We start from the raw sequence: 58422 nt of genomic DNA, 5'->3' as shown, positions 1-58422 counted from the left end.
AATTCAAGAAAAGAAAGGACATTTTTTTTGGCCGAAGGCCCTCAGAATGGCTAAGGTAAGTGTTAAAAAGACAGATGGCTAGGAGCGCCTGGGTGGTTCCATCAGTTTAAGCGTCTGGTTCTTGACTTCAGCTCAGGTCATGATCTCACAGCTCGTGGGTTTGAGCCTCGTGTCAGGCTCCCAGCTGACAGTGCAGAGCCTACTTGGGATTCTCTTTCTCCCCCCGCCCCCCCCCCAAATAAATAAATAAACTTAAAAAAGAAAACACGACTAAATACAGAGGATTCACAATGGCCAAACAGGGACAATTTTAACATCACGGGAACAGTAGTTATGGTCCAATGGAACAGTTGGAGCCTATGAAGAGTCAGAAGTCCATAATAATAATCGAATGAAACGAATAATAGGAATTGTGCCAAGAAAAAGCACACGTGAGTTTCTAATAGAGTTTACAAGACCCTCTGTTAATTGCTGAAAACAACTAATGGGAGTTCCCTGCTCGAGGTTAGATGAACACCAAGGTTAACAGTCCTAGAAAAGAGGCAGATGGAGACAAGAGATGAAACACGCTTAAAGTGTCTAATGTCCACGGTTTGATCATTTTACGTTAAAATATGTTGGCCATGCAGAATTACGGGACCTGGAAAGCAAGGTCACATCTTTCAGGAGTCAGGCTGCAGACTGGAAGGTTAGGGATAGGAAACATTGACCTGCTTGGTGCACGCGGGGGACGACGACTTGTGCGGCGTGGAGGGCAGGCAGGGGGGCCGTGGGGCCCATGGGGTGCTGCCCTCACCGTGACCCACGCTGGCGAGGAGCTGCGGCTCTGGGCCCGGCTGCCCGCCGTGCCGCCACATCGCGCCCTGGGCAGAAATCGTCACAGAACTGTTTATCGCCTTGAAACATTTTTCAGAATGATATTTCAAAATGATACACCTTCTTAATTTAAACTGAAGAATCAGAAATTATGAGAGTTCCTTCCTACCTTATCTATTCCATGCTCCACGGTAATTATATGCAAACCTTCAAATGGCACGATGAACCCAGGCCAGAACCGTCACAAATGGAGGGATTTTTTGCAGGCGCAGGTGCTCCCCCCTTCCTCCTGCTGTTTCGGACAGGCTCTGGGGGGTGAGGATGGGTGATGGTCAGACAGCGAAGGGGCCGAGGCCCAGAGAGACCTGGAGAAGCCCTCCATGAAGGGACCACATGGCACGCCACTGAGGAAGAAGGCAAAACACTTGCCTTGATTGTTGAATTACAAGGTCACAGTCAGATGTATGCACTTAACACTATATGAATTCTTTTTTTCTAATTTGAGGGAATCAAGTGATGATCATCTACTGATTACAGTGAGCCAGAAGCCTAGTGAAAAGATAAAAACCCTCTAACCATTGGTTGCTGGTGGGGGAAAGGGCAAAATAAGGCGAAATACCCACGAACCGAACTAAGGGCACAGAGAAATATTGTCTGGGATTTGGGAGATAAAACTTACGAGCCACCGTTATTTGCAATTGGGAACTTCCAGAATATTCTTCCGTGTTCAGTGTGGTTCCTGTGGACCAGCTGCTCCTAACGTGATTGTTGCTGTTCAGAGTTGGAGACATAGCCCACAGTGTCTAGCCGCTGGTATTCCAGGGCCCATACCAAAGGCTGCTTGCTCTCTTGAGACAAGGAAAATAGATTCCAGGAAAAATGAGACTATCCCACCCCAAAGACTCATGTGAAACATACAAAGGGCCCTTGCAATCTTGCTCTATGCTGGCTTTGTTCTAAAGAACAGTTGTGCAATATGGGACCACTCCTATTCATGGGAAAAGGGTGGGTATTTTGAATATTTGATGCAAGAATCCTGGTTAATTTAGTTAAAGTAGCATATTTTCTGCCAGTGCCTCTGTGGGAGCCACTGGACAGAAAGATGCAGAGACCCTAATTGATGGCAAGTTACAGGAAAATGCCGTACTTGCTAATGACAAAAAATCAACACCAAGGCAATATAGTGAATGAATTAATGACTAATGGATGGTAGTGTCCTGATGGAGACAGTAAAAAATACTCTTGTCTGGATATTGTTGTTGAATTATTACAGGATTCATCATCATCGTTGGGGTACACAACCAGACACCTCTCCCTCCCACCTCCTATACTTTTATTTTATCCTTGGGTAGAAGCCAAAATCAAGGGATACTATGCCTCCATCCACCGATAGATCCATTAACCCAGTTCCCCACCATTAACTCATTTAGCGAGTATTAATTGACCATCTATTACGTGCCAGCACAGGCTTAGGTACTGGGGGCTCAGAGAGGAAGATAGGCAAGATTTCTTGCTCTTACAGAGCTAACATTCTAGTTGGGGGAGACCGGTGAAAACCAAACAGACGATTGAAGTAATTTCAGTAGGAAATACATTCACACAGGATGATGGGATACAAAAAGACTTGAATGGATCCTACCCTCGGGGCTAATTTAGTTTAAGTAATTGTGTACTAATATTTCCTTTCTTCTCAAATAGAGAATACAAATACATTTATACATGGTTCCTGAATGAGTGTATAATCCCCTTTTCCTATTGAGGAAGAATTAATAACATATGGAAATTCTTTTCTGTGATGCTCTTTTCTTAGAGGTCTTTCTGGCTTTTGGTTACAACATCAAAACCATTTAGGGAGAGGTGTGTGTCTTACTTTAAGGCTGTGTTCTTGATCAGTAAGATTTATGGACGTTAAACCGCAGGGATGCTACGAGTGAATTTCTTTATCCGACTTCAATTTCTACCTTCTTAACTTTCAACTGTTGGAGGAGAATGGCCCTTGAAGTCCCAAATTTCAACCCCAGGCACATTTTCCCATTTGTCTGCCTCTGATGAGAACAACCGCTCAGGGTCCATACCTGCTCAGAGTCTTGTGGTTTTCCAATCCCCACACAGAAGGCTGGGAGCAGTAGTAGCGAGTAGTACTGAGTAGTACTGAGATATTGTTTGGGCCTTGTGTTTAATCAGGAAAAGTGAGTGGGTGGAATCCTTTACCCAACCTCAGACTCTCGATGCCAGGACATCCCATTATAAGCAAAAGAATCCAAGAGAAATCTGGCCAGAGATGGGGGTACAAATCCAGTCTGCAGCAAGTCTCAAACTAGATGGCAAAGGAAAACTGCAGCGAGTCTAAACTATGCTAAAACCCACTTGTCCGAATCCAAAAGCTTTGAAGTGTGACCCACACATTCTGTGTGTGTGTGTGTGCGTGTGTGTGTGTTCATGGATGACTGTGATAATTACCCTTCCATGTAATAGCCCCTAAGCCTTGTACAGAATCCTCATGATTCATCAAGAAACACATTCCAGGAAAGTATCTCATCTACCAGTTCTGGTGGGGGGTGGGGAGTGAGTGTAGATTTCACCTGAGAAAAAGGAATGAGTAGAGAAAGCAGAGCCAAACATGAAGAAGATTCGGGAATTCAAGACAAACTGACAAACTTGAGATATCCTAGCAAATATTTCCTTCTAGAAGAGCTTGCCCCCCACCACCAAAAAGGAGAAAACATAAGGAAGATCTCCAATCCATGTTCTGTCCAAGTTTGTAGAAGATGATGAGGTCATGGAAAGGGAAAACATTTGTTAATGGATATATTACTTGTAATATTGTCATTTATTTATTTATTTATTTATTTTAAAGTTTATTTTGTTTATTTTGAGAGAGAGCAAGCACACGCGCAGGTGGGGGAGAGGCAGAGAGAGAGAGAGAGAGAGAATCCCAAGAAGGCTCTGAGCTGTCAGCACAGAGCCTGATGCGGGGCTCGATCCCATGAACACGTGAGATCATGACCTGAGCCGAAATCGAGAGTCGGTTGGTTGACTGACTGAACCACCCAGGTGCCCCATTAGTGGATATATTACTTAGAGGAAGAACACATCTGGAGAAGCAACAGGGGCGCCAAAGAACAGGCTGGAATTGACAGGAAATCGAATTAGTGAGCCAGAGGAGGAGCTTGAGGAATTGTGCGAGAACACGGAGGAGAGGGCAACGTGGACGTGCTGAGCAAAAAGACAAAAGACACGGTGCGTAGATGCAGTGGGCGCACCGTGCATAGGAAAGGGTGCCGCGGATGATACTCAACTTCCTCTTGCGTCACCCCAGGCTTCAGGCTGCGTCCAAGTCCACAGGGCAGTGCGGAGCGCGGTGTCTGGGAACAGAACCAGAAAGGCGCTGCACTGGAGGAGGGAGGGAGGCCGGGGAGGAGCAGAGCCACTGAAGAAGCACCGTTTCACCCATCGGCCCAGACAGACCACGAAGACCCGAGATCTTGTAATCTAATCATGGCAACTTACCCCTGGCGCCTGGAGACAGCTGTGAGCGCTCATGGAGGCGGGAGAACCCAGTTTACATCAAGTACCTTCTGGTTGAATTATTTCAATGTGGAAAATAGGACCGTTTGACCTACGAGAAGCTGATAATAAATAGGTCAGCATTTGGACCTTCCGAACACAATAGCAGTTAAGAAACCATAAAGGGAACACGTACAGATTTGTTCGTTTAGGTTTAGACAAACAAATTCTCTATGGGAAAAAGACCCGATAAAAAACTAAAAGGCCAATGACCCACAGGAAAACAATTTGAGGGTTACGTGTCAGTCAAACGGTTAATATTCTTAATGCATCAAAGGCTCTTACCCATGAATAAGGGCAAGTGGAACATCCCAAAAGGGAAATGGGCAAAAGACAAAAGCAGTCCTTTGATAATAAAAAGAAAATTGCCAGTAAACAAGAAGCACGTTCAACCGCTCTCCTCACAGAAATGCCGATAAAACAGCCATGAGATACTATCTTGTGCTGACTGGTTTTGCGAAGCTGTGCGTGTGGGCAGAACACGTGCGTGTGTGTGTGTGGGGGGGGCTGTGTGTGGGGGGGTCTGGGTGTGACAAGGACACAGAAAAACGACATTCTAGCAGTGGGTTGTGGAATTCATTTGTAACACATTCTGAAGGACCATTTGAAGTATATAGCAGAAGTCTTAAAAGGTGCCAGTTACAGAAAAAACTCGAATCTCCACACTGTGTCTGCTCTCAACCCCTTCTCTCTACCATCTCAGAAGCTGACCGCACCTGCAGACACAAGGTAACAGCATTAAAGACGGTTCGTCTCTCTCAGGCCTTCCTGGCATCCCTCTGGCACTTTTTTTATACGTATAATTTTTAAAAGCTTTTATTTATTTATTTTGGGAGAGAGGGAGAGAGTGGGGGTTGGGCAGAGAGAGAATTCCAAGCAGGCTTTGTGCCATCAGCACAGGGCCCCGTGCAGGACTCGAACCCCCGAACCGTGACGTCGTGACCTGAGTGGAAGTCAAGAGGTAGACCCTCAACAGACTGAGCCGCCCGGGCCCCCCTCTCTGGCCCTCTCTTACCTTTTCGCCTACTCTCTCGTTCACCACTGCACAGTGATTTACCTACTTCGTTCCGTTGAAGAACCCGTTTAATTGGCTTAATGGGCCTTCACTTCATTAGGGACACTTGGCCTTTATTAATCCCTCCTTCTCCAAGATGCTTTAGGAAGCATCTGCCTGAGCCAAATTTTAAGGAAGGGAGGGGGAATCTCTTAAGAGTTTTCCTCCAAGTTTCATTAAGAAGTTTCAGTAAGAGTTTCATTAAGTTAATTACTAATCCCTGTGGCTCTTCACATTGAACAGCATCCTCCTGTCCCTAGAACAGAGAACACCTTTATTTGAAAATGTGTTTGAGTTGGGATAATGATGTGTCAGGGTCTGACCTTGAGCAGTCGTTTCCTGCTTAGGGAAATTAGAGGCGCCGGGCTTGCTCTTGGAGGAGTCCCCTGAAAGCAGCAGTGGCTGATTTCCCCGGAAGACCCGGCACGGACGTGTTCCTGGCCTCCCAACCCGCTATGGCTAAAAGAAAAAAATGACCTGCATTGTCAGCTGCGAGAATACATTTTTGTGCATTTTATGCCACCCCATGTTGTTTAGGGCCCTAAATAGAGGGCCCGTGGGGCTGGATGGAGCATTAGGACTGTCTCTCATTAAGCCCTGAGTATGAGGAGCAGCTAGGGGACATGGGGACATGGGGACATGGGGACATGGGGACACAGCGATACGGGGATGTGGGGACACAGGGACACAAGGACATGGGGACATGGGGATGTGGGGACATGGGGACACAGGGGCATGGGGACACAGGGACAGGGGGACACAAGGACACAGGGGCATAGGGACACAGGGACACAAGGACATGGGGACACGGGGACACGGGGACATGGGGACATGGAGACATGGGGACGTGGAGACACGGGGATGGGGGGACATGGGGACACAGGGACATGGGGACATGAGGACACGGGCATGGGGACACAGGGACATGGGGATGTGGGGACATAGGGACACAGGGACACAGGGACAGGGGACACAGGGACATGGGGACACAAGGACACAGGGGCATGGGGACACAGGGACACAAGGACATGGGGACACGGGGACACGGGGACATGGGGACATGGAGACATGGGGACGTGGGGACACGGGGATGTGGGGACATGGGGACACAGGGACATGGGGACACAGGGACACGGGGATGTGGGGACACAGGGACACAGGGACAGGGGACACAGGGACATGGGGACACAAGGACACAGGGGCATGGGGACACAGGGACACAAGGACATGGGGACACGGGGACACAGGGACAGGGGGACATGGGGCACGTTTCCCAGGGCGGGAGCAGCCTACCAGACAAGAGTCAGCCAACATCATGGTGCTTAGAGTCAAAATGGTTTTTGCCCAAAGATCATTGCAAAACACATATAGACAAATACCGTAAAATAAAATAATGAGCATGTTTGTGGCTTCTATGAGTATGAACAGAAAACCAAAGAAAAATATGATTTATTAAAAACAAATTTTAAGCAAAAGCCTCTGCCTTTTCTGGAGTGTGTTTCTTAATGACACAAAGTGATTCTGTATGAGGTAGGCGAGCTATCAAATAAAGAGGTTATCGCCTCAGTCACACACATGAAAACGCGCCCATCTGAGAAAGCAGAAATCTCGCGGACCGTTGGTGGGAATGTCAAACAGTGCAGCCACCGTGGAAGAAAAAATATGTGGGTCCTCAAAAGATTAAACATAGAATTAAATTGTTTTTGATGTTTTATTTTATTTTTGAGAGATGGAGAGAGGCAGAGCATGAGCAGAGGAGGAGCAGAGAGAAGGGGAAACACAGGATCTGAAGCCCCGACGGGGGCTCAAACCCACAAACTGCGAGATCATGACCTGAGCTGAAGTCAGACGTTTAACCGACTGAGCCACCCAGGCGCTCCTAATGTTTATTTATTTTTAAGAGAGGGAGAGAGAGACAGAGCCCCAGCGGGGGAAGGGTAGAGAGAGAGGAAGACAGAATCTGAAGCAGGCTCCGGGGTCCGAGCTATCAACACAGAGCCTGATGCGGGGCTCGAACCCACGAGCGGTGAGATCATGACCTGAGCTGAAGTCAGTGCTTAACTGACTGAGCCACCCAGGCGCCCCAAACATAGAATTACTGTAAGGTCTAGCAATGAGCTTCTGGGTATACACCCCAAAGAGCTGAAAGCAGTGTCTCGAAGAGACATTTGCACCCTCACGTCCAGAGCAGCATTGTTTACACTAGCCCAAAGTGGGACGACTCAAGTGTCCATTGATGGATGAATGGATGAACAAAATGTGGTATAGACATGCCACGGAATATTATTCAGCCTTAAAAAGCAAAGACCTTCTGACGCCTGCTACAATATGGATGAACCTGAGGGCATTATGCCAAGTAAAATAAACCAGGCACAAAAAGACAAATACGCTTTGATTCCACTTACACGAGGTGCTAGGGTGGTCAACTTTACAGAGATGGGAAGTAGAAGAGTGGGAGCCGGGGACGGGGGGGAAGGAAAACAGGGAGTTAGAGTTTGGTGGGTACCGAGTTTGAGTTTGGGAAGATGTAAAGTGTTCTGCAGACGGAGGGCTGTGGTGGTGACACAGCACTGGGAACGTACTCGATGCCTTTGAACTTACAAATGGCGAAGACCATAAGCGTTTTGTGTGTCTTACCACAATTTAAAACAAAAATGTGTCCAGGAAATACACCACACTCAGCGACTTTTCCCCACATATGGCAAAACAGTCCCAAGTGAGGGATGGAGTTAGGTTGCCTCCCGCACCTTTGACTCCCGTCAGGGCACTTCTCGGTCACCCTCAGATCACCACGGAAGTCCCTCTTGGCTCCCAGACTAGATCAGGCCTCCCTGTGACGCTCGCTCCTCCTTCCCGGCTGCCGTTGGCCAAGCACATTCTCTCTACAAGTCACTGAGCTGGATGAGTGTGTTCAGTCACCATGCCAACCTGGAACCATAACTCCCTGTTTAATGTTGTCTCTTCTCCTACAAGAACCCACGGCCTAAGAATAACATCTCCCATTCCATGTGGAATCTCCATGCCCAGTGTAGAGCATGCACACAGTAGACACTTAATAAGTGCTGGTCGAATAAACACTACTGTGAATGTCCATACGACGTCTATTACTGCTTTTAGCCTGTAGATTTTAATTTTTTCTTTCTCGTCCATTGTGATTGGCAGATGCTCTTCAAAAATTCGTACAGACAACATCGAAAGTAGCAGGCCCCAACCCAGAAGCTCTTAAATTATTCACAGCAAATCCCAATTAGCCACTCTTGGTATTACCAGAATCCCCAACACACATCCTTAGCAGGCCCTGCTGTGTTTCTTCGAAGCTTCCCAGGAGCTAAATAAATAGCAAATGACCACTGATGTCCTTCCAGATGTTTTGTTACACTATCCTTCTCCAAGGAGAGCGAAGGCTCAAACCTTGGACTGCATGGTAGCCAAAGGTAGGTTGTGTTCATTTAGACTGATCTCTAGAGGGGGCCACGAAGTCTGGTGTTGCCAGACTTCCCGAAGTCCCCAGAGTTAGGCAGCACTGATGTTTCCCCCAGGGCATTTCTTCTACTTCCCTCTTGTAGCTGCTGTACCAGAGATCCCATCTGGATGACAGCTAAGTCTCCACCCACAGGGAACCCTGCAAGACATCAAATAGTTAAGGGATGTTTATCTTCGTGGGGCTTTCACCCCCACAGTCAGCTGTCACAATATTTATTAGTTTCGTTCATCAAAGCTGGCCCTTTAAAACTTCGTTGGCTAATGCTTGCTTTTTTTTAACAGTGTCTGAGGTTGGGGAGAAACATTCTTACCCTCTTGTTTAATCTCACTGGCTGGTGATATTGCAACATATGTGCCCCATACTTCCTTTCCATTCTAAATACTAGAACGTTTGGGTTTTCGAAGGGTGTCAGAGAAATAAGATATTATTCTAAGTCACATCTTCAAGTAATTTTACCAGATTTTTTACTGTCATCATCCGGTGTGAAAGAATAAAAAAACAAATCGTCCATTTAATCTGATTGCTTTTGAATTTTTAAAGAGTATTGGGTCAAATGATTTAACATTGTTTCCTAGCACATCAAAAGAGCTTGAATCTTCAATAACCAAAGAAACCTCAAATATACCCATGTGTTTCTTTTTTCCAGATAAACACTAAGTTACCACTGTTTATTTGCTTTTTAGAACAGGAACTTGCAACATCTTTCCTTGGCTACTACCTGGCTGGATTGGTAATTAAAGCATATTTTATCCTGGTTAGAAAAGTACATTTTTTCTTTAACAACATGGAATGGTAACTACTTGCCACAGTTACTGGACCAAACATGGTCAAGAAAGACTCACCATTATGTATTAAGTGCAGTTACGAATACGCCATAAAGTGTGTAACCTGAGAAATAGTGCTTTAGGGGGTTAAGACTCCAAGTGATGAATTGTGATGGAAAGATAAACTTTGCAAATGATAGAGACACTGAACTAAAAATGAAATCGTATTCTTTCGTGTGTTCTATTTTTCTGAGCACAAATACTTGATACACAGGGAAGACGTTGGCTTTGAGCCATTTGAAATAGAGAATTAGCAAGGGAATCACAGAACGAACCCAAGTGAGAAAGATGGAGATAAACATAAGAACAGAAACTATAAATATAAAACAGAAATGAAAACAAGGTAGAGGTGCGCACAGACATACGTGACTCTGTGTGTGTGTGTGTGTGTGTGTGTGTGTGTGTGTGTGTGTGTGTGTTAAACGTAAAAGCCAGGAAATGAGATAGACAAAATCCAGAATAGTTGTGGACAAAAGGGAAGCTGCATGCACTGTTGGTGGGGGCGTAAACTGGTGCAGCCACTATGCAAAATAGTGTGGAGGTTTCCTTTAACAATTAAAACTAGACCTGCCATACCACCCGGTGATTCCACTTGTGGATATTTACCTGAAGAAAATGAAAACACCGATTCAAAGAGATATGTGCACCACTGTGTTCCCTGTATCTATTGCTGGGTGAGTGGACACAGAAGCTGTGGTACACACACACACACACACACACACACACACACACACACGCACACACACACTGGAATATTACTCAGCCACACACACAAAAAAACAAGGAAACCCTGCCATTTGCGACAACATGAGTGGACCCAGGGGGCATTATGGGAAGTGAAATCAATCAGAGAGAGAAAGACAAATGATTACACTTCAATGTGGAATCTGAAAACCAAAACAAACGAATGAAACAAAATAGAAACGGACTCACAGACACAGAAAACAAAATGTTGGTTACCAGAGTGGGGAGGGGTTGCCGGAGGGCAAAATTGGTGAAGGAGATTAAAAGGTACAAACGTCCGGTTATAAAATAAATGTCATGGGCTATAATGTACAGCATAGGAAACAACAGTCCATAATACTGAAATAAATTTGTGTAGTACACAAACTTATTTGATAATGTATAAAAATATTGCAACATTGTTATGTACTCCTGAAACGAATTGGATATTGTCACTTATACTTCAATTTGAAAACAAGAAAAATCATCTCACACACAAAACAAACCTGGAAGAGTTGTTACTTTTGGTGGGATAGAGGTGGACCAGGGAATAATTAAGGAAGGAAGGCTTAGAGACAACTCACGCAATGCATCTGTGCTCTCGTGTGCATCACATATCGCCTAACAAATATATTTTATAAAATACAGTCATCACAGGGGCGCCCGGGTGGCTCAGTCAGGTAAGCGTCCGACTGTTGATTTCAGTTCAGGTCATGATCTCAACGGTTCGTGAGTTCGAGCCCCGTGTTGGGCTCTCTGCTGTCAGCACAGAGCCTGCTTCAGATCCTCTGTCCCTCTCTTTCGCTCTCTGCCCCTCCCCCGCTGGTGCTCTGCCTTTTTGAGAGAGAGACAGAGACACAGCACGAGCGGGGGAGGGGCAGAGAGAGAGGGGGAGACAACAGAATCAGAAGCAGGCTCCAGGCTCCCAGCTGTCAGCACGGAACCTGATGAGGGGCTCAAACCCGTGAACTGTGAGATCATGACCCGTGAACTGTGAACTGTGAGATCATGACCTGAGCCGAAGTCGGACACTTAACAGATTGAGCCACCCAGGTTTCAAGCTTCTCTTGAAAATAAATATTACAAAATATAATATTAACCATCTATTTCTCTTAACCATTTTGGATGAAACCATTTCTGAAATCTTTTTTTTTTTCCCCCTTCTGAAAGTACTTCGAATGTACTCAAAGCTGTTTGTATGAATTCGGGTTATTTTGTGTACAAAACTTACTGTATCGCGCTCGAAGTCACCGGTGGTCTCGGGACTGACAGAGCTGTCCCTGGGTGTTTGTCCCTGTGTGGAATGTCACTGCTGAGGATTTAATGAGCTTCCAGTTTGCTTGTTTTCTGTTAGACTGTTACGGGACAGCTCTTCTTGCTATACTCACTCAGATTCCTCGCTTAACCTCTGGCCCCACGTTGCATCAACCTCTTTGTTGGTTCCCTCCCTGAACCCCCTGTCAGCCACCCCCTTCTCATGCCCTTTGAGGCTCAGCCCTGGGCTGTGCCTGACCTCCTGCTGCCTGTCCCTCTCTTCCCAGCCCTCCTCCGACAAGGTCAAGGGTCCGTACACCCTCCTGCTCTTCCGGACTTTCCCCTCCTGCATGTGCAGTACCGCAACCACACAGTACCTTCCAAACCTGCTACTATCTCCTCAGAGGACACCCTCCCTCCTCCGTCTGGCAAATCCGGGGAGCCAGGCCATTAATTAATTACAACGGATTCTACAATTAGCTAGGACTGTGGCTAAGTGTCAGGGAAACTTGTCCCCACCCAGTGAGCAGGAAGCAGTGACTGCGAGGCCAGCTGCTTCCTTCCTGTTTGTTCCCAGGCTCACTTTCCACACTGGGCTGCCCTTGCCTCCTCTGTCGCCCCCTGACAACAAAACCCACATCCGTCTTGTTCACCTTGTCCCGATGCCTAGCGAGATGCTGGCATTATTTACTCCAGAGCCAGCACTGACTGAGTGGGTCAGGTCCCCCCGCTTGGCTCTGTGGTTAGCGGTCTGGGAGTCTTTGCACACACAGCCCAGGCCTAGTGACAGCACCTCATGGTGGCTTGTTGTGACCCATCTGTGGCCCCCGCTAGGTCGTGAGCTCCAGGGGCTCAGGGACCGGGCTTTCCTCTTCCTGGTGGCCTGACCTTAGTAGTTCTGCCTGACATGGAAATAGTCGCTGAACATCTGCTTTTTGGGTAGATACGTGGTGACATTCCCCAAGTAGTCCCGGGGGTGAGAGAGGGCTTAGGAAATGTACATGCAAGATACAAATACGGGCTTTTCCAGAATTCTTCTTTTCAAGATCTAAAGATAATACCATTTCAGTACTGGCAGTAAAACCTCAGGGAGAATCGCTGTCTACAAGAAACCCTCTGGATGGGTAAGTGGCGATGTCTAGAGCTGGAAGAGACTTCTGGGCTAGAGCCACTGACGTGGGAGCCCTAGCTGGTGCCTGGTGGTGGGAGCCGTGCTCTTTTGGAGCCTCTGGGAACACAAGCACTTACGGACTTGAAGGCCCAGGGACAGGGATGGAGACCAGTAGTGACCAGAGTGCAGCCGGACTGGTTTCCAGGACCAAGGTCCTCTGCCCTCACACATGGTTCAGTGCCAGAGTCCTAAGATTCTGGGTCATAGAGCCTGTTTCTTCAGATGAGGGGCTGGAGGGGAGACTGTCTGGCTTCAAGGGACCCTGGATGAGGCAGTGGGGCTGGGCGAGGGGAGAAGGAGAGGCGAGGGCACCAGAGGACCTGGAAGGTGGGACCTCAGTTTTGCCAGGACTCGTCCTGATAGAAGCCGCATCCCGTGTGCTCCACACTTGAGGAGAAGCGTTCGTGGTGTAGGATTTGTTATATTCTAGGCCAGGCAGGGCGGACACGGAGTGAGGGCACGGGGGTGTCACACAACCACATCTCACACTCACATCCTACGTTGATGCCCTGTTCCACATCTTCCTGCCTTGAAGGAATTGTTGCTTGCGATGTCTGAATGTGAACTTGAGCCCAAGACTCATTTGTCTGATGACACAGAGTAGAGTAGTTGCCAGGAAGAAGTCTTTGCCAAGTCACTTTTGATTCCAGGACTTAATGGGGGTCACTGAGGCTCACATTTTCAGAGTCCTTGTTAATCATAGATGGTATGCTAAGATTGACCAAACAAGGAAAAGGGAAAAGAGTTTTATTCTTGACGTTTGCTCGGGCTGGTTATTATACACATTGTCCTACTCATGGAGGCTTGCATGAGAAAAATAAAGAAAATTCTATGTTTTGTTTGAAATGTCAGCATTGGGCTTAGGAGAAGCTTGAAACCAGCCTCTACTGAACCAGCTCACAGGATCTCCCCTCCGTGATGATGGTTAATTTTGTGTCGCACTGATTGGGCCCTGGGCGGCCCAGATTCAACGTGATTTCTGAGTGTGTCCTCGAGGGTGTTTGTGGGTGACATTAGCATGTGGAGCAGTGAACTCGGTAGACTGCCCCCTCCCCAATCCGTCAAGGCCCCGAATGGAACAAAAAGTGGAGGAAGGGAGGACCATTCCCTTCCTGCCATCCTTGCACTGGGAGTGAAATCCTCAGCTCCCCTGGTTCTCGGGCCTCCAGACTTGGACTGCATGAATGACACTGGCTTTTCCGGGCCTCTTGTTTGCAGACGGCAGATGTGGGACTTCTCAGACTCCATAATGCTGTGAGCCCATATTTCCTTTTATGTACGTATATAAAATACATGATCTCTTTGGTTTATCCTGCATACACACATCCTATTAGTTCTGTTTCTCTGCAGAACCCCGACTGACACGTTTCCCTCTGTACAACCAGCTGACGAACCCTCAGCTCTGGCCAGGTGGCACGTTCTAGAACATTCACCCATCTGCATCTACCAGTTGAGTCACAAGCTGACCAAGAGTCAGTTACGCTCCTCTCTACATCTCTTTTTACGCATTGAACTTGGTGTTGCAATGACCTAACTTGATGACATTATGTAACCTGATGAAATAGGGGTATAAGAAATGAATTATGTTTTTATTATAATGTGATTAAAGTAAACCAATGCCTTCTTGATATTCGATAAAAATGAGTCACCAAAAACGTCTAAATGCGGGTGAGTCAAATATAAAAGAGAGAGTATGGTAAGAATCTGGGACTTTGGATTCAGATTGTTTCCAAGTGTTTTGAGTACAGGCTCAACTTTAAAGAAATTAGAATTGCAAATTATAAACAATGCATTACAAATGTGGTCTGTGCAACAAGGAGCATTGGAGGAGTCCTATCAGGAGACGTGTGTTTAAAGAAAAGATATAAGTTCATTCTTTTTGTTTTAAGTTAATTTTCTTTTAAATAAATGGGATATTAAGTGATGGAGATTCTACTAAGCATGTCTTAAACAATATGGATAGAGTGGTCTGCCAGTCCTCCATTCACAAGCCTCTCAGCCTGCATGGACGCCCCATTTCTTTTCTTGAGTATGGGGGCCTGCTGGGGTCACCTCGCTCTCAACACACCCTGAGGTCACTGGTCCTGGGAGGGGGCAGCCCTACCCACCTCAGGGTCGTAGGGAGGAATCCACGCAAGAGGCCTCATCCCCAAGAGCGCTGAGCACAGCCCATGCACAAAGGTGCTCCATAAATGTGAGCTGTTCTTTCCTTTTGTAAAACAGAATTTTAATGTTTATTTATTTTTGAGAGAGAGAGAAACAGAGTGGGGGGAGGGCAGAGAGAGAGAGGGAGTCACAGAACCCGAAGCAGGCTCCAGGGTCTGAGCTGTCAGCACAGAGCCCGACGTGGGGCTCGAACCCATGGGGCATCATGACCTGAGCCCAAGTCGGACGCTTAACCGACTGAGCCACCCAGGCACCCCTGTTCTTCTTTTTTAATTGCCACCTTTTTATCTGACTACCTGAATGCTTACCTGCCTACAGAAAATGGTGTTTAATTCCAGGCACACAGAAAAAGACGTGCAAAGTTTGGAGTGTTAATAGTCTTGCCTTCACTGTGCTCTTATTATTAATTTTTTATTTCAGTGTTCTTTCCGGCTCCCAGAGGTGGAATTCTACCCAGAGGTTGGCAGACTTTCTGCATAAAGGGCCAGGTAGTAAATGTGTTAAGATTCACGGGCCAGAGAATATAGCAACTATTCACTCTGCTGCAGTGGTTATGAAGCAGTCATAGACAGTATAGAAATGGATGGACGTGCTTTTGTGTCAATGAAACTCTGCTTAAAAAACAGGCAGCAGGTTGGATTTGGCCTATGGGCCATAGTTTGCTGAGCCTTGTGTCTATCACAAGAGTTTTTAACTGAATGAGAGATCAGTAAACCTGGAGAAGTGTATGCAGATTTGGGGTATGTGTTTTTCTGGACAGAGGAGTCATGATTTTCTTCAGATTCCAAAAGCACCTTGATTAATAACTTTAAGAAACATTGCTTTAAAGAAACGGCATCTCCTGAGCCCCCATGACATTTCATTTTTTTAAATATTGTGGTTTTTTTGAAGGTATGTCTGTTCATGTCTTCTGCCCATTTCTTCACTGGATTATTTATTTTTGGGGTGTTGACTTTGATAAGTTCTTTATAGATTTTGGATACTAAGCCTTTATCTGATATGTCATTTGCAAATATCTTCTCCCACTTCATTGGTTGCCCTTTAGTTTTGTTGGTTGTTTCCTTCACTGTGCAGAAGCTTTTTATCTTGATGAGGTCCCAATAGTTCATGTTTGCTTTTGTTTTCCTTGCCTCCTGTCAGAGCGGCTAAAATTAACAACTGAGGAAACAACAGATGTTGGTGAGGATATGGAGAAAGGGGAACCGTCTTACACTGTTGGTGGGAAGGCAAACGAGTACAGCCACTCTGGAAAACAGGAAAACTCAAAACGCTAAACATAGAGCTACCTTATGACCCAGCAATTGCACTACTAGGTTTTTATCCAAACGATACAAAAATACTGATTCAAGGGAGCACACACACCCCAATGTTTATAGCAGCACTATCAGTAATAGCCAAATTATGGAAAGAGCCTAAATGTTCATGGACTGATGAATGGATAAAGAAGATGTGGCGCGCGCACACACACACGCACACACACACACACACACACACACACACACACACACACAGGAATATTACTCAGCCATCAAAAAGAATGAAATCTTGCCATTTGCCAAGACATGGATAGAGCTGGAAGGTATTGTGTTAAGCGAAATAAGTCAGTCAGAGAAAGACAAATACCATACGATTTCACTCATATGTGGAATTTAAGATGCAAAACAGATGAACATAGGGGAAGGGAAGAAAAAATCAAATAAGGTAAAAACAGAGAGGGAGGCAAACCATAAAAGAATCTTAACTATTGAGAACAAACTGAGGGCTGATGGAGGGAGGAGGGTGGGGGTGGGCTAAATGAGTGATGGGGATTAAGGAGGGCACCTGCTGTGATGAGCACTGGGTATTATAGGTGAGTGGTGAATCATTAAATTCTACTCCTGACACCAAAAAATAATATGTAAAAATAAAAAAATAAATAAATTGCAAATTATAAGATAAAAAAATACTGTGATTTTAAAGATTTATTTTTAAAACTTTATGTTGAAATAGCTATAGATTCACAAAACGTAGTACAGAAAAGCCCTGGGTCCGATTCACTAGTTTCTCCCCATCGTTACATTTTACATAATTATAGTATGATATTAAAACCATGGCATTGGTGTGGCGCCTGGGTGGCTCAGTTGGTTGAGCATCCGACTTCAGCTCAGGTCATGATCTCACAGCCTGTGAGTTCGAGCCCCGCGTCAGGCTCTGTGCTGACAGCTCGGAGCCTGGAGCCTGCTTTGGATTCTGTGTCTCTCTCTCTCTCTCCCCGTCCCCTGCTTGTGCTCTGTCTCTCTCTGTCTCAAAAATAAATAAAAACATTAAAAAAAAAACTATGGCATTGGTACAATATGTGAGTATAGTTCTCCAACATTTTATAACATGTAGATTTATGTAACCACTACTGTAATCAACCACTAATCTATCTTCCATCTGTACAGATATTTTTCCTTTCATGAATGACCTTGTGAGATTTGACTTTTATAACTCTGCATGATACCCTTGAGATCCATTCAAGTCGTGTAGCATTAATTTGTTCCTTTTTCTTGCTGAGTAGTATTCCTTGGCATGGATATACCACTGCTTATTTAACCATTCACTCCTTGAGGAACATTTTGGTTATTTCCAGACTTTCGGCTGTTACATCTAAAGCTGCCATGAACAATTGTAAGATTTTGCGTGGACATATATTTTCCTCCCTCTGGGATAAATGCCAGAAGTACAATGCTGAGTCATATGGTAATTGCATACTTAACTTTTTAAGAAAGTGCCAAACCGTTTGCCAGAGTTAATCATTTATTTTAAAAAATAGCATGAATATATGCCATGCACATGCATAGAAAACATAAAAATGCAAGCATTACTGAAAAATCTAGAATCTCTTTGTGCACTGCCCAGTCCCAGACTTCCTCCTCCTCGATCTTTAGTCAGGTGTACATCCCATTATTCCTACATTATTATTCCAAAACTCACCTTTGTCCTTTGTTGTGGGCATCTTTCTATGGAGCAGCTATAAATTTTTGTCACTCCTTTTTAACTGATGAGTAGATATACCCTAGTTTATGTAAGCATTCCTCATATTGAAAGACTGGTTATTTCCAATTTTCACCAGCATTAAGAAATGATGAAACAAGTCTCTCTGAGATGCTTCTGTGTTTACATTTGTGTCTCAAAAACAGCTAGGGGTGAAATCGTGACACATTTCTGATATTTAAGGACACTTCCAAATTGCCTTCCTACAGAATATACCAATCAATACTCCTGCCAACAATGTATGTTTCTTCACACCCACATCCACACTGGATATCAACTTTATTAATTTTTATTAATTTTATTGATTTCTCAGAGTGCAGAATATTTTATTGTTACTTGTATTTCCCTGATTAACAATGAGACTGGGGCGCCTGGGTGGCTCAGCTGGTTAAGCATCCAACTCTTCATTTCAGCTCAGGTCATGATCTCATGATTCATGAGTTCAAGCCCCACATCAGGCTCTGCTCTGACAGTGCGGAGCCTGCTTGAGATATTCTCTCTCCCACTCTCTCTGTTCCTCCTCTGCTCACTCTCTCTCTCAGCGAAACAAAACAAAACAATGAGGTTGCACATTTCCTCTTCATGATTTAACCATTTTATTTAGTTATTTTTATTTTTATTATTTATTTATATATTTTAAAATTTACATCCAAGTTAGTTAGCATATAGTGCAACAATAATTTACCCAGTAGCCCATCCCCCTCCCACAACCCCTCCAGTAACCCTCTGTCCTCCATATTTAAGAGTCTCTTATGTTTTGTTCCCCTCCTTGTTTTTACATTATTTTTGCTTCCCTTCCCTTGTGTTCATCTGTTCTGTGTCTTAAAGTCCTCATAGGAGTGAAGTCATATGATATTTGTCTTTCTCTGACTAATTTCACTTAGCATAATATCCTCTAGTTCCATCCATGTAGTTGCAAATGGCAAGATTTCATTCTTTTTGATTACCAAGTAATACTCCATTGTGTGTGTGTGTGTGTGTGTGTGTGTGTGTGTGTGTGTGTGTATACCACATCTTCTTTATCCATTCATCCATTGATGGACATTTGGGCTCTTTCCATACTTTGGCTATTGTTGATAGTGCTGCTATAAACATGGGGGTGCATGTGCCCCTTTGAAATAGCGCACCTGTATCCCGTGGATAAATACCTAGTAGTGCAATTGCTGGGTCATAGGGTAGTTCTATTTTTAGTTTTTGAGGAACCTCCATACTGTTTTCCAGAGTGGCTGCACCCGTTTGCATTCCCACCAACAATGCAAAAGAGATCCTCTTTCTCCGCATCCTCGCCAATATCTGTTGTTGCCTGAGTTGTTAATGTTGCCATTCTGACAGGCATGAGGTAGTATCTTATTGTGGTTTTGATTTGTATTTCCCTGATGATGAGTGATATAGAGCATTTTTCATGTGTCAGTTGGCGATCTGGATGTCTTATTTGGAGAAGTGTCTATTCATGGTTTTTGCCCACTTCTTCACTGGATTATTTGTTTTTTGGATGTTGAGTCTGATAAGTTCTTTATACATTTTGGATACTACCCCTTTATCTGATATGCCATTTGCAAATATCTTCTCCCATTCCATCAGTTGCCTTTTAGTTTTGCTGATTGTTTCCTTCTCTGTGCAGAAGGTTTTTATTTTGATGAGGTCCCAATAGTTCACTTTTATTTTTGTTTCCTTTACCTCTGGAGACGTGTTGAATAAGAAGTTGCTGCGGCCAAGATCAAAGAGGTTTTTGCCTGATTTCTCCTCGAGGATTTTGATGGCTTCCTGTCTTACATCTAGGTCTTTCATCCATTTTGAGTCTATTTTTGTGTAATGTTTAAGGAAGTGGTTCAGGTTCATTCTTCTGCATGTCGCTGTCCAGTTTTCCCAGCACCATTTTCTGAAGAGACTGTCTTTATTCCATTGGATATTCTTTCCTGCTTTGTCAAAGATTCGTTGGCCATACGTTTGTCCATTTCTGGGTTCTCTATTCTATTCTGTTGATCTGAGTGTCTGTTTTTGTGCCATAATTAACCATTTTAATGTTACTTCTGTGAATAACTATTTGTATTCTTAGACCATTATTTTTTCTCTTTTACTGTCTTTTCCATATTGGACTTTTAAAAAGTAGGCTTCACATCCAGTGTGGAGCCCAACGTGGAGCTTGAACTCACAACCCTAAGATCAAGACCTGAGTTGAGATCAAGACTCAGATGCTTAACTGACTAAGCCACTCAGGTCCCCCTCTTATCAATTTTTAGTAGCTTTTTATTTCTTTTGGATATTAGCTCTTTGGAAATTTTATATACATTGCAAATATTTCCCCAGATCTGTCACTCATGTAGTGAAATTTTTTTTGGTGTGTGTGCGTGTGTGTGTGTGTACACATGTGCATGTACATGTGTGTGTATGTGTATTACACAGCTACCCTTAACTAGTTTAGTCTTGTTTTGCATAGTCACATTGATTAATCTTTCATTTTATATCTCTTAGATTTTATTTTTGCCTAAGTAGCCCTCCTTATTTCAAATTATGGAAAAACTCCTTTGTATCTTCTCCAATGTTTCTGGTCTACAAACTACTGGAAAGAATACCAAGTTTTTCAGCTGGCACATTATATCTGGAATTTTGGATTAGAGCACCCGTCTCCACAAATTGGACCTGATCCAACACTGTTTCATCTTCTTGGGCCTAGCATCATTACAATTCATTCCTAAATTAATCCCTAGATTTCTGCTGATATGTTACAAAATCTTGAAATTCTTTTCATGTGTAAGCTCTTTCCCAGAAACATTTCTTACTTTTCCCCTTGAGACATGCTGTAATCTCCTCTAGGCATATCTGGGTACAACATGAGGAAGTAGGGGGTGTTGTCTTAGGAGTCCTATCAACCCCTTTTAAGGTAAGATGAGGTCATGAAAAGTCTTCAAGCAAGGGAAAGTATGTTGTTTTTGTTTTCGTTTTCCAAAAAGGGAGAAAGGAGATGCTTCTTTTGGCCAAGGAGGTTCAGAGGTTCTGGGGGTTACAGATATTCAGATTCATTTGAATCTATAACTATAACTATAAGTGGTTCTAGTTTCCATCTTATTTCCCAGGAGTCAACTCTTTCCCACCCATTCTGTAATTTATATTTAAGAGGCATGGCTAGGCTGTGAATTCAATCTAGGATGTAACTCTTAACCCACAGGCTCAAATTTTGAGTTTGCTTGTCCGTGGTACCAGCCTTGCCTCTACAAAACTCAAGAATGTCTTTTAGGGCCATTATAAGGAGCTCCCAATTTCTCTGACAATGCCTCAACTTGATATTTGAAAGCCTAAGGTTCTTATTTTCTTTCTGTAATTTCTCCAGTGGAGTCAGAATCAATCAACTCTACTCCAGAAATTCTGTGGTTATAGCTTCCACTGCAGTGATCAGATTCAACAGTCCCTTGACCTCCCAAAGTCTTGTTTTAAATAGGTACTTCATTTCAGGTAGTTGCAGCTTAAGTTTAAGGAACTGTTTTGCAACTGTCATAAGTAGATACTATCCGTATCCCACTTTTTTCTGACAACAGTGCCATCAATGCATTTGATCCCAAACATATCATTTAACAAATTGCAGATTTTCCTATCTGGGCATCTATTTCCTGGGTGTGGTCTACTCATGGTCCCAAGTAGAATATTAATTTGTGTTTAATCAGCAAAACAGAAACCGCTGCAGGTGTTTCAAAGAGAAAGAATTTAATACAGGCACTCGTTTACAAAATTGTTGAACAAACGGGAGAAAGGTATGCTAGAGAGAGAAAAGGGTGTTGACATAAGACCAGCAAACAGTGATTGCTTCTGGCTGGGGCCTGAGATCCTGTTCTTGCTGGAAGTCAGTGAGGCACTTCTGCTGCTGCTGCTGCTGTTGCCATTAAAACTGCACCTGTGCCATCGAGAAGTGACCAGGAGCCTCATTCCTTTGGTTGAGGTCGCCAGCAGCTCTTACTGCAGCTGCCCAAGATTCCTTCATGGTACAGGGGAAAATGGCTTCTCTCTTGCTCTTATCTTCCTATCTGGCCAATGCTACCCATTGGGAGAGGCTTATAAGAAGCCAGGTGGCACAGGGCCAGGAACATGTCATGTGTTAGTGTCAACTCTTGATGTGACAGAGGAGAATTTAGAAGGACACGTGTGTGCTCTTTCTCAGGACAATACTGGGAGATGTGCTTCTTCAAAATGAGAGAGAAAACCAAGGATGAGGAAGACTTTGGATCTAGCAGACAGAGGTACACAAAACAGAGGCACTGGACATGCTCAGGAGGTGGGGAAAGGAGAGCCCAGGGCAACAGCTGTGCAGTAGGGCTCAATGGCATCCAGGCTCACTGGACCAGGAGAACTGCAGGCTCCAGGTGGGGAGGCTCTCTGGAAAAAGGAGCTGTGTTTGAAAGCAATGAGATATTTATAGTTTTATCAAAGAGTTGGGGGGGGGGAGGAAATTAATGGTGAATATATAGAAAACAGCAACAAAAACCAAGGCTCAACAGGAACAAAATGCTGTGAAAAGAGTGGAAGAGTGATCATAGTACCCTATGTGGCTCAGCTGTTGGTAATAGCTACACAGCCCAAATTATGCAAATGTTAACTATTTATTGAATAAAAATGTGATAACACAGAGTTTGAAGAGAAAAACTGTGTGTTGGATTGAGGACAGAGATGAAGAGAGCTAAATCTTCATATTTTATACCAGAAAGTCAATAGGTAATATAATATTTATTTAAAATTTTTTTTTGTTTTTATTTTATTTTTGAGAGAGTGAGAGAGCGAGAGAGAGCAGGGGAGGGGCAAAGAGAGAAAGGGAGACACAGAATCCGAAGCAGACTCCAGGCTCTGAGCTGTTAGCACAGAGCCCAATGCAGGGCTCTAACTCATGAACCACGAGATCATGACCTGAGCAGAAGTCAGATGCTTAACTGACTGAGCTACCCAGGCACCCCAGTAATGTAATATTTAAAGTTAAAAAGGCAAGAGATATCAATATAAAGCAGGTTATTTAGATATATAAATATAAATCACAAGAGAAAGAAAGAGCTGAAATAGTTGAAAATTATTCTGGAGGCATTGGTAGAGGTGGAATGGGGCAAGGAACTTTTGTTTTCATTATAGGTCTTGAAGTATTTAGCTTCTAAATATTAATTTACTATATTACCATGGTAAAATATTAATATAATTTTTTTAAACCACAAATTTAGAGAAATTTTTATCAGGGTGAGACATTACCACATCGGTTTAGTAGGCCAAATTCAACACTGCTCCCTATCAAACTCTTCTCCAGATTTTTTTGTGGAAAGCACACATTTGTATTCAACTCGTCTAAATGGAGAAGACTTACTGATTACTCATGTTGTATTTCTGATTCTTTATTTTAGTTTCCTTTAAAAATCTAACCCAGATAATAATGTATTTTAAAATTTTGTCACCCATGTCACTTGAAAGGCCAATTTAAATTTCTTGGCATACATTCTGGACAACTTGATATTACTTTACATGTATCATTTCTTTAAGAAAACAGGTTCTCTGCTCTACTTAGTTTTCCAGATCTTCTCTGTTCTGTTTCCCTGGCCCACGATTCTCCTATGTGTTTTGGTTTGATATCATTGTGGAGAAAAGAATAAAATCAAATAAAGATAAAGACAATTCCTAGCACACCAATAGCATTGTCTTGGGAATGCTGGGAATGGAGTGAGCTGGTGGGGCTTGGTAGGATTTAGTCCCCTGGGTAGATTTTAATAAGTAGGACAACAAACTCTATTTGGCTATAGATTTAGGTTCGTAGGGTTCAAAAGGAGGTAAGGTTGAGTTATATGGGCTTTGTGGTGGATGGAGAAATCTCTGGTCTGGACTTGTATCATCAGAGCAAGGCCATAGCAAGAGTGGTCTCTCTTCTTAGTTTAGCGGATTGTCTACTTTCTTGACTTGGAGGTAAATCATCTTCTCTTTATTTTTTCTTGGTCTGCAGTAATAAAGAAAATGGAGAGGAGATAAAGAAATAATAAGGAAGCTATAAACCAAAATAAAGTGGGTAGTAAATGAATGGGACAAAAAATTGATGTAAGTTTTGTCCAGGATTAGTTTTGCAGTGTGTTCTGAGTGGTGATTCCTGAAAAGAAAATTGATGGGGCTTGGTGAACAACTAATGTGGTGGGGTGGTTCCAAAAATGCTCTTCTGGGACTGGCCTATGTTCCTTATTTTAGGTGTTCACTTTTCTATGTAATGGAGGATGTGGGTGGTGACTTATTTAATCTTATATTGGTAAAAAATGATTATTGCAAAATCTAGACAGCTATCATTTCTTGCAAATACAATTTTAGAAACTTTTTACCAAAGCTCATTTATTTTTCAACAGTTGCACAAGTGAAAAATCAACTAGAAATTTGTTCGAATTGCACATTTTCTCAGTCATCTTATCTTCATGAATACCAGGATGTTGCTGACACTCATTGTAGAGATGCTGGTTTCTTCGTTCTGCTGCTCCCAGACATGCCCTTTGATAGTAAGGCTGAAATCTGCAGTGGGGCGACCCCTGGGTCCCCCAGCTCCTTGCGGAATTTGCCCTGTTTGGGGATGCCTAGTCTTGCCTCAGCTTCTGGGCCAGTCTGAGACAGGGAGGGTAGCAGAAGCTCACCCGAATCCCCTGGCAGTGCTGGAGTTCTCTCAGACCCCAGGCGTTGGGGCCCAAGGAAGTCAGCTGCACTCCCGGGGTCTCTGTGCCAACAACAGTAATGGCAAAAGCAGCGGCAGCAACAACAGAAACAACAGTTCCATCAGGAGCGGGAACACCAGCAACAACAACAGCAACACTAGCAACAGTGGCAACAACAGCAGTGACAATAGTGACAACGGCAACAACAGGAACAACAGCAACAGCAAAAGCAACAGCAGTAACAATAGCAACAGCAGCAATAGGAACCACCACGGTAGCAATAGGAGCCACAGCAGCAATAATAGCAACAACAGCAACAACAGGAAGCACAGCAGCAACAACAGCAGCCATGACAGCAGCATCAGTAGCAGCCGTGGCAACGACAGGAACAACAGCGGCAACAACGGCAGCAATAATAGTGACAATGGCGGCAACGGCAACAGTAGGAACAGCAACAATAATAGGAGCCACAGCAGCAACAATAGTAACAACAGCAACAACAGCAGCAAGAGTAACTTTGGCAACAGCAGTAATAATAATGGCAAGAACAGCAGGAACAGCAGCAACGATAGTAACAATGGCAACAACAGGAACCACAGCAGCAACAATAGTAACAACAACAAGAACAAGAACCACAGCAGCAACAACAGTAACAGTAGTAACAATGGCAACAACAGCAGCCGTGACAGCAGCATCAGTAGTAGCAGCGGCAACACCAAGAACCACAGCAGCAATAATAGTAACAACAGCAACAACCACAGAGGCAACAATAGTGGCCACAACAATAATAGGAACCACAGCAACAACGATAGTAGCCGCAGGAACCACTGCAGCAACAGTAATAATGGCAACAGCAGCAGCGATGATAGCAACAATGGCAACAACAGGAACCACGGCAGCAACAATATTAACAGCAACAGCAACAACAACAATCATAGTAACAATGGCAACAACAGCAGCAGCAACAGTAGTGACAACAACAATAACAGGAACCACAGCAGCAACAACAGCAACAGTAGTAACAATGGCAACGACAGCCATGACAGCAGCATCAGTAGTAGCAGTGGCGACAACAGGAACCACGGCAGCAACAATATTAACAGCAACAGCAACAACAAGAGCAATAATAGTAACAACAGCAACAGCAGCAGCAGCAAGAGTAACTATGGCAGCAGCAGCAGTAATAATGGCAAGAACAGCAAGAACGGCAGCAACGATAGGAACAATGGCAACGACCACGGAAGCAACAATAGTAGCAACAACAATAGGAACCACAGTGACAACAGCAGCAACAGGAACCACAGCAGCACCAACAGCAACAGTGGTAATAATGGCAACAAGAGCAGCATTGACAGCAGCATCAATAGTAACGGCGGCAACAACAGGAACCACAGCAGCAACAATACTAACACCAATGGCAGCAATAACAGTAACAATGACAGCAACCGCAGCAGCAGCAGTAGTGACAACAACAATAACAGGAACCACAGCAGCAACAATAGCAACAACAATGAAAACCACAACGTCAGCAATAGTAACAACGGCAACAGCAGCAGCAGCAAGAGTAACGATGGCAATGACAGTAGTAATAATGGCAAGAAAAGCAACAACAGCAGCAATGATAGTAACAACGGCGATAACCACAGCAGCAACAATAGTAGCGACAGCAACAATGGGAACCACAGTGACAACAATAGTAACCGCAGGAACCTCTGCAGTAGCTGGAGTAACCACGGCAGCAACCGTAGCAACTGGAGCAACAATGGCAACAACAGCAGCCATGACAGCAGCATCAATAATAACAGTGGCAACAACAGGAACCACAGCAGCAACTATAGTAACAATGAGAACCTCAGCATCAGCAATATAAACAACAGCAACAACAGCAGCAAGAGTAACCACGGCAGCAGCGACAGTAACGATGGCAAGAACAGCAACAACAGCAGCGATGACAGTAACAGTGGCAACAACAGGAACCACAGCAGCAACGGCAGCAGCAACAATACTAACAACAACGATAGGAACCGCAGCAGCAACAATAGTAACGAGAACAGCAACCGTAGCGGCAGCAATAGTAACCACAGCAACAAGAGCGACAACAGTAACCATAGCAACAACAACAGCAACAGTAGTGACAATGGCAACAGCAGCAGCAACAGCAGCAGCAACCGCAGCCACAATAGTAACCATGGCAACAACAACAGCAACAACAGCGACCACGGCAACAGCAGCAGGTACAGCAGCAGCAGCGGCACAGCTATGCCGACTGACTGGTGAGGAGCCCCAGCCCGCTCTGGACCCTCACTGCATTCTTCCGCTTGTGAGCCCGGCCGTCTGGGACCTGGGTGCCAGGACTAGCCTGGCTTTGTCACTTACTGGCCTCATGGACGAATCCTTCCATCTGTCTTGCCTTCATTTTTTTCAGTTGTCCAATGGGGCTAATAATAATAATAATAATACCTGTTCCATAGGGTTGGTGCCAGGATTAAATGAGGCAACACACGGGAAGGGCTTGGAAAGCACTAGCTAAAAGCTCTGAGTAAACGTTAGCCACTGTTACCCAATTTTACAGGAAAGGAAACAAGTGTCAGGGATGAAATAAGGTGTATATTAGGAAATCCCTAGGGCCGTCTTTGTAACCAGGATGGGCTCAGGGCCCTCGGGAGCCCAGTGACTCGATGGGGGTGGAGGGAGTCCCGCCCTACCCTGTTCGTGCGCCTCTCCCGCAGTGTCTGGGACACCGGACCTGGGTCGGCTCTCCTGACGGAGGCAGCCTGCCTGCCCCCCAGGGCCAGCGTGGGGTGCCCCTACTCCCGGCCATCTACGCGTCCTGTGGGCGGCCCCTGCTTGTCTTTCCCCACAGGGGGGCCCTTTGCCCGGCCCTGCCTCGGCGTCCACGTCCTCACTCCCTTGTGCAGCCCTCAAGCCTCACACAGGTCTGCCTTCCTTCTTCGAAAGGTGAGCCGGAGGACGTAATAAAGCAGAAAAGCGCAAACCTTCGCAGACGTATTTGTGGGTCACGTGAAGAGAAGGCGTATAAAGCAACAGCAGGAATGATCTCCGCGATCCCCCTTTAGCCTGACGAACCGGCCTGACGAAAACGAAAGCCTCCTTCAAGGGGATGTGGATGTGTACGTCGCTGGGCTGAACTTCCCTGTCTCAACACCGTTCCGAATATATTTTAAAATTTGATCCCCAGTCAGTGATCTAGGTACATATTTACCTATTTTATAGAAGAGCCATGGAAACTTCTGTGAATGATATCGGTGGTTATTGGGCATCCACAAAGGGCCAGCCTCTTTACATGCATGTATCTCGTCACAAAAATCCAATGAGTAGAAACTGTTGTCCCCATTTACAGATGAAGACACTGAGGCTTAGAAGAGTTAAGGCCACACGGTAGGAAATGTCAAGACCTCGCCTATCAGACTCCACAGCCCCTGTCCTCCCCCACCACATATCCTTCCCACCTCTGGAGCTGGCTGGGAGAGCCTGGAGAAACCACAGTCGGAGATGCTCTAGAAGGAACTCAGCATGGGTCCCACAGCTATTTGGCGGGCACCCGCTCTGTGTGTGTGCCAGGTACTGTGCTAAGCTCTAGGGCTGTGGCAGTCAATGGGGTACGATCTGTCTTCAAGACGACAGATGTCTTCAAGGGGACAGTCGTGTGCATGGGAAGCTTCACTGAGACGGGGGTAGAGAGGGGACAGTTGGTCTAGATCAGGGACCTCGACTCAAATGTCTGCATGTACCAGGCGGAAGATACAAATGTAGCGGGCACAAGACAGTCGGGCCTGGTGGCACCGCGGCCTACACCAGCGGGCGTGCCCTTCAAAATGCCGAGCTGTCTCTCAGCTCCGACGAATCATCGACAAGAGGAAATGCCTGCTCCGTGTTACCAAATCCTCTGAATTTGTTTTCTGGAACAGATCCTGGGAATCCACTTTATGTGGAATTTCCCACTTAAAAAATACCCACGTGGGCCAAGCAAAGCGCTCGAGACCCTAGTGTCCTGTTGGCTGCCAGTGTGTGACCTCTGCTGAATTCAAAGGCCTCTTCTAATGCTGGCCTTCAAGCTCGGGGGGTAGCCTCCGACCACGGTGATTTCTTCTGCAGCAACATCTGCGTAAGTACTGAACGTGTTAAAAGGGAACATCGTGGAGAATGGATAAAATTCTGTTCAGTTCTCGGCATCAGCGGGCCAAAACTGTACTACAAATAAAATGCGTAAGAACATCTAAGCACACTGCATAAACAAACCTGTGGGGAGTGTGTCCTATGTTTATCTTTATTAGATTTTCTTGTTTTTTTTTTTTAAGTTTATTTATTTTTCTTGAGAGAGATAGAGAGCGAGAAGGGGAGGGGCAGAGAGAGAGAGAGAGAGGGAGGCAGAAGCCCAAGCAGGCTCCGTGCTGTCGGCACAGAACCCGATGTGGGGCTTGAACTCACGAACCGTGAGATCGTGACCTGAGCCAAAATCAAGAGTCAGATGCTTAACCAACGGAGCCACCCAGGCGCCCCTCTTTATTAGGTTTTCTTAAGTTTACTTTTTGAATAGGTTCATGTGGTTCAAAATTCAGAAAGTACAAAAAGGTATGCGTTGAAAATCCCTCCCGGGGCTCCTGGGTGGCTCAGTTGGTTAAGTGCTCAATTCTTGGTTTCAGCTCGGGTCATGATCTCATGGTTCGTGAGTTCGAGCCCCGTGTCAGGCTGTGTTGACCGTGTGGAGCCTGCTTGGGATTCTCTCTCTCCCCTCTCTGTTCCTACCCTCTGCTCACACTCTCTCTCTCTCTCTCTCTCAGAATGGGTACATAAAAACTTAAAAAAAAAAAAGAAAATCTCTCCCACCTACGTTCTCCGCCCACCAATTCCACAGATGGCCAATGTTATAGCTTTTCCATATTCTTTCAGAGATACAGTAAATACACATATATATGTATATGTATATAGATATTTAACACGGATATGTATTTATTCATTCTTTTTTAAAAATGTGTATTTATTTTTGAAAGAGAGAGAGACAGAGCATGAGAGGGGGAGAGGCAGAGAGAGAGGGAGACACAGAATCCGAAGCAGGCTCCAGGCTCCGAGGTGTCCGCACAGAGCCCGACGCGGGGCTTGAACTCACGAGCTGTGAGTTCATGACCTGAGCCGAAGTCAGACACCTAAACGACTGAGCCATCCAGGTGCCCCTGCCTCATTCTTTTTAATGGCTGCAGAGTATTTTATCGAATGACCTACCATAATTTATATAATCAGTGGGCATTTAGGCTGTTTCCAATCTTTTCTTACATAAAACACGGTCTTAAGTAGTAATCCTGTGCCCCCCTAATCTTGTACATATATGCTCCTAGAAGGGTGGAAATTTCCGGGTAAAAAGAAATGCACATTTTTGACACTATTGCCATCACAGAGAGTTCAGGTTTCTACTCCCACTGACAACACAGGATGCCTTTTCCCCACGGTCCTTCCCAACATGATACGTTAACGAGCAGTTTAATCTTCGACAACCTCAGCTGTGAGTAGTGTGGTGTTCCTTTATACCTGTGTTACTATGGGAGATCTGAGCATATTTTCATACCTTTAAGAGCTGTTTTTCTTTTCTTTTCCCTGAACTACCTATTCAAGTCCTTAGCCCATTTTTTTTTTTTTCCTTTTGGGTGGTTCCTCTAATGGATTTGTCAGAGCCCTTTATATAGTGGGAAAACCAGCCCCTTGTCGAGGAGTAAATATTTTCTCCACATTTGTTATTATTATTTTTTAGATGATGTTGGTTTTTCAATGCAGAATTCTTTATTCAGAAAGGCACACTTACTGATCTTCTTTTCAAAGGGATCTGGATTTTTTGCCCTACTTACAGAGACCTTCCCCATTCTGAAAGTATCAGGGTATCTCCTAGCGTGTGTTCATTATTTTACTGTTTCTTTGTGTTTTGTTTTGTTTTGCTTTGCTTTGTTTTGTTTTTACTCTTCAGTCTTTGATTTCGTGGGACTCGATCTCAACGTACGGCATGAGCTACAAATTCAACCTCCTCTTTTTTTTCCACCTGGCCTCAGAACTGGCCCAGACACGCACGCACAGAGGAATTTCAGCTCCTTCCTTACCTCTGCATGTTCTCGGCTTCATCTATAGTCTCAGGCAAAGCCTTCCCTTTGGTCTCCGGAAGCAGCAACACCAGTACCCCAGCAACCAAGCCAATCACAGCTGAAGGTCAAACAGATGCAAATCACATTAAGAACTAAAATGCACAGGTTGGTTGTTTTTGCTGTTGGCCAGGAGCCTGACGTGGGGCTCGATCCCACGAACCGCGAGATCGTGACCTGAGCTGAAATCAAGAGTCAGATGCTCAACCAACTAAACTCCTCAGGGGCCCCAAACATTCAGGTTTTATAATTAGAACACCACTAATTTCTTCAAAAAAACGTTTGTGTGTGATTTTCTATAGTTACGGGTTTCTTTGCTCTCTCTGACTGTCCTATAAATATTTTGCTGATTCCAAACTCCGTTGGATTGCAATTCCTTATAGGGAGATGAAATACTTAACATTTTGAGTCAAGGTTATTCTAGGCTAGAGAACATTGCCACGATATTAAGATACATGGGAGTTAGAAAATAACTCTGAAAAAAAAATCAACTCCGAGGAAAGGAAGAACATAACCCTGCCAACATAAAGCACTTAGTAATGAAAATGAGTCAGAAACTTGGACCACTGTGAGCAGAGGTAATGAATCATGTATTACTGTATCGCAGTATGAAAAAGTATAGCCAGGCCTATGCTTTTAGTTTTAATTCGGGGGGTTGATAGAGTCTTTTTGTCGTTCCTTTTTCCCTTGTCTCCAGCTCTAATTTTTTGCACACGCTAGGGGGTAATCGTAAACATTAGGGTGTTTATGCTTCCTTAAATCCCCGCTAACATTTTGGGATTCTAAGGTCACATTTTATGCTTTGCTACAGTAGAATGCAGGAAGTAGGTGGGGGTTCTTCGCTGGTTTGGAGTTTCAAAAAAACGGCACACTGGACTCCGTTTTGACATCTTTGCAAAATGGCAGGAGTAGAGGCCACCACGGTTCAGGACGCCAGCTGTAGCTTCGGGTCCCTGGGCTCCACGTGGGAGCCTCCACTCACTGGTCTCAGAGCCCTGGGAAGTTCTGTTCTGAACCTCAGCCATGAAGTGGGGTGACATCTCCACATCACATGCTTGTTGTGTGACTCAAGTGGCTTCCTGCCTGTTAAGTGGCCGTGCCCGCCACAGCGTATGAACGAGGTAGCTCTCCCCTCGGAGTCTCACCAAACCACGAACGATTCACTTGGTTGTAACTCGTGCAAGCAATAAACATATTCCGCGGGCTTTGATCCTCTGAAGTAAGTGAATTATGTAGAGAATATAATAGATGGCTCAAATTGTCATCCCTTTAGCATTTTATATTTGCAAAGATAGGCTTAATGAACCAGATTATTGCTTTTTAAAAAAAAAAATTTTTTTTTAATTTATTTTTGAGCGGGGGGAATGAGAGAGAGAGGGAGTGAGAGAAAATCCCAAGCAGGCCCTAAACTGCCAGCACAGAGCCCGGTGTGGGGATCGAACTCACAAACCATGAGCTCGTGACCTGAGCTGAAATCAAGAGTTGTGTGCTTAACTGACTGAGCCACCCAGGTGCCCTGAACCAAATTATTTCTTAAATCAGTTTTTTTTTTTTTCAGTGCTCTTCCAATTGGGGTTTTCTCAGCTTTGGATGTGTTGATTTTCAGGCTTCTGGAGAACCGCTTCAGGCGATTTCAAGACCACAATTGGTGCACCATTATTGTGTGCAAAAGAAACGCAAAGGAATAAAAATGTCAAAGTGTTAGTTTCGCTTCCCAATAAAAATGGGAGTTGTCTTCGAGTTTACTTGAAATGGTGAAATGCAGCTAAAATCCTTTATCTTTTCAAGGGGAAGGTGAATCCTGAGGGAGGGTTAACAGAGGCTCCTCTAGGTCTGGACCTTACGTTGCTCTGGTAAATGAAGTCTCTGTTCTTAACCCACAAATGTCTCGCTGACCCATAATCACTCACTGCCCACCTAAGGGAGGGGCCGAGATTGAGGCGGTTCCACCTTCCTCCCTGGAAGGAAGGAGTCCACAGGGGCTTCTGGGACTCCTCTAAGTTGGAAAGTAGGCTCTGTGCGGATCCCTCAACTGGTGTGGGGAGAGGAAGGCGCCTGGGGCATGTAGGCCCCATAGGTAAGTGGTACCAGCCACTCTGTGGCCGAATCATGCTTATCTCAGGGTAAAGAGCTCGTGTTCTCGCAACTTTGGCCATCTTGCTGTTATTACGTTGCAACATAGAAGACTTCTTTGGGTCTATTCCGAGGGGAAGTTCTATTAGCGGCGTGGAGCATTTGCTGGCAGATGCACAGCAGTGGAAAACCCCCCTCTCCCCTTCCCGAATCCCTTGAGAAGAGGAAGGAGCGGAGATGTTTGTGTGCAACAATGCGCAGCATTAGGGGAAAAGCCATTTGGGTGTTCGTCCAATGTGCGGAGGGTCTTGTCCTCCCTCCCTCCAGTTAAGTGAGTGTTGGAGGCCCATGGGGGAAAATGTTACATTTTTTGTCAGATTAAAAGTGGTTCCCAATGGATCTAAAAGAAGATGAAAATGAGTGCATTGAGGCCTCCTGGCTAACGTGAGAAGGTGAATGCTGTGTGCGTGAATCTGGACACCTCTCTGCGTGGTGCCCAGGAGAGGGTCGGTCTCACAGTCTCCAGCTGCGGGGAAGGGCAATGGCCATGAGTGAACGGAAGTGCCCAGGATTCCCAGAGCCCTTTGAAAGCCTGCAGACCTTCAACACTGGCCTCTGTGTGCGAATTGCTGATAATTAGATTTGTCTCTGTCACTTTCCAGGCTGCAGGCTGGTCGGAGAGGGGAGGGCTCAGCACTGGTGCATTCCTTCAGTGTTGGAAGGAAGCACTGAGCCAATCCTCCTTAACTCTAACTGTCCAAGGAATCCGAAGAAGGGGTGCCCGACACCAGCACACGTGCACCGTTAAGCCAATGCATTTCCTTAATGGTGGTCTTTGTTTCCCCTGGATTTTGAAAACACTCTTTGCAAAACCATAACTGCCTTTCTTTGAAGTAATGTAGCGAAGAGTTGTGTATCTTCTCACATGTGGCCACAGAGGAGGCAGAGTGAGCTCTTTGACAAAGAGACCCAAGGAGGGGTGGAAATCGGTGAGGAGAGTTAGGGGTTTTCTTCAGGCAAATGTCTTTCCATCTTACTCCCTCTTGAACTTTGTACCACAAAGGCCGTGAGTCCTAGTGGGCTCCCATGCCTGGGTCTTAGTAGCTACTAATAGTATTACCAATACTAGTTTTACTAACGCTAAGAGTAGTCCTAATTACTAGCTGTATTTAGTAGTTGCTGGTAGGCATGATACCTATTTTGAGATAGAAAAATGGCAGATGCTAGGAAAATAGGGTTTCATTCAAAGACATGTCTGAGGATCTCTTACCAAAAACCAGCAGTGGGAGCTCATGCCAGACGTTGGTGAGCCGGTAGACCAGGAACGGAGTGATAATGCCACCGATGTCGCACATGGAGGAGCAGACAAGGACACCGAGATTCCTGAAATGCAGGAAACGGATTGAACTTTTAGCTTCTCGCCGGATGGTAGTTATCTCCCACCGCCTCCACATAAATACTTCCCTACATCACTAAAATGTCTGTGAACTGGAAAAAAAAAATTCACATTATTATATGTGTGTGTTCACATTATTTTCAACACACACAAATGGTGTGATACACAGTTCCCTCCCTATTCTGTTGTGCTTATTTCATGTTAGCTTTTTTGAAGATTTTTAATGGGGGGGGTGGGCGATTTTACTCTTATCACCTGTCTTCTCTACGCTGTTCTGTGGTCCTGTGTGTGTGCTGTTTCTGACCACGCTCTCCCAGGGCCATTTGGTCATTGCTCTCTTGCAGTCAATACGCTGTATTTCACCCTAGCCGTAAGTGTGAGATGTGGCCTTGTTACTGCCTTCACATGTTCTAATCTTCTCTTACCCGTGTTTTGGAAAGGAAGGTGTCCTCTGAAAAGGTGTCCCCCACTGGCACTTGTGCTAGGTCTAGCCAACAACCAAATGTCCCGACCACCCTCTTCGCGTTGAGGAAAGCGTGCTAACCTGATGAACGTGGGGTACAGTTCCGCGTTGACCAGGCAAACCATTTCGTAGGCCATCGTAATCCCCATCCTACCCAAGCACGCGACTGTAACTTTTAGCCACTGCAGATCTGAGGGGCGAACACACACCAGTTACCCACGCTGCACTGGGTAGCGGCCTCCAAACCCTGGTCTGCAAACAGTGCCCCAGAGGCATGCAAAGGGAAAGTCCGCATTCCAGAATGGATTGAGAACGCAAAATGCTTCTTCTATAAACTCCAAGTCTTGAGCAAGATTCCCCACATCTGTTAGTTTTAACTTGGACACAGTTCTAACAGTCTCTTTAGACCCCAGTCATGAATGATGACAGAATTATACCAGTTTTCAAAGCTGGGCCAACTCTAGTCTATAGAGGTCGCCCACAAGGAACGGTAAAATATGGGAATATTTTAAGTAATTGCTAATAACTGAAGGATGCAAACAAAGCTCCTAGTTGCTAAGAGGATTCTATCATATAGGTTCTTCCTCTCCATTGAGAACGCATTTTAAAAAGAAGGAAAGGAACTGAATAAGTGTTCATTTGTTGCATTTACCTAAACTTCCTTATTTGTTCTGCAGAATGATGCAGGGAGGCCAAGGGAGTTGTCTAGATAGTGTCTGGGAAACACTAAAATAAGACTTTAACCCTGGGCCTGCTCTACCCCTGCAAAGCCCATGTTTTCTTTTCTGGGCCAGGCCAATGGTCTGTAGCATGAGTCCCCTTAGCCTTTCTTGTTCTAGTACATTAGAGAACAATCAGATGTGATTGTATTATGTCAGGCAACCTTTGGGTACAATTGTTCTTAAAGACAGGGTAGCTATATGGTTTGCTCAGGGAGGTCCCAGATACTGTGTTCACTCTTTCCAAATTGATTTGGATGACAAATTACATAGTCCTACTCTCAGAAGGCTATGACCTCCTTCTTCTCAGGGCCTTAGAAGACAAGACCCCAGCTTGGCCTGACACTTACCATCAGGGATAAAAACCGAGGCTAGGCAGGCTACCCCTGCCACCATATTTGATGCAGCCCATGGATAGCGGCGACCTAAACGGTCAATGGTGAGGATGATGAGGAGGGCAGCTGGAAACTCCACCAGGGCAGAGTAGAAGAAATCCAAGTAGAAATTGCTCCCTGCAAGGCCCATGTGCATGATGAGGCCCTGATAGAGAACAGAGCTCGTGAACCTGAGCAAAGAGGAGAGCTCAGGTCAAGTCAAGCACCAAAAGCAAATCATCGAGAAGGAGCGGCTTCTGGAAATGAGAGTGGATTGTGGGTCACCTTTCTTTGTCATCTTAGTGCTATTCCCTCTCTTCCACTGCTTTTGCATCATCTGACCCACTGTGGTGGCTGGTTGTGACCCCAGAACCAGGAAAGCAGAAGAAATTAAGATAGCATTCCCTGGCCAAACTGAAAGGCAAGAAGAAATTTCTTTCTAGAGTGATTTATTTGGTAAAACTGTATCAGTTTATTAGTGGCTGTTAATTATTATCTCTTTGTGGTTTTCTGATGGAATCGGGATCAAAAGGCTTGGCTACTTAATTCAAATTTTAGGAGACCAGAGACCCAAATGGGTACCAAATTCCCAAATGGATACGGCCTCACTTCTTAAGGATTTCTCTTCTGACACCATCCAGATAGCATTTTGACGATGTTTTTTTTGGTTTTGTCGACTGAAAGTGTTTGTTATCTGTAATGGAAACTAGGAAGACCCCTGGCAAGAGCCACAATTATTCAGAAAAGGAAAGAAGGCTAACGAAGCCACATTTCACTGCTTCGTGTTACGCGCAGTACTGTAAAGGGTGCCAGATTAATTCCTGGTGAGCCTTGTTTCTGCCAGTGGTCACAAATCTCCGTTTGGCCAGTGTCAGTCCAATCACACTGAAAGGAAAGTTCACTGGACTAAGGAAGGCTTGGTGCAGGGTGAGGGCTCAGAGCACCAGGAGAAGCCTGCAGACAGTGAAAACAATCACGCTTCAGCCACGGATTGTGGAGTTAGTGGATTACTCTTTGTGGCTCGTTCTCATCCGTAAGTTTATTTTATTCTCCAATAGACAAGAAAAGGAAAAGACCCTTCCCTTGCTAGCCCTGTACGATAAGGAGAGATCTACACTCATCATAAATATAGAACCAGGAGTTGTCCATTTTGGCTAAATACCGGAATCATCTGGAGAATGTTAAAATATCGGTGCCTTGGACCTTCCCTCAGCCAATTAAATCAGTATTTTCAGGGTGGCAGTGTGGGGAGTCTGGGCTTGGTATTTTATAACCTCCCAGGAGATTCTAAGGCAATGCCGAAGTTGAGAACGTGCTTATCTATGCTTTGGGACAGTAAGCCGATTTCAACCTCTGCCCCCCCAAAAAATGATACCAGGAAAGCCTGCAATAAGTGAGTCCCCTCACCATCCACGGTCAATACCGATACTGGAACTAGGCTATGTAACGGTGCTCTTGGTCCCTCCCTTAATGTGGATGATGGGGCTTTAAAAAAATGTGGCGAGGTTTTGAAGTGAAAAACATTCCTTACCAGTTGTACATCAGGATCAAAGTGTGTTTCCTGATCTGAGGGGTTCTGACCAAATCAAGAAATGAAGGATTCAGCTTCTCGTCAGCTTCCTCATCAGGTCTGAGGCTCTAGGAATAGAAATCGTAGGAACAGCTTTGTGTGGTTACAGACAGTGTCCCTGTATGTATGGAAACCGATTTGACAATAAATCTCATATGTCAAAAAAAAAAAAAAAAAAAAAAAAAGACAGTGTCCCTGTGTAGTACAGGGAATCACAACAGTAGGTGACACTTTCTGGGGGCTCATAGTGAGGCTTTCATATGTACTAGCTCGGTTAATCTGGACTATCCTGGAAGTTAGTGTCTACCTTTTTTCACCCCTTTCACAGAAGAGGAAGCTGGGATTTGGGGGAGTTGGGTAACTCATGTGCCTCTGTCAAGGGGCCCTTGGAGGTAAAGCACAGGGGGGCAGGAGGAGGCCTGGCTCAGTGGCCCTGTGGGCTGAGGGCATGGGGCGCCCTCCCTGCAGGACCGGCTGGGACCCCGCAGTCAGGAAGCTCTGCTCTGGGACCCTTGCGCTGGGAGCAGCTCTTTATCGCCTAGAGCTTGTTAGAATGAAAGACCTGGGCCCCCATCCAGACAGACTGAATCGGAATCTGCATTTCCACAAGGTCCCCAGGTGCACCCTGTGCACAAGTATTAATGCTCCAGAAGCTCGGCTTTAGAAGAAAATAGTAGGTGGTGGAATTGAGACCCAGTCTCCAGGGTTTTAGGAAGCAGAATGTTCGCAAAAACCACTCCTTCCGAAAGCAACACTGGACGGGTGCTAAAAGCCTGAGGACAAGAGGAAGAACCTCCAGCGGACTTACCGCTCTTCCGTGAACCTGAACTTTGGCCAGAGTGACTCACGTGCTTTAATCCCTGACCAATTTCTGAAATGGCCTAAAACTTAATCAGTGCTTGGCTGGTCATCAGCGGAAAAGACTGTCTACCCAACCACCAGAAACCAGAGAAGAAGTGAAAAAAAAAAAAAAAAAAAAGGCTCTCAGGGGGGCCCAGGTGACTCAATCAGTTAAGCGTCTGACTCTTGATTTTGGCTGAGATCATGGTCTCATGGTTCATGAGTTTGAGCCCCGCGACAGGTTCTGCGAGACAGCACGGAACCTGCTTGTGATTCTCTCTCTCCCTCTCTCTCTGCCCCTCCCTCACACACTCTCAAAATAATACATAAAGAAACTTAAAAAAAAAAAAAAGCCTCTGAGTCCCCAAATGCTCAACTCTAAAGTCATATAAATCGCAAATGCTTACAGGGAGCCTAGCTTAGATCCTCACACAGAGATGATTTACTCTTATTTTGACAGTTTTCCAATCAGCTTGATTTTCTCTGTTCTATCCCACCAGATAAAAAGGCTTAAGTTAAAGGTGATGAGGTCTCCTAGAGGCAAAACACGAAATGCAGAGAAAGTGGGCACCCCAGCCACTTGTTTGTTTGTTTGTTTTTTTCCAGAGGGCAGGAGAGTGCTCACGATGTTTTGGGACAATTTCTATCCAAAATGTTTAAAATTCCAAGAAATTATTTGTGTTTGAAGACTCTTGCCTCTGTGAGCCCCTCCCCCCTCCCCGATCTGGTAAGGAAGACATTGGGTAGTTGGGTACAAGTGGCCCACACAGCCTTGGGTGGCACATGATAGAAACTCCTCATTTGCCTTTCAGTGATTTTCAGTTTCCTTTTCCTTTTCTGCTTTGGATCTATTTAGAATCCAATACATTACCGGGGACCATGAATCCGAGTACCACGGAAACATCCTGTTGCATATGGTGGGCCCCTTCTATGACTCCCCATTGAGAACACACGGCTTTACCAGATTCTCCTTCGTCACCGTTCCATCATTTGATAGTTCAGCCGCTGGCTCACCTGAAGGGAGGTTGGCAGAGATTTTCCATTTTTCTTTGCGATGTGCTTAATGATCCTCATGGCTTTAGCATTTTTGTTCTGGGAGATTAGCCACCTTGGAGACTCAGGGATGCACCTAGGGAATAGCATGTGTTATCAGAGCTGTTCAGCGGGGGATGGGTGGAGGTCTTACTGAACCTTCTTCCCGCAGTGGTCACAGTCAAGTGTCTGCAAGTGAGGTTGGGTTGGATCTACAAAGGAAATAAAACCGTGCAGGGGCGGCACAGCAAAGGAAATCGACAAAAACAGAAAGCAGCCTACTGAATGGGAGAAAGCATTTGCAAATCACGTGCCAGGTTAAGAGGTTCATACCCCAAATACATAAAGAACTCACACAACTCAGTAGCAAAAAACCAAAAAATCTGATTTGGAAAATGGGCAGAGGATCCTAATAGACGTTTTTCCAGAGAAGACATACAAATGGCCAACAGGTACCTGAAAAGATGCTCAACATCACTCATCACCAGGGAAATAGAAATCAAAACCACGAGGGGATATCGCTTCACATCTGTTAGGACGGCTAGTCTCAAAAAGACAAGCAATAAACACTGACAAGGGTGTGGAGAAAGGGAAACCCTTATGCACTGTTGGTAGCAACATAAACTGGAGCAGCCACTATGGAAAAGAGTGTGGAGTTCCTCAAAACATTCAAAATAGAAAGCACAACATGGTCTAGCCATTCCACTTCTGGGTATTTATTAGAAGGAAACAAAAATACTAATTCAAAAAGATATATGCACTCCTGTGTTTACTTCAGCAAGTCATGGAAACACCCTAAGTGCCCGGGGATGGATGAATGAATGGCTGAAGAAGATGTGGTGTATATTACACAATGAAATAGTATTCAGCCATAAACAAGAATGAAGTCTTGCCATCCGACAACACGGGTGGGCCTAGAAGGTATTACGCTAAGTGAAATAAGTCAGAGAAAGACAAACACCACATGATCTCACTTATATGTAGAATCCAAAACAAACAGACCGAGCTCATAGATACAGAGCACAGATGGGTGGTTGCTGGCGGAGGAAGCGGACAACATGGGGGCAGGGGGTCAGGAGGCACAAACTTCCAGTTACAAAACAATTAGAAGCCCTGAGAATGCGACGTATGGTGCGGTGACCACAGTTAATAGAACTGTATTGCGTATTTGAAAGTTGCTGAGACAAGCAGTCTTCAAAGTTCTCTCACAAGAAAAGAATTTTTTAAAATTTTGCAGAGGCGACGTGGGTTTTTCCTCCCTCACACGCTGACTTGTGTTCAGCCTGGTGCAGGAGACTTTTGGGGCATCCTCTTCAGGGTCCCCGGTGGTCAACCGGATGCCCAGGCAGCCCTGTGCTAGAGGGAGGAGAGGCGGGTCAGCTGGGCTTTGCGAGTGCTGAGATCTGCCGGGTATGGGGACAGCAGAAGGCAGTTCCCTCACGGGGGAAACCAAGTATTTTACGTATATTATTCTGAGAGCTGATTTCTCAAAGGGAGGAGGTAAGAGTTTGAGATAAGATGGTAACAGAGCTTAAAAGCCAGATTGCTGGATCTGGCAGGACACGGGGTGGGCGGCCCTGTACCTCCTGGAGCAGGACTCTAGCCACCCGGATCTGTGTTTGGAGAGTGTTCTTGGAGTAGCCGGTTCAGGGTCGATGGGAGGAAGAGGGACTGGCAGGAAGGAGGTACAAGGACCGCCCTGGTGGGAGTTCTGGCATAGAGTCCGGAAGGCCCCATGTCGGGGCCTCACCCTGGGGGAGAAAGTTGCTCTGAGAGGGCCCAAAAGCAACTCGGGATGGATGTTTGTGGGAGTGCCATGGAGAGAGGAATCAAGTCCAATTCCTCAGTTAAGGCTCGACATCAGGAACAGAAATGTGGTGCTCGGCGGTGGCCAATCCACAGCTCACGGTGAGCATCCTTTCTGCCGTGATGCCGTAGCATGATTTTCCTAGATCGCATTTGACGCACAGGTTCAGCCCAGTCGCTCACACCCCAAGAAGCGGAGTCAGCCGAGCCAGGTGTCAAGCGAGCTGAAGGGTCAAGGAGGACCTGGGAGCCACGTCAGAGAAGACAGGAACCAGAAACGGCTAGCCTCCCAGTGGAAAGTCTGGATGGATCCTCGGAGGCACATCCAGATAGGTACAGAGCTGCCCGGTAGAATAGAAATTAATTTTTTGAAGCTCTCGGTGCAGAATTAGGAACCCTGGGTAAACATGCCGGGAAGGTAAATTCCGGGTCAATGAGAAGTCTCTTGAAGACGAGCTTTGGGTTCTGCAGTGAAGTCGCTTGCTTGATGACAGAGTAAGAGCGAGAACAGTTTTCAAGCAGAGGCTGAATAATGATCCTCTGGGGGCATTGCTCTGGGGCTCCAGCCCTGGACAGGAAGCTGTGCCAGAGGGCTTCTAATGTCACCTCACCTCTAAGAGCTGACAGCTACTGGGACACACATGCCAGTCTCACCGTGTCAGGTGAAGAGCTGATCCCAACAAGCAGTGAAACGTGAAGGTTACAGAGACATGAGAGAAATGCCACTGGGCAGGGGACAGGGTCCCCCACTGGCCTTGGTCAGCCTGCATGGAGTCCCTCCTCTGGTGACCATCGCATCCCCTCCGCCCCTGTAGCCCACCCCCCACCCCTTCTAGCCATGGCACCGCCTCTGTCTTCTGTCCTGGCTCCTTGTCCTCAGCTAGGCTTTCAGAATTTAGTATATTTTTTTTGTGTTCTGCCCCATTCGCTTCCTCTCCGGGCTCTGCTCCTTTCCTCTGAGGAAGTGCCTCTATCCCCTACCCACCAACAGGGGGATTTTTCTTGAATTTCTGATCCTCAGGTTCAACCACCCCTGGCCGTGTACACGTTGATGTCCTTTCCAGATGGATCTCAGATTCGGCATGTCCAAAGCTCACCCTCATTATCCCTCCTTTCAAACCCACCCCTCCTCTTGTGCTCCTTATCTCAGCACGTGCAGACACAGAAGCCTCCACTCCACCCACGAGGCACCTCCTCTCTCTAAACCTTCCCATTTGGTCTCCACCAGGCTCTGTCCCTGCTCACTGATGAAACTTATTTACAGTTTTCTCCTCTTCATAGGCCACCACTTGTCTTAACTCAGGCTCTGTCTCTCTTGCAAGGATTATGACGATAGTCCCTTACCTAACCTCTTTGCCTCCACTCTTCCCCCTAAACATCTGTTTTCTACTCTATATCTCCACTGATTTTCGATGATGTAGTCCCATCACGGAGGTCGTAGAATTGGAGGTAAATTAAATTTGATTCTATTGAGTAAAAATGGCAAGAAGCAACACATCAGAGGTGATCAGAACTTGGATGAGAGGTGCACCTTTTCTGTGATGCTAAAGCATCAGGAAAACAAAACCGTTGAAAGATTTTTAGGCAGGAAGGGAACACGGTGGAACTAATTTTAGAAATGGAGTGTGAAACATGCATTGGAGGATATGGAAGAGCGAATGTCAAAGAAACCAGGGTGAGTCTATCGTGCGGGTGGCTTCAGAGATATAAAGGAGATAGAATGGATATGGGAGGGAGGTAAGGGTCCCTCTCAGAGTTTGATCGGATTTTGCAGGAGAGCCAGGCTTTCTGGAAAGGGTTGAGATGCTTAATTCTTAGACAGGATGACTCTGGGAGGAAGAGGTGACAACGTCCAGAAAGTGGTTTGTTGCTTGAGAGAAGGATTTGCACGATAACCTAGCATCCCTCTTGTTTGATTTCAGGTAAACTCGCATTAGGAATGTCTGATAGTTTCTGCTGTTTCCACAGTTTCCCCGGCAGGTGTGACAAACAAGTTTCACATGTCCTGGCGACTCTGACTGACATGGTCTGCCTGATCTGGGATAAAGACTGCTGGATTGATTAGAGATATGTGCCTTGGGCAGGGATGTGGTTAAGTGGTAACACTTGTACGCTAAAGTCTCCTCTGAGCAGGGATGGAATGAGAGTAGTAATATTGTCAACCTCTGCCAAGGGCATTACAGCCACTAAAAGTTAATTTAAACACCACATTAATAATGTAAAAAGATGTGAGTTATAAAACTCTTAAGCCCGAAGCAAAAGGACATTTGATTTCCAGAGGGCAAGACACGTTGAAGTTCATGGGGGTTTTTTTGTTGTTTTTGTTTTGTTTTGTTTTGTTTTGTTTTTATCCCTGAAACACTGACCTGGGCTTTCCATGAAGGAAAAGAGTGAATTCAGAATTTAGTATACACCTTGGAATACAGCTTGGAATACAGAAGGATGGTGTGCATTAAGGAGAGGTAGCCTTTTCAGGAAAACAAAATAGTTCAAGTTATTTCCTTTTTTGTTCCAAATGGACTTACCAGTAATAGAGCAAGAAGAAGACGTTGGGCAGGGAAACAGTGAGCTGGAGCCACCTCCAGTGAGGAAGCACGTATGCCACCCCCACCAGCGCCAGGAGCCCAACGGTGAAGGCCATTTGGTAAACGATGCCCACTGTTCTCCGATAGCTCAGCCCGACAAACTCCGTAACTGCAGAGAGAATCCAAACGGTCAACGCAAGTCAGTAGGACAGGGAGTTGGCCATCCAACTTCGGGGAAACTAGAGTGCCAGCCTCAAAAAAGAGTCCAAGTTCTAGAATGTTGTATACAACTTTCTGAATAATTTTAAGTGTTCTTTGGGACTGATTTTGTTATAATTTTGCTGTTGTATTAATATAAGATGTTGTAATTCCACATTGGGTGGGGGGGAAAGGCCTGCCAGTGTGAGCAAAATGTTTGATCGATAGAATAATTTCCAGGGAAAATGTGACTGGATTTCAGATACATGCAAAAAAAATGTCTTTTTGAAGCAATCCAAAGTTTTTATTTTTTTAAGTTGTGTTTGCTTTTTTTTTTAAACATTTTTTTTCAAAGTTTATTTATTTTTAAGAGAGAGACAGAACATGAGCTGGGGAGGGGCAGAGAGAGAGAGGGATACAGAATCCGAAGCAGGCTCCAGGCTCTGAGCCATCAGCACAGAGCCTGATGCGGGGCTGGAACTCACAAACCCCGAGATCATGGCCTGAGCCGAAGTCAGATGCTTAACTGACCGAGCCACCCAGGTGCCCCATGTGATTGCTTTTTTTTTTTTTTTTTATGTAACCCAGTTGTTTCTAATTGCAAAAGTTTGATCTAGAATAGTAAGGCAGGGGTAATTTATGATGTGAATAAATGGATCAAGCACTGAATTGAGATTGTAAAGGATTCTTATGTAAATGAACATCTCTTATATGAGTTAAGTATTTTCTTGCCAATCCTAATAATGCATGTAAATGTCTTGGAAACCTAGCAGTGGGTTTCCCAACTGATTGGAGTCTGCTAGCATTGGCTTGCACGAACTGCTTTATAAATTTTCAGGGATTTTGCAACTTGGTCGTTAAACCCGTTAACCTCAGTCATGGTGGGAGTATTTACAACTTAGATATCAGACAACTCCACAAATCACGGCTCTTTATTTTCCAAGAGCCAGGTTGGCAGCGTAGCTCTGCATGTGGCATACGAATCAGCTTTACCCCATTCCATGGCTCCACCCTGACAGCTGTATGAAGTCTGCAGGACATGGACTTAGGGGACAGTCATTTCGTTCTCGCAAACACTCTAGAACTTCAATTCCAGATATTCCACGAGCCACAGACCTTTTGCTCTAAATGTTTAGTAATCGTGTTCAAGACGTCAACTATTTATAAACCAAATATAAATGCGCCCCCAAAATGTTTCTAGAAATTATTGCGAATTATCAAAAAGTATTTATAACGGAGTTAAACAAAAGTCTGTAAGTGCTCAATAAATAGAAATATCTGTCTTTCAAAGTGGTTGCGGCCACGGAGACGTCTGAGGGTGGTGGGGAGGGAAGAGGTCAAGCAGCAAGGTGCACCTCAAGGACATTCAGAGGGACTGGAGAAGAGATTAATGGGCAGAAGGCTGAAATTTAAATTTATACAATGAAATTACACATATTTCTACATATCATGTGTTCTAAAAACCAATTACCGGTTGAATAACTGTACATTAATTAATTCTTTTGTTGCCTGGGAATACGTTAGGGAGGTGCCTACCAAGACAGTAGCCTTCTGCATCTCACAGAGTTCCCCAAATTAACTTTACCAGGTGAAATTCTAAGCACACATACTCCAGCTCTTCATATTCTAGTTCTCATGGATAATGAGAGTTTTATGATGGTGATGGTTTAGATTTCAAAGCGCCCATTTCCCTTTGTATGGATGCTCTTTGAATGTAGCCAGGGGCAAGTAATGATGGCGTTAATCCCCCAGATCTAATTATGGTGCTAATTTTTCTCACTATGGCTTTAAAGGCGTTATGCTATTTATTGGGATTCAAGTATTCTCCCGGACTCCGTGGAGTTTAAGCCTAACTGGCTACCAGTGTGTGGGATGAAGTGATATTCCTGGTCAGACAAACGGCTGTCGAATCTAGATTGCCCACGGGGCTTATATTCTCCGTTTTCTTGTCTATAAATTGAGGAGAACAGTGGTTTGCAAGAATCCATTTATGCAAAGCAGTGAAGTCCCTCATAAAGCTGACGTATGTCTCACCATTGAATTTTCTTTATGTATAGACCTGGAGGGCTAGATTTTTCTCTGTATGTAACACCCCCGGGTATAGAAAGCTTTTTCCTAAAAAGTTATATTAGAATCTGGATGGTATGTTTACCCTCATTTCTGCCTTCATTGTTTTCTTTATAGAAAGAATGTAGACTGAGCGCTGAAAAGATTTTAGAAATACTTTTGATAGAGAAAAAAAAATCTCTAAACATTTTCTTGAAGCTGGGTCCGTTTTGGGGCCCAGCCCTTCCCTTCTCCTATGGATTTTGGCACAATGTCACTTAATTCTCCAAGCAGCAGCCACAAACATTCTTACTCAGGATGTAGCCTATAAGCCAGCCTGCCTTGCTGACCAGCCCCTGGATCAAACGGAAAATTAACACCCAGGTATAGTTTGGGGAAACGGCCAGCAGGAGTCCTGATGCAGCATTTATGAGGATCGTAACCAGTAGGCAGAGCTTACGGCCAAACCTGCAAGGAGAGACAATAGAATTAGATTAGATTCATGAAGGCTGTAGAAAATGCACAGAAGTTATGGAAGTCTCAAGAGGAGGTTGGCTCTGAATTAGGCAAACTCAGGAGACGCGGATTGATGCCCACCTAGGGAGAATCCCTGACTTCAGGTCAGTTCACTTTAGTACTTTTCCCCAGGGCACTCTGTGAAAATTCTATGCCTCATTCACCCCAGGGCCCCAGAACCTTCTCAGTCTCACACTGTGGAGGGTCTTCAGGCAGGGGGTGACTCTTCCAGGCCACCCAGGGGCCCATCTGGGTCTTCCTTCATCCTATAAGCTGGGGCCTCTGCACCAACAGTCTCCATCAACTGCCCACCCCAGAGAGTTTTTCTTTCGGAAAAACAAAAATTTCAATACTGCCTTTGGACTTTGTGGTATTTGTATGTCTCCCCGGAAATGGTCTCTGGTGTCAGCTGCGGGGGTGGAGGGCCTTTGTCATGGAGTACCCCAGGTTAGCTTCTTCACATTCTATCTGAGAGCCTTGGGTTTTCATCAGCTTAGGGACCTGGAGAGGGTCCCAGGACACAGAGGAGGGGAAAACTTAGAAACCTGGTTGAATCTTGGCCTTACCAATCACTCCGATGTCTGTGTTAGTCAACCTTTCTGTTTCCTCAGCTGGAAAAGACCTGTCCTACCCAGTCGACAAGAGGGTTAAGTGAGATATTACACGGAAAGAGCTAGAGACACCGGCTTCCTTTCCCCCCATGTCTTTCCTTCTGTGTGTCAAGCAGGCTGTCTGAGAGTTGACTTTGGGGCAGAGCACTGCTAATTCATGTTGTCATCGCGTCCGCCTTGTTTTGTTCTAAGAGTCGTCCTAGTTGGCCGTTAATGGGTATTTTAAAGATTCTTCAGAGAAGGCAATGTTTTAGTCAGTCTTTGCTTATCCACTGCAAACTCAAGTCACGGACTGTTTTATGTCATTCCCTTGCACATTTGATGGTGGCTGAATATTTTTTAATAGTTACTCTGCTCCTAGGCTGCTACGTCCTAGAGACCATTTCAATACCAGCTGACCGTTTGAAAATAATCCACAACATCCTTAACAATTATCGGGGAATGTTAATGTTTTAAATCAGAAATTGAAAGATCAAGCATTCTCATGAGTAATAAATGTAAACCGCTGAACTTCTTTCTTTTTTTTTTTGTATGGTTACTTATTTATTTTGAGAGTGACAGAGCACGATCATGCATAAGCTGGGGACGGGCAGAGAGGGAGAGAGGGTGAGGGAAAATCCCGAGCAGGCTCCATGCTGCCAGCGCAGAGCCCGACGTGGGGCTCAGTGTCACAAACAGTGAGATCATGACCTGAGCTGAAATCAAGAGTTGGACGCTTAACCGAATGAGCCACCCAGGTGCCCCTAAACTGCTAAACTTCTTAAGACACTGTTTAGACCATTGATTTCTTAATTCTCAGCCAATGGTTCCCCACCGTAAATATCTGCCTCTTTGGCCTTTTATTCAAAGTCTTCCAAAATCCCATCTTGACAAAATGTTTTAGCCTTTCATCTCCCGTGTCCTCCTACCCACACCCCTTCCTTTACCCTGAAAGAGTCTTTAAACATTTGTTCAGGTGATAGCTCTTTAGCTTCCAAAGTTGACCTGGGCCTCCCATACTAGTCACGCTCCTGTAGATGGACAAAATCCTGTGGCTGATAAGAGAGAATATTTGCCATTGGAAACTGAGAGCATGAAAACCTTCAGAAAATCAAATCTGTGATGCAGAAAAACTTCAGCGGGGGACACGTGCCAAATAAAGTCACGACGCCGAGCCTCAGTTTCCTCATCTGCAAACTGGGAATAACAAAATCATGTTTAAGAGGCTGTGATGAGTCTAAATGATCTATAACACATCAGTGCGCCCAGTACAGTGCCTGGCACATGGTCGGTAGCGGAGGACTTGTTTTGGAAGATTTCACATAGCTGGGTAAGTTTGACTATGACCCGTTGAGACTCCGATTCTGCTCTGATCTAGTTCCATCACGAAATATAGAGGAATGGGGGCTGGCTCTTGTTAGTTGGTCATTAGGATCTCAGAAAATTTGCAAGCTAATTGTTAAACACAGCCACTGTTAGAAATTAAATCCTACACTTAAAATTAAGGAAATTAGATTAAAAACAAGTGTAATAAGTATGCAAAACATTGCTTCCTAATTACTCTACTGTGTTCGGCCATTATCTGTGCTCATGAGATTATTTACCTCCGTCTGCTGTATCCATACAGTGGAAATACCATACGATGGTGCCTATTTCCGGCCAACCCTGTGTCCAGTGGCCTCACTCTGGTGGCTTGAAATGGACCACTGTGGGAGTACTTACACCAGGGAAATCAGCAAATTCTACACACCAGGCCTCTATCCCTCAGAAAGCCAGTCATTAAACATTTACAGGCAGGCCACTAAATACAGAACTTACAATTACCCATCAGTAGAGTAAAAAATCTGGAATTGGTGAGAGATTACTCTTTTTTTTTTTTTTTTTTTTTGCATCAGGTGATACTAAAAAATGTTCTTTAGGAGGTTTGAATGATGACATAAGTTAGACATATTATTAAGGGCTTGTTTTCAAATTCTCTAACACACACCCTTCCTTCCTTCCTCCCTTCCATCAGCAAAGCTGACTTCCAGAAAGTTGACATGGTGTAAAACTCAGTATTCTTATTTGTAACCTTTTCATCATATCCTCCTGGTTTTCTTCTAAAAGATACCCTCATCAGCTGTTGGTTCATATCTTTAAAAAGCATCACAGAAGGCAATCGATTTTAGTAATGTTAGTTTAATCCGTAGCACGAAATGATTTTCCATGAGATTTTGTACCATTGTATAAAATCTGAGTATTGTTCAGAAAAAAGCATTAATTATGCAAAAGATAACTTGCTTTTTCTTTTTAATCCAATGGCTGTTGTGACTCTCACCCGCATATGCAAGTAGAACAGAAGAGGCAATAAACAACAGAAATTCAGACAATTTAAGAAACATAAATGGGGGCGCCCAGCGGCTCAGTCGATTGGGTGTCTGACTCTTGATTTCAGCTCAGGTCATGATCTCAGGGTCATGAGACTGAGCCCCGCGTCGTTGGGTTCTTCACTGAGCATGGAGCCTCCTTCAGATCCTCTCCCTCTCTCTCCCTCTTGCCCTCCCCAGCTTGTACTCTCTCTCTCTCTCTCTCTCTTTCAAGAAAAAAAAAGGAAAAGAAATGAAGATTTGTATATAGCTTTTTGGGGAAGAATAATGAGTAATCAACTTTACATAGAAGATTTCAACAATAGGAGCAAAATAATGAGATGAGGTCATCCAAGAAGGTGGATAATTGACTCAGGATTATAAATCAGGAATGCACTGTCAGGGTGGGGAATTATAACCTGTCTCCTTCTCTGTGAGTGGGATGAGAATAATTAACTCATTTCTTTAACCAGCCGAGAGGCTCAGTCACCTATTTGCTCACTTCTGTCCTGGCAGCTGAGTGTTAGTATCCCCACCTTATGGGAGGGAGGGAGTGGAGAGGGGGCAAGGAGGCAGGGGGCCGGACAGCCACACACTCTAGACCGTCCCTTGCCTGCAGCTCTCCTGACTTAAGGGCTCATCTCCAAACCATCGGCCTATTGGTTGTGGGGCAATGAAAATAAAAGCAAATGACCTTCCTTTTTACCTCACAAGCCTCCCACACAAAGTCCCAGGAAGAACCTTTGAAGGAGGGCGGAGCAGACAGTTGCTGAAGTGGAGCGATGGATGGACGGCCCTGTGGCTCAGCGGCCTTGACTGCCATCCCCTCTCCCTCCCGCCGCCACGGTGGGCCCGGGCTCTGAACGCGCAGATACCCCTGGGAGGGGATGGATTAACTATTGTCACCAATCTTTAACTCATTTGCAAGTTTCCATCCAGCCTGACCATACAGCATCATCAAAGAAAATATTCTGTTTACATTTAATATAATACAGGTTTGGGTTTATCTCTAGCACAGATCTAGTTGGGGAAAGCAATACGCATAAAGCGTGTTTACCTAGATTCTATGTCTTTATTATACAGCTGCATAGCACTGGCTCTGGTTATTCCCGAGAATGATACTGTTCAAACACTGGAGCACAGTGCCTGGCACATGGAAAACACCCAATAAATAGTTGGTATTTCGAGTGCTCAAGTATCAAGTATAAAAGCAAATTTTTCTGGTCCTTTCTCTTTTGAGGACTCCGAAAAATATCTAATTGGCCATCAACCGAGTAAAAATGCATGTTAAAAGGCACTTTCAGCACAGTAAATCTGGGAGTGCAAAGTGATGGACATAGAAAAGATACAGGCAGAGCTGGATTAGTGCGACTCACTGAAAACTAGCTCCCTGAACCGGACCTCCTCAGAGGACCATTTGCTGTATGCTCCACACACACAGGTCTTTCCTCGTCTCTCTCCGGGAACACTGACATTGGATAGTGGATATTTACCTCTGTCAGGGTAGACGGCCCCTGTGTCCCTTCTACCAGATGATAACCTAGGTTCCGTACCTACAATTACATCTGTCCCCAGGATCCCTATCAGGAATTCTGTGACCCAGTGGGCTAGGCAAGGACAGCTGCAGGGCAGGTCTACACTGGCTTTGGGTCTATGAGAGGCAGGCAGAGGAGGGAGAGCTTAGGAGCCCTGATGGCTCATGAATGGGGACCTAGTGATGAGGCCAATGAACTGGGAATCACAAAAGGGATCAAATCATTTATTACTCTCCCTTCTAACCCTAGGCTTCTGGATAGTCCACGTGGAAAAACTGCTGTCCAATATAGAACATTCCTCTGTGACCCCGGGGAATTAGAAAACAGACACGTCGGTCATGGTTATCAAAGCAGTGGAAGACATCTCAAATTGTCAAGACGGTTGCCATGAGGCCGGGAAACTGTGGTCTGTGTGCTTTGGGAAAGGATGCTATTCAAGCAGGGGCAGGTGAATCCGAGTGTTTTCCGGACCTGCGGGACTATTTAAATTCCACCACATTTGTGTGACACCCACCTGTCTGCTATGTAGCCGATACCCACAGAACCGATAAAAAATCCTACATTCACAGCCGACTGAAACAGGTCCAGCATCCAGGAACTGGCACACACTAGGTTAAACTGCCGAGGGGCGAGAGGTTTCCCGGGTCAGGAGAGAAAACAAAATCCTGTTAGACACAGCTCAGCCCAGGGAACTCCTCGAATATTCCTTGCCTTGAGCTGATGTGGATGAATGGCCATAAACCAACTGTTTTTTTTTGTTTTTTTTTTTGCTTATGTGAATTTTCCTTATACAACCAAGAGATTTGTCCCACGATCTATTTAGCCTTCCACCTAGAAGCATGTCATTAAGCCAAAATCTGTTGTTGGCGAAACCAGCTGAAATCAGGTAAGTGCTCCATTTTCCCTTTCTAATGTTGATACGCAAGAGCAAATGGGTGCGTAAGCTGGATGCCAACGCTGGCCCGAGGGAGCTGGGGTATTCAGCGTCTCTTTGCTGTCTCTTTAACAGTAGGGGAATCGGGGTCGGGGGGTGTCTGAGTCGGTTAAGCTTCCGACTCTTGATTTCAGCTCAGGCCATGATCTCGCGGTTCGTGAGATCGAGCCCCGCATCGGGCTCCTTCTGACAGTATGGAGCCTGCTTGGGATTCTCTCTCCCCTGCCCCTGCTCATGCTCTCTCCCTCTCTCTCACAAAAATAGATAAATACACATTTAAAAAAATAGTAAGGGAATCTGGAATGTTTTCACAGCCTGCTACATTCGCTCTCATTTGGAACAAGAGGCAATGTTGAAGGAACAGGTGGAAATTTGGTTTCTAGAGTGAACTGTTAACTCTGTGGCCTTGGGCAAAATTTTTCTCTATTCTGGGCCTCAGTTTTCTCATCTCTGTATGAAGGGATGAGATTAGCAACGTTGTAAAGCCTCTTGAAATTGTATGATGTTATATCTGTGATCTCTATCTACGGTTTCATGTAAGCATCAGACCATTTAAGAAAAGCTCCTATACTGGGGAGCCTGGGTGCCTCAGTCTGTTGGGCCTCTGACTTCAGCTCAGGTCATGATCTCTTGGTCTGTGAGTTCGAGCCCCGCGTTGGGCTCTGTGCTGACAGCTCAGAGCCTGGAGCCTGCTTCGGATTCTGTGTCTCCCTCTCTCTGCCCCTCCCCTGTGCATGCCTCTGTCTCTGTCTCTCTCTCTCTCCCAAAAGCAAATAAACATTAAAGAAAATTTTTTTAATAAAAAAAAAAAAAAGAAAAGCTCCAGTACCTAAATGTCTGTTTATACAAAATGTCTTCACGTTACCCAAGCAGTCATTTTAAATTAAGCCAGGCAGCTGGCTTTCTCTGTATTTTCAGAATAAATGCACTCTCCCATTTTGGTTTGCCTCCAATAAAAGCAGGTCCCCATTTTTTTTTTTTGTTTTCTCTGTATTTATTAAAAGGAGGCTTCACAATTAGATATTAATGTTGACTGTAGTTTTTAATAAAACAATAGCGCCATAGCAGAAACATCAACCCCAGATGGTTTTTATGCAAACATTTTGAGCAAATCCAAGAGAAAAAAGTAGCTATCAAGAGAAAATTGTATCGTATCATGGTAAGGCACCGTTCAGGTGAGTTCCATGAACTTTCAGGCTCCAGAAAAAGGCTTAAAAATTTTCCTTTTCCTGGAATTATGTCCAAGAATTCGGCTATGCTTTTCCTTGTTTCTTACCCCTGAAACTTACATAAACTGGAATCATTATTGCCAGAATTTGACGAAGTTTTAACTAATTCACTCATCCTCCAGACAAATAAGAGGCTCCATGTTCTTGTCGGAAATGAGGATTTTATAAGATCCTTTGAGCCCCCAAATCACATCCAGACAGCGTAAGAACCAGGCCTTACTGGCTTCTCCCTTAAGAAAAGCCAGTGTATCGGCTCTCGCCTGCCCTGAGTCCTGCACTCACTCACCTCGGTCACGATGGACGAGCCGGGCGTTTCGTACACCCAGCCGTGCCGACAGGGGCCCAGCGGCAGGTGGCTCCTGTTGGCCGCCAGGCCGGCCAGGGGGTCCGCGCAGCTGAGGGCGCTCTGGTTCCAGTCCACCTCGTAGCGGCGGCACTGGTGAGGGGACGCCTCGCCCGCGGCCCCCGGGCCCGGTGCTGTGTAGTTCAGCTCCTCTGCCAGGCTCCAGCCGCATCTCCGGCTCAGCTCGGCCACCCCGGGGCTCAGGCAGCGGTGATCCGGGGTGAAGGCCAGGAAGACGATGCCCACATAGATGGGGGTGAACGCGGCCGAGAGCAGAGCTAAGAGAAAGAACGTCTGCTTCTGGAAGAAGTTAAATTCCCCTATGTGCTCTAGGATGTCATCCACAGTTGGCATTATTATCGGAGGCAGGAGTCCTGATGCTCTTCCCCGGGCTGGTGCGAGTGGCCCCGAGTGAGGCCGTGGCCGGCTCAGTTCAGCTCTTATCCAAAAGTCAGAGGGTTGGAGGGAGTTTACTTTCGAATGAGACCAACCTTTGATCCAGACCTTTACTTGGTCAGGCTAATTTCCAACTGTGCCCTCCTCCAGCGGACATGTGTCCTGCCGCTCTCCCGAGGTGCCCTGAGCAAGAAACAGGGCCAGATGTTGTGTGTGTGGTAAGATCACTCCCCAAGAGCTTGCCTTACCTCACCCCACCCCCACAAACAAGCCCTCCTCTGTATCACCCAGGGAGAAATCGGAGAGCGTTCACCTATCACGGGCCTGTTAATCTTTCCCCGGTAGGCTAAGCGTCCGGGAAATTAATATATTCGTATCTCACCCACGCAGCCAACCTCCTCTCTAAGGTGCTACAGAGAACGCACACGCATTTGGCTTTGCTCGCCAGTGGGATGTGAATCATGGTCTTGGGTCAGAGCTCTTGTCTGGATTCAGAGCGGTTTGCAGTTTCTGCCACCGGCCTCAGTCTACAAACAACAGCGAGCGCACTGGGGATACACGCTTGTTTTAATTCCACCCCCCCCCCCACCTAGATTTTATAATTCTGCTTTTCAAAGAATGCCAACCTGACATTCTTGTGTTTCAACCCTGAAGTGTCCTTCCCTTGACCCGTTTGTGGGGAAAGAATAAAATGTTCACCACACATACGGGTCACGTGTAAATGCAGGCAGGCAGGAATGTTTTTATTTTTCTTCTTTCGTCCGAGAGATTTCTGCCCGCGGTCAAGGATGCCTCTTTAGGTTGGTGTTGGGCGCATCCAAACACCAGACAAACAGTCAGTCCGTCTTTCCTGGTGTGCAAAAGGATCCTTCCTACAGCGGGAAGCTGCCCCATGGAGAAGGTGGCCTGTTGATACATCTGCATATGAAAACACCAGAAATTTAATCTCGCTTTCTTTCTTCCTTTTCTTCTGTTGACTAGTCAGTGGGCATGATAATGGTCCTAAAAGTAGTGGCTCATGAGGGTCCTCCTCCCTCCTGCAGTTTTGAGCGTCTTGTTTTCTTGAAAAAGCAAGAAGCAGGTGCCTGTGGGGACCCTATCAGCCTCTGCTGCACCTGTGTTGGCTCACAGGGGTGCTCTGCTTGGTGCAGGGGTGCATCAGGCCGGGCGGGTCCCTACCGCTGTCCTCCTCAGTTTGCCATTGGCCGCGTGAGTGGGTTCAGACCCTGCGGGACCAAGAGTTTGGGGGAGAATTTCTGGCACTAAAGTTATAATGACAAAGCCCATCGCAATTATCCCCACTGACTAGTCAATAGAAAACAAAACAAAACCAAAAAACCCAACGAGAAATGGATTACATTTGTGGTTGCATCGTGACTATCCGAGGCCAGAGGTAGGCGGTGGCGAACGGGGATCTCACCTCCTGGAAAGCTGTGGCTCATTCTGCAGCCACCGTGGGTGCTGGGAAGCATTTATGAGAGACGAGGCTGTGGGCCCACGAATCTGAGACACGTTCCAGTTCATGCCTCAGGAGCTCCTGAGATGGAGAGAGTTTTCAAATACAAATGAAAAGTCATTCATAAAATCAAGGTCAGATAAGTAATGCCAACCAGCAAAAAGATGAGACAGTGTCGAACAAGAAAAATATACTTTCAACTTTTGCTTCCAGGAAATATGGAGTAGATGTACTTTGCTTTTTTCTTCCCACTCAGTACAACTAAGGCCCCTGGATACTATTTATAAAACAATTCTAAGAGACCGAACAGTGGAAATAAAGTCAGACTGGCTTGGGACATCCGGGCCCAGAGACACGGTGGGTGAGTTTTCTTCCGGGTTTTCTTTCCGCTTCACGTAAACCAGACTGGGTGCTGGAGAAGCCCGCCAGCCAAAAATACCAATAGAGGCAGGCACCCTGAGCCCCAGCAAAAGCCTGCTCTCTCTAGATTCCCAGGAATAAGTCAAAACTTTTTTTTATGAGCCCTGTGGACATCTCGTTCCTCTTTCCTGTGTTTTGGACGGTATCTTACTGACTTCAAATCATTTTTGTCTCTCCAAATGGTCTTGAAAGAGTGTCCGAACGCCATGTGATGTAGCCTTCCTTTCAGAGTTGCTGTCTGCAATTCTGCAGGGTGATTTAGTCCTCTGAACAAGTGTGCTGAGCACCTTGGACATTATTCCCTAGCTGGGAACAACTGGCAGGGACCAGCTGTCACCTAGACCAGCCTCGGACAAATGTGTGGATCCCTCAACAAGATCCTCAGCCTCGGAGGCTGCCAGCTTCACTGCCTGAAATTTCTAGTTACGGAAAGGTGCCATCTTATGCAATTCTGGTGCCTGTCCCTGTCCAACCTCTACCTACCGGACCTCGTTCTCCTCTCCGGATGACCAGAATGAGGACTTCTTCCTCTTTGAGGGGACACTCATCACACGGCAAGACCTGCACCGCTGCTGAGGCCGACGTGAAGAGACTCAGGTGGTCTGTGATTTCTCCTCAGAGTCAAACATGGCCAGCTGTGGCTTTGGTCTTGGCACCGCGCCCTCCCCCTCCGGCCTCTTCTCCCAGGTGCCGATGACAGAAACCGGAGGTGGACTTACAGGGCCTGGGACCGAGAGGATGGCACGGAGTGGAGGAAGGAATGGAAGGGACGTGGTCTGCACGGGATCTGCTCCAGGTAGCCCTCGAGGGGCTGTGTTCGTGCGACTTCTCTCCTGTCATCTGAACAACACCCCTGCGTGGTGGATGTGAATGCTTCTTTTTCACAGACGGGCATGCCGAGGATCAGAGCAGTTTCGGGACTTCCTCAGGGTCAGCTAGCCAGTAAGGATGGGTCAGAACCGGAGGCGAGGGTGTCCCTCGCTTCCCCTGCCTCCCGTCATTCACCAGAAATGCTGTGAGAGTGGGCTCCTTAAAAAGTGACCGAGGTCGTGAACCTTGACTCCAGTCCCAAGAACCCAGAGGTGGTCCTGACTGCCTCTTACTAGGACACCAGACCTTCATAAGGGGAACAAGAGGGCACCAGGTGAGAAGCAAGATGAGTGTCATTTGCCAAGGAGAAATGATGTTGAAATGCACCATGAATCACTTAGAGTAAACAATCAGATAAGGAGAAGGTAAGACCTCAGATCACTTATAGCAACTGGTTGCCTGTCGTCCACACTTTCCCATGGGCTAGGAGCACGGGCACAAAGCCCACAGCACGGCTGCCGTAACACCCACCCTTGGCAGGTGACAGACCAGACTCCACAGCAAAGCCACAGGCAGCTGAGCCACCGGACGAGAGAAACCACAGAGGGAGATGCGGGACCTAAGATAGAGCGAACTCAGAATTTACTATTTGAATCTGGTCTCTTGTGCACTTATCACTTCCCGTGGTGTTGGGGGGTTGCTTACATACTCACAAGTATGATAAGGGGCTAATCTGATCCTATGGTGAATGATCATTTAATCCACATAATTTGATGATTATTATAATTAATATCAGCACTATTTCTCAATCTGTTATCAGGTTCTTTTGCAATGTGAATAATTATTGTCCCCAGGCTGCTAACTTCTGGAGGCACGGAGGAAGGCTGGTTGTGTCTACACTAACTTTCCCAGCACTCCCCACAGGAGGACAGGGACTGGTTCAGGTGGGCAGTTAGACTCCTACTCGGCAACAAGCCAGGCATTGGGTCTTTGAAGGACGACAGGGCAGAGCCAGGTGACCCATCAGCAAGGGAGAGGAGGGTCTCTGGTCTTGTGTCGTGCAGGATGGCTTTAACACTAGATGTCTGATACAGTGAAAAAGCAAGATGTGGCCCTGGGTCAGTGCTGCCCCTCGGGTAAGTTGAAGTCTACTCGAGACAAGGATGACTGAAGACAGATTATCTCACGGTGATGCATGTTTTGTTTTCTCTCCGTGACTCACAGGGATAATGGCAGGAGGCCAGGTGGGGCCAGGAGGGGCGGGGCCACATAGACTGTGGTCCTGCCTTGCCCCAGGGCATCTGTGTCATCCGGGAAGGCTCCTAACTCGTGAACTGGCTACTGTACCCAAGTCGGAGAGCTGATGTGCAGGAACACACGGGACTACCCTGGGTGGTTCACACTGGTCCATGTTGATTCACGAGACCTTCCTCACTCCATCCCTCTCTTCTCCCTGTTCCCCTCCTCCTTGTCCCCCTACCTTGTCTTGCACTTGCCGGGGTCTTCTGCTATTCCCTGCTGCCCATGTGCATCGCTGCCAGCTGGTTAGGCATCGGGTCCTGTGGCCAGCCGTGGTGGCAGGAGATCCGCTTGACCCAGAACATCGGATGGAAAGGACCTCAGGCGACATCAGAATAGCACCGCGCTTAAATTCCCCGTAGACATCTGTCCCAGATAGTCACACACAAATGCTTCCTAGGTCAGGTGAGCACAGTCCGTTGTTGGATGTTACAGATTGCTGGAAAGATCTCCCGCCTATTGTATCAGAACTTGTCTTCCAAAATCTCCCACACACTTGGACGTTGTTCTCCTTTTTTGGGGTCAGGTAGGTTAAGTTAAAACTTTCCTACACAGAACTTTAGATGTTGGAGGATGACTTTCTTTGACCTTGGCCTCTCTTCAGGAGTAGACCCTCCCATCCCGCCGGGACAGGCGTTCAGTTGTC

At 45.7% G+C, this 58422-nt stretch overlaps 1 protein-coding gene across 1 annotated transcript; it reads right to left on the bottom strand.

Moving 5' to 3' along the window:
* Positions 1-21756: 21756 nt before the first annotated feature.
* On the bottom strand, positions 21757-54075 carry SLC22A2 (solute carrier family 22 member 2). The gene is made up of 11 exons (XM_019412715.2): positions 53339-54075; positions 51404-51507; positions 46217-46371; positions 43660-43828; positions 39311-39425; positions 37418-37524; positions 35863-36077; positions 34875-34983; positions 34205-34317; positions 30823-30922; positions 21757-24027 (listed from the first exon to the last, which is right to left on the bottom strand). The coding sequence occupies exons 1-11, from the start codon at positions 53747-53749 to the stop codon at positions 23961-23963; spliced, it is 1665 nt and encodes a 554-aa protein (XP_019268260.2). The 5' UTR covers positions 53750-54075; the 3' UTR covers positions 21757-23960.
* Positions 54076-58422: the final 4347 nt, after the last annotated feature.

Source organism: Panthera pardus, unplaced genomic scaffold, assembly GCF_024362965.1.
Source record: "Panthera pardus isolate Hobbes unplaced genomic scaffold, ASM2436296v1 HiC_scaffold_17, whole genome shotgun sequence".
Taxonomy (NCBI): Eukaryota; Metazoa; Chordata; class Mammalia; order Carnivora; family Felidae; genus Panthera; species Panthera pardus.
The sequence above is the reverse complement of the archived record's forward strand: the minus strand, read 5'-3'. Positions and strand labels throughout refer to the sequence as shown.

What these genes read in the sequence shown, in the direction of transcription:
- SLC22A2 (XM_019412715.2), bottom strand. Translation starts at nt 53,749, where the DNA reads ATGCCAACTGTGGATGACATCCTAGAGCACATAGGGGAATTTAACTTC. An exon ending in CTCTGCCAACCTCCCTTCAG is followed by an intron (nt 37,525 to 39,310) that starts GTGAGCCAGCGG and finishes TTCTATTCCTAG; the next exon opens with AGCCTCAGACCTGATGAGGA. An exon ending in TTGATCCTGATGTACAACTG is followed by an intron (nt 36,078 to 37,417) that starts GTAAGGAATGTT and finishes CTCTTTGCTCAG; the next exon opens with GTTCACGAGCTCTGTTCTCT.